The following is a 72,089-nucleotide window of genomic DNA, read 5'->3' as shown; positions in this document are numbered from 1 at the left end:
AAAATCCATACAGTTAAACTATTATTTGGTATTGGCTTCCAATGGCCAAAAAACAAGCACCTGTTTCAGCACCATTCAGGTGGACAGTTACTGGAGAACACCTGTGCAATAATATCACTTGTGAGGTATGACTTACTACAGATTTAGATCTGGAAGTGACCTTAGAGGCTGTTAAGTTTAATTCCCTTATTTCGCAGATGAAAAAATGAAACCCAGAGATGTTATGTGACTTGCCCAAGGTCACACAAACGATAAGCTGAACTGGGATTCACTAAATTGGGATCCAATATTCTTTTTCATTCCATCATGAATTGCTGCTTGAGATAGGAGCAATAACCTTACTCTTGCCTCTGTACAAGTTAGGATAGTTTTACCTTAAATGTTATTGAAACTATCCTCAAGACTTAGTTTGGGGGACTAAAGGCTTGGGCTATTGATATCACTTTTGACTGCCTAAGCACAAAACAGCCATGAGGACCACCAGGCATGGCTTTGATGCTTTGATGGTGGATCACAATGGGCAAGTCAGGCAAGGGAGCTTTGCTTAGCTGAATCAACTCAAGATATCTTCAATGCTTATCCTTGTTGATTATCCTCCTGCTACAGCTAGATGAATTTCCTTATGTTAATTCTTGAATAACCTATTAGTATCTCATTTTGTTCTAATATTGAACCTAAACTACCAAGGGACTGGCCTGATTTGGGTTCCAAACCTGTAATTTCTTTAGACCTAGGGAAACCTCTAACTTCCTTCAAATATTTGGTTGTTTCTTTAAAGATTATAGTCTCATTTTACAAATAAGCTTTCATAAACAAAGGTGAAAAGGCCACTTGACATTTATAATGGGTTTACAATCACACTAAGTTAGATTCCCTGGTGATGAAGTTACATGTAACCTGAAATGTCCTTTCCCCCCTCCACTTATTCAACTCCCAGCTTATCTAAATTGTTCCGATCCTTTTTAAAGCTTGTTCAAATCCCAACTTCTCTATGAAGATTTCTAAGACTATCCCAGCCTTAGTGATCTTTCCAATCTTTGAGTCCCCACAATAGTTTCACACAATTTAAATGTTATTTCATATTGTTACTTGCAAATTATTTTGTATCTCCAATCATATTACAACTATCATATTTCCGTCACAGCACTTATCAGTGTGGGGACACATAACTAGTACATTTTCAACACATACTTATTGGTTGATTGATTAGGCATTCTTTAGAAGTCATTAACTCATAATGATATTTGGATTTGTTAGTTTCCTGAACAAGAAATATATGAAATAGTACCCTAAGGATCTGCAAGAATAAAGACAACATTTTAATTTACAATCAGGATATAACTCATATGTGAAGAGGTTTGGACTATGTATGATAAGCTGTGATTGTACCTGGTTTGCCAGGGCTCTTTGCTATGTAATCTAAGGCTAAATGAACCTTTTCAATAACCTCTGGATTTGTACCAAGATTTTTGCCAAATCTATGACTTTCTGAGTAATAAAGAAGGAAAAAATATGGCCATGGAAAATCATTATCTGGATATTACCTTTTGTCCTCCTTTCCCCCCTGTAAGAATACTCGTGTACTCCCTCCCTCCCTCTCTCTGCCTGTCTCTGTCTCTGTCTCTGTCTCTCTCTGTCTCTGTCTCTGTGTCTATCTGTCTCTCTGCCTGTCTCTCTGTCTCTGACTCTGTCTCTCTCTGTCTCTGTCTGTCTTTGTCTCTCTTTGCCTGTGTCTCTGTCTCTCTGTCTCTGTCTTTCTGTCTGTCTCTCTCTCTCACACACACACATGCACACACACACACACACACACACACACACACAGACAGTATAATCACGGCCTCTTCTCTGACTAACCAAAGATTCTTCAGGGATATTACATCTTGGGATACAATAAATTAATATCCCATGACTATGGCTTAGCTACATGTTCTTTCAGGATTAATAAATTTGATTGGCATAATAATCAACATTACAATATTTTCTGTTCCTTAGTATTTTGAGAAAATTTTAACCTGGTAATCATGGGATTTTCAATACTGATAGTTGGAGAAAGGGTAAATAAAAGGATGGAAAATAATAGAAAATTAGGTGGCAGAGAGAAAAAGCAGGATCAAAGAAAAAATTCACCTAAAATATTAAGCATGGGACTGACAAAGAACACACACATCCAAATATTTTGTAAAGAGTAGATGCTTAAATGTTTGTTAAATTGATTTTATTGGACTGAATCTAGAGAGATAATTTTTAAAAAAGCCAACCCAGAAGAATGGTTATGAGGAGAGGGAAGTACTTCTTTTTTGGGGGGAAAGCTGACACTTACTCATTAACAACAGAAAATCTGACCCATCTTTTTTTTTTCTGGAAAATGACATTTGAGGATCTTCCTCCACATCTTTGCCCTTTTAATAATTCCACATATGAGACACAGGCATTCCAAATGCTGCAGTGAGTTTCTTACAGTGTTGTCTATGTATATGTTCCTATATATATGAATCACAGAGTTGGAGAGTTAGAGGAGACCTCAGCAGTTATTTACTCCAGTCTATACACCAAAAGAGTTACCACTATAACATATACAACAAGTAGTTGAAAACCTCTAAGAGGCCAAACCCATCAACCTCTTGAGACAAGCTATTCCACTTTTACAGAGCTTGAGTTATTTTAAAAATTATAAATCTAAATTTTTATTAAGACAAAAACTGATGGTTCAGTATGAAGTTCAAATGAACTAAGTTTATACTTAATCAAAATTTTCACAGAAGTCTAAAATACTTTTAAAAGAAGGTTTTGATTATTTTTATAAAGTAGTTCTTGCATGGACCCGTCATAGATGATGTTGAAAACTGGTAAATATAGTGATTCATGGAATTAATATTCCAGGTATCAAGTAATTCTAAGGATTCTTTTACAGAAAGTCCATTTTAACTGTTTTTAAAAAAGTGAATAACCACCCACGGTAAAAGTTCAGGTTTTTTTTCCCCCTGAGTTGTAAATCATTAAATCCCTGAGCTGAACTGATTAAATTTGTGCTGTCAGTGTTAGACTGGCCACCACCAAGAGTTTCAGAATTTTGAAAAACAGTGAAGCTCTAAGAGTTATAAAGGCCTCGTCTTCCTCCACCTTTCATATTCATTGGTTGGATACACAAGCTGAGATTTAAAACAACTCAGTTGAAAGAGATGGGATGTCTCTTCAACTTCAAGAGTTAATACCTTTAAATATCAGATATTATAACCTCTCTGTATTTCTCCTCCCCTCTACTTTCAATTCCTAAAATAGTTCCCTCTCCAATGGTCCTGGAACAATTTTGAGGAAATAGCTCTAAGTTCAGTCAGGGCATACCTTGGCTTATAAATGTAAGGAAAAGCCCAAGTATAGAGATGCCTACTTGTGTTGAGGGCTGTCATTGTTTAAGGGAGGGAGAATAGACATCTCTAGCATCTTCTTACCCCACCCTTCTTCAAGAGAGACTTTAATTTCTACCAGGAGGATAAGCAAGAAATGAGGACAGAGGCCACTCTGCTCTCTTCGGAGAGGCAGGGTACCAGGCTAGAATTATATTTATCTGCTCCTTTAAATATTATTAGTCTAAGGGATATGGTTGAAGTCAATCTAATTTTTGATCACTTTCTCTTTATTATTGGGGAGAAAGAAGACCTTGAGTTTTATATCCAAGGCTCGATCCCTTTCCTACCAAATACTAATTCCATAATGAACACACATAGTCAATAGCAAAGAAAACTCAAATTTCCAAATTGGTAGTCAAACAGAAATCAGAGAAGATATACATAGGAGAATATGTACCAGACAATAGAGAGTGAAGGAGTTTTCCTACTGAAAGGGAGGTAACTCCGCTCAACCAAGGGAGAGAAAGTTCTGGATCTCACCTAAGGAGATGTTCTTCAGCTAGCTGAGAACAGGGACATGATGAAGACTGCCAGTTCTTCTCATGTTTTCCCAGAGTCTTTTCCTTCAGCTTCTTGAAGTGGGGTTGGTTTCTTATCTCTTCTGTCTCAAAGCTGAAATCCAGAAGTGCCCACAGTGACTTGCTGCTTGACAAATTCTGAAAAAGACTTGAAGATTGAAGAGTCCCAAAGGGGACTGGAGGAGGCCAGAGCTCTCTCACCTCTCACCAACTCTGCCCTGCCCCACAGAGCAGGACATTCATCTCTACCAATAAGGAGAGAGTCTCATACAAATGGGTTTTGGGATAGAGGTTACACTCATTTTATACACAGCTCTATACAGTCTCTCATAGTTCTTGTTTATGTTGTCAATGACAATTTAAAAATACTGTTTCTGAACGTGGAACTAGATTATATCAGATCGTCTCCCCCTCCCCTGCCCCCATTCCTTTTATTCCTTCTTCTACATCTTTGAATGATACATCAGTCATAGCCAAAAACTAAATCCATGCTACCCCTTCTTCTCTTTCCTCTACAAATCCACAATATGAGAAACACAGTGACTGTTGTATGATGGAGTGAGTTCTTGTCATCTTTCTTGTGATTGTCTTCAGAATGGTAAGAATGCCACATCAGCCTCTCCTCACAGAAGATGACCAATTGGGGGTACTTGATGTTAGTTTTCTTGGCAGGGATTAGGTTCTCTTCATCAGAGCTTTTTCATCTCTTCTTTTCACCAGGAACATTAGCCCTTCAGTAGAATCTTTGGCACTCATAAACCTTTCTGGCTCCAAACCTCAGGAAAAACCTTGGGGCTTCTCTGACTCTTCTTTTTTCTTTTCTTTTTTGTTTGCTCTCCTCTAATTTGAATCAGATTTATGTTTGTCTTTCTAAGTTTTGTTTGTCTCCTGGGCTAGTTTTTTTTGTGATTGCAAAAATTTATCAATAAGGTCAAGGCAGTTCAGGTTACACTCTCCTTGTTCTCATGTGAGGAAGTCTTTCCCTGTTGGGTTGTAGTTCATTTCATCCTTTACCAATGCCTGATGAAGGACTTTTCATTTTTGTAAGTTCCACCCTCTATATCTTTTGCCCTGGGGCTTAATAGCACATTTCTAATTCCTCCTCCACATCATAACCCTTCAAATACTTGAGGACAACTAGCATGAACCCCCTGAGTCTTATTTTCTTCAGTCTAAACATGTCCAGTTTTTCCAACCAATCTTATATGTCAGACACTCAAGGCCTGTCCTGCTTGTACTCTGCTGGACACTCTCCATTTATAAATATCCCTCTTAGACTGTGGCACCAGAACTGAATACAAGACTCCAGATAAGATCTGATGAAGACATAGTAAAGGGAGACTGTCACCTCCCTTAAAAGTCATCCTCTACTAAGTTGGATCACCCACCGTATTCAGAAGTGGTTATAAATGACTTTTGGTTATTTCCCAAGATCAATTTCACCAGGAAAAGATAAAGATTTAACACCATTGGAATATTCAGAAGTGGAATTTCAACAGCATTTTGAGCAATGGATCCATCATTATGTGAGTCAACAGTCTGTGTTTGAGGGGGTAAGGGAACCCAGCACTGTTCAGCCAGCTCTAAAGAGGGATGAACTGAATGTGACTTTATCTGATCACACAAAATGTGTATCTCTCCATTCAAAAGGTATAAAATCACATATATTTAGCTTGAGGCATGAACCTTTGGGATAACTTAAAGGGTTTGTGAACCTAGGGGCTCTTTGCCCATGGCTAGGGACCACCAATAAGGACTCAGTCACTATTTTATTTTTTTATTTTTGAATTTTTTTTTATTTTCACACTATGTAAAGAAGAATTAGAACTAATGGGAGGAACCACAAGAAAGAAGAAACAAAATAAAGCAACAAAAGAAAAAGAGAGCAAGGAATATGCTTCTATCTGCATTCAGACTCCATAGTTCTTTCTCTGGATGTGGATAGCATTTTCCATCAGGAGTCTTTTGGAGTTGTCTTAGATCCTTGTCTTGTTGAGAAGAGCTAAGTCTAACAAAGTCAGTCATTGCACAATGTGGCTGTTACTGTGTACAACATTCTCCTGGTTCTGCTGATTTCACTCAGCCTCAGTTCATATAAGTCTTTCCAGGTTTTTCTGAAGTCCACCTGCTCATCATTTCTTATAGCACAATAGTATTCCGTTACATGCATATACCACAATTTGTTCAGCCATTCCCCAATTGACGGGCATCCCCTCAATTTCCAATTCTTTGCCACCACAAAAATACCTGTTACAAATATTTTTTGTGCATGTGGGTCCTCTCACCATTTTTATGATCTTTTTGGGATATAAACCTAGAAGTGGTATTGCTGGGTCAAAGGGTATGCACATTTTTATAGCACTTTGGGCATAGTTCTAAATTGTTCTCCAGAATGGTTGGATCAGTACACAACTCCACCAACAATGCATTAGTGTTCCCATTTTCCCACATCTTCTTCAATATTTATTATTTTCCTGTTTTATCATGTTAACCAATCTGATAGGTGTGATGTGGTGCCTCAGAATTGTTTTGATTTGCATTTCTCTAATCAATAGCGATTTAGAGCATTTTTTCATATGAATATAGGTAGCTTTAATTTCTTCCTCTGAAAACTGCCTGTTCATATCCTTTGACCATTTATCAATTGGGAAATGCTCAGTGACTATTTTAGGGGAATTTAAAACAAATGAGGAATAGGAAATGCCAACACAAAGGGGATAGCTAGATCCTAAAACAAGAGAGCCTAGATGCTTTAAAAAATCTATTTGCTCTATGGTTGCCCATTGAGTACTATGGAATCAATCTTCCACTTCTTTTTCAAGTAGTCCTCCTGACCTAAAGATAGACCTCTCTTAGTTCTGGACACATTGCAGAACAGAAATTGATAAGCCAGAGAACATCAATAGCTCTGTAACCAGGATGAAAAAGTATTTCAACTTCATACCTGATGATCAGGCATGTGGTACAGTGGAAAGAAGGCTAGGTTTGGGATCAGATAATTGGGGTTCAAATCTTGGCTCTGCCACCTAATACTTGAGTGATCTTGGGCAAGTCACTTAACCATTCTGCACTTCTCTTTCCTCTTCTGTAAAATGAGGAGTTTGGACCAGGTGAGCTGTAATGTATCTCCCAACTCTATATCTATGATGTTGCATGAGCCTCTGAAAGAACTAGGGCTACTTAGCCTGGAAAAAGAAAGTTGGTGGGAGCGACTTGGCAGCTACCAAGTATTTGAAGAACTGTCATGTGGCAAAGGTATTAGATTTGTCCTGCTTGGCCCCAGAGGACAGAACTTTAGGCAATAAGTATAAGTTTCAGAGGTAAATGTGGGTTTGATGGAAGGAAAAAAAAAACTTCCTAACAATTAAATCTAGTCCAAAGTGAAATAGGTTGTCTTAGGAGCTGGTGGATTCCCGATTGGAGGTCTTCAAGCAACATCTGGATGACTACTTCTCACACAGGTCGTAAAAGACATTCTTTCTCAAATATGGGTTATGACCACTGAGGTCCATTCCAACTCTGAAATTCTGTGATCCTTTGATTACCTGGTGGCCCAGAGGCCCATGTGTCCTATATGAAGCAAACTTTCAACAAGTTGTCTGTTTCTTACCTCCAGGATCAAATATTAAATCACTTGACTTTTAAAGCCCTCCGTTATCTACCTTTCCAATCTTCTTATTCCATTCACTGTCACTATGTTCTCTGTGATCCAGTGACATTGGCCTGCTTGCTTTTCCTTGTGTTAGATATTTCATGTTCTGACTCTGGGCACTTTCATTTATTGTTCCTCATGCCCAGAACTCTCTTTATCCTCATCTCTGCCTCCTGGTTTTCCTGGTTTCCCTAAGTTTCAACTAAAATCTGACCCATAAGATACCTTTCCCTGTCCTCTTTAATGCTAGTACTTTCCCTCTGTTAATTATCTCTAATTTATCATATATATGTATCTATGTATAAATATACACATTATATATGTATATATATGTATATATGTATATCTTGTCTGTACGTAGTCTTTTGTGTGTTGTCTCTCCCATTAGATTGTAGGCTCCTTGAGAGCAGGGACTATCTTATGCTTTTCTTTGTATCCCTACCTTTTAGCAGTGTCTGGCTCTGGCGTCATAGTAGACACTTAGTAAAATGCTTATTGATTGACTGGTTATATACCGATTTATGGGTGCCTAGAATTGTTCCTTTTTGTATGTTTGCAACTTCTTTTCATTCTTATCCTCAAAAGAGATGGTACTTACCCCACTTTGCATGTAATGAGCTATACTTCTGTAACCTAATTGAATAACAAGTTGTTATTCTGACTAGCTTATTTATAACAATTGCAAGAGTATGCCTTCATTTGACTGACCCTTCCATTAGAGGAATATAATTAGGAAACACTCTAATGACTTTCTTTAATATGTGATAGTAACAAACTTTATTTTGTAATAATAATGGCTATCTTATTAAGCATTGTAACTTTTGCTAGTAGAAAATATAGAAGAACCAGCAGCTCACCCACTAGGTTCCTTCCCTTTTGACAGTGAGTTCATAAACTGGGCATCAGAGTGAGAGATGACTCCTTAATAGGGGCAGATTCTGAACTGAGCTGTGATATTCAACACTTCATTCACTAGCCATCCACTTGAGCATTTAACTACTTTGCTGAAGATGCCTAGCACTCATCTGAAGTGGACACTGCATTCAGGAATCTTGGGGTCAGAGGTGCCTGTGGGTCAAGTACATGTGTTCCGGTTTGATATCCTTGCTAATAAACAGCATTAATCAACCAAGTGGTGGGTGTGAACTTTCTCCTTGGCTCAAACCTAAATCTTGAGCAAAAACTCCCACTGGACTGCCATAGCTGATATAGTTAGCACTTTTCTGGCTCAGTAAGACTAGCACGCCCTTGGGGGAGGGTTGACAATCCCGCACCTAAAGTTACTGCTGCTGGCAACTCCAAAGAGTTACAGGCTAAAATTTCCCTCAAGAGAGTGATGAGGCTGGTTCTAAATATAACTCAGGAGACACACGAGCCTAGTGCTTCATTTGAATCGAGGCCCATTTGGTCCCTAAATGAGGACATTTTCAAACAAATGATAGGGCTTGAAAATAATTCTTCTAGTGTTTCATTTTTTCTGCATCCCTTTAATCATCCTAAAAACCGAGGAGAAGTTGTCTAGGGTTGGAATCATCACCAAGCCATTCTTTAGGATGAACAGAGTTGTGCTGCCGTTGGGTTATCTCCTCTTCTAAAAGACAGCTCCAAATGTCCTTTGGCAATCAAGGTCTGATATTCCAAAGGACACCAACAGAGAACCCCCAATATGCTATTATTGTATTGGGCTCCTGAATTCCAGGAAGGACTTTGAGTATTGGAACAAAATTTTATACATATTTTCTTAAGGATAAGGAAGAGGCTATTAAGTGGTGGGTTTACGGCACCACGTAGCAAACTTTCCCAAGTATAGGGCCTATTTCCTTGCTGTGGTAAATATACATACACATACATATACACATATATATATATTATATATACACATACATATAGATCGTTTTTGTGCTTTGCATGCATAAAAATGTGGTACTCTCTTTTTTCCTCACAAATTTCCCAATATTAATTAGTTGGTGCCATTCCTATAGTATACATGACTATTCTTCTTGCATTTCAAATTCAACTAACAAGGTAAATAATGAAGTATAGTGGACACTTAATAAGTGCTTGTTGAGTTGGTTTGAAACATGAAATTGAATTTGTGGGTTCACAGAGGCTTGTTGGGGTCGAGAAGTATTCAAGTTCTCTCATCTGTTTTCTCTACCATTTAGCATCACATGCTTTCTAAATGGGTGATTTTGTGGTAAGTTAGTGGCCACACCAAAGAAATAAATAGGAGGCTGTATATGAAGTTTAGGAATGTGGTGCCAAGTTTGTTGTAGGACATTTGAGATCACAAATGACAGGGCCATGGATGGTGAAGCTATGAACACAGCTTCTTGGTGGTTCTCTGTATTTATTCAGGTTGTGGGGATCCCAAATGCTAGTACAACTTGTAACCCAGCCTGGTGAAGTACAATGTGAAGTCCCAGTTTATGGGATCATAGTAAAATGGCTCCAAGCTTTCCATTATATTCAGAAAAAAATTCCAGCTGTGACTGTGTCATATATATATATATGTATATATATATATATATATATATACATATATATATAAATTTTGAAATCTGAACCTTATGGGTCCCAGGGGACAGATGCTAAATTTTGACTTGAGAATCCAAAGGCAACGAGAACAAAGGGATCACTGGAGAACCAAGGTATTAAGATCATCCCAAACAAACATTTGCTTGAAAACTTTCAGTATGGAGGAATCTTCCAAGGCAGCCCAGTTTTCTTTTGGGTAGGTCTAAGTATTAGGAAATTGTTCGTTGTCTCTGGCCTATTTAGGGAAGGCTTGACTAAGGAGAAAGGATATGAGTTTGGTTCTCCTTTGAATTTCCCTTCCCATACCTTCCTTTTCTTCCTCCTTCTTCTGCAGTTTCTTGCTCTCTGATTAGGAACAAGGACCACTCTCCTCCCTCTTCCCCTGCTCACCATTCTTTTACCCTTGCTGTTACCATAGTGATGTAGCTTAGATTAGAAAGAAATATGAGACTGATTGGTTTTGGGATTTGTGAAATTTCACAATCTAAAAATAATTCCAGTGAAGTTCAGGCATTGTACTCTATTGGAAGCATCTGCTAGACATTCAGACACATAGTTCCATCTACTTCATTCTTAGCTTTTACTATAATCTCTTATCCTTCACCTTTCCCTGTACGTCACCCCTCTTTACCTCATTCTTTGTCTTTGTTGCAACCTCCAGTCATTTCATCCCTCTGTCTTTTCCCAAGCCTTTATTCCATTCCTAGACTCACTTTGCACTCAGTCTTAAGGTTAACCAGTTCAACTTTATATTTTCCTCCACTCTAAAATCTCTCAATCTCTTGTCCTATAATTGTTCAATCCTTTCCAGACCTCAAATCTGGATTACCACCACCATCTGACTCCTCTGTTCCTAGCCTCATGTTGCAAGAAATTGCTAGGGGAAGTCATACAATGACATTCACTGAACCCTCTACAAGTTTATGTTATTTAATTTGAAATGGGATCACATAACAATCCTATACTTTTCTGGTTGGCTTTCTATCATACTTCCCCATGGCATCTGTTCAAAACCTTCTCTTTTTTCCTAAAGCTGCTTATAGCACTTCCTACTTCCTCCCTCTAAGCAGATGCCACACCTCATACTTACCCAAGAAAATTTGTAGTTGTTCAGCTGTGTCTAACTTTTTTGTGACCCCCATGGACCATAGCACTAAAACCTTCTATCCTCTACTATCTCCCAAAGTTTGTTCAAGTTAATGTTCTTTGCTACCATGACCCTATCTACCCATTTTCTCCTCTGCTGTCCCCTTCTTCTTTTGCCTTCATTTCCTCCCAAATCAAGACCTTTTTCATTGAGTTCCATCTTCTCTTTATTTTATTTTTTGGTAAGGCAATTGGGGTTAAGTGACTTGCCCAGAGTCACACAGCCAATAAGTGTTATGTGTCTGAGGCTGGATTTGAACTCAGGTCCTCCTGACTCCAGGACTGGTGCTCTATCCACTGTGCCACCTAGCTGCCCCCATCTTATCATTATGTGGTCAAAGTATTTAAGCTTTAGCTTCAGTATCTGACCTTCCAATGAATAACCTGAATTAATTTCTCTAAGTATTGACTTATTTGATCTCCTTGCTCTCCAAGGGACTCTCAAAAATCTTCTTCAGCACCACAATTCAAAAGTGTTGATTCTGCAGCACTCAGCTTCCCTTATAGCCCAGCTCTCACAGACACGTATTGCTACTGGAAAAAGCATAGCTTTGATTATACAGACCTTTGTCAGCAAAGTGATGTCTGCTTTTTATATGCTGTTCAGATTGACCACAGTTTTCCTTCTAAGGAGCAAGCATCTTGTAATTTCATGGCTTTGTTGCTGTCTGTAGTGATCTTTGAGTCCATGAATATAAAATCTGACGCTGTTTCCTTTTCTACTCCTATTTGCCAAGAAAATAGAGACCACCTATCATGAGCTCCCTTTTTCATTAGATTTTATAGCCAAAATCCCCTCAACATAATCCCTCATTCTCTCTTCCTTTCCTTTAGACTCTAAGGAAGAAGTGACCCTTTTCCTTGCCAAGACCAACTCCTCCATTTGCATTCTTGACTCCGTTCCTTCTGCTCTTTTGGGACACTGCCCTCTTTGATTACTTCCTTTCTCTCTAATCTTCAATCTCTCTACGTGCACTGGCTTTCCCCCCCTGTTATGTTTCCAAATCTGTCTTAACTTTAAATAACCTTCATTTGACCTTAATATTCCCTCAAGCTATTATCCTATAATATATCTCCCTTTGACAGCTAAGTTCTTAGAAAAATCCATATACTTTTGTTTCCTCTACTTCCTCTCCTGCCACTCCTCAACTCCATACAATCTGGCTTCTGACTCTGGTATCAGAGTAAAATTACTCCCAGTACAATTGCCAATGTTATCCTATTTGTCAATTCCAAAGGTATTTTCTTTTTCTTCTTTTGTCTTTGCCTTTCTTTAGCTTGTTGATGTTGATCAAATGAGATCTTTGAAAAATGCTTAGCTTGGTGTTTGGCCTATGGTAGGCACTTGAATGCTTGCTCTCTTTCCCCTCATTGTCCTCCTTCTCTTCCTGGAAACTCTCCCCCTTGAATTTTTATGACACTGCTCTTTCCTGGATCTCCAACTAACTTAGACCATGCCTCTTCTGTCTTCTTTGCTCAATTATCATCCATGTTCCACCCCTTATATATGGATATACCATAGTGCTCTGTCCTGGACCCTCTTATCTCCTCTCCCTATGTTATATCTGGTGATTTTATCTGTTCTTGTAAGTTTGAATATCATCTCTATACAGATGACTAATAAATTCACAACCCATATTTCATCTTTCCTGAACTTTAGTCCCAAATCACCAACTGCCTACTGGATATCTATCTCCTCCTAGATATCCTATAGATATCTCAAACTCAACATGTCTGAAACAAAAGCCATTATCTTTTCAAAATGTTCTTCCTAAGTTCCCTATTTTTGTTGAGGGCACCACTATATTCCCAAATACCCAGGTTAGAAGCTTTAGAATAATTCTCATTGCTTTATTCTCACTCATGCCCCATATCCAATCAATTGCTAACTTTGGTTGATTCTTTCTCTGTAACATCTTCCACATTAGTCCTTGTCTTTCCATTTATACAGCTACCACCTTGCATTAGGCCCTGAGAGATTATCACTTCTTGTTTAGATTACTGAAATAGCCTATTAATTGGCCTCACCTTCGTTTTTTGCTCCCTTTCCAGGCCATCCTTGACACAGCTGCCAAACTGTTATTCCTAATGCACAAGCATAATCACATCACATTCCTGATCAAGGAGTGTCAAGGGCTCCTTATTTCTTCTAGGATAAAATAGAAAATCTTCTCTGGGGCATTTAAAGCCCTTCATGATTTGGCTCCAATCTATCTTTCCAGACTGGTCCCTTCATATACTCTACATTTCAGTCAAGTTGACTTACTTTTTGTTTCCTCTACAAGACCTCCATATCCAATTACCATGTCCTGGCATGCCTGCCCTCCATGCCTAGCATGCTCTTCCTTTTCATTTCCATCTCTTAGAATCCTTAGTTTCCATAAGGCTCAGTTCAGGTACTACCTCCTTCATGAGGACTTTCTTCATTCACCTTCCCCTTTCCCTAATGTTAGCACTTCTTTTGCCAAAAATTACCCTGTACCTAACTTGTACAAATTTCATATTTACTTCTCTGTTTACATGTTGTTCCCTACTCTTCCCCTACTATGTAAGCTCTTTGTGGGTAATATGTGTCCCAATATCTAAAACAGTGTCTGGTACATAGTTAAGTGCTTAATAAATGTTTGTTTGATTATTACAACAAACTTTCTGTGAATATCTTGATATGTATGTAATATATATGTGTGTGTGTATATATATACACATATATACACATGTATATATAATATATATATAATATATATATATTATATATATATATATATTTATATATAAATGGGTCTATGTATCTCTATGTAGCTCCCCCCCTTTTCTTCCTCTATTGTTTTCACTCTCCTTAAGGTAAATTTCCAGTAGAAAGATTACTGGGTTGAAGGTTTATTGACTTTTCTTATAGAATTCTAAATTGTTTTCCAAACTACTTGGACTAATTTATAGCTCCACAGTCAGTATTTTAGTGTCTTCCTGCACACTTGACTATTTTTGTCTTTTATCATCTTTGCCAATTTCATGGGTGTGAAATAAAACTTCAGAATCATTTTACAGGTATTTTTATAGAATGTCTTTGTGAGGTTGGTAACTCATTAGGGAATGATTTAGGGTATAAACCTTGAGATTTGGGTCACATCTCCACTTTCTGTAACAAGGCTCTGGATCTATCAGTCCTATAAATATTTATTGAGTAATAGATCACATTTATCAGCTGATTCCAAGTCAATATTCTTTCCAGTACATTTTGTTGCCTACCTTTGTGCTTCCAGAGTGCTGGCTATGTGTCCACTACTGTGCAATGTTCAATGTTTGGATAAATAAGTCAAGGTCAGCCTAAAGTAAATTTACGAAGTACCCAGTAAGTTTATCAACCCATTTTGTACCTTTCCCAAGTCACCTTTTCCTCATTTGAGTTGGCCTTCTTTCTCACATCAGGTGCTCAGTGTCACCATGTTCTCCTTGTCTCCCCTAGCAAAAGAAATTCTCAAGTCCTTCATTTATACTAAAGTGTAAACTTTAGATACTACAAAGCATATAAAGAGTAGGATTTAGCACTTAGTACCATCTCTGTTACTTACTGTTTATCTGATGTTTGAAGTCACACTACTTCCCTGGGCCTCAATTTTTTTTCTGAGCTGCGTGAAAATGAGATGATGGACCTAGAAGACCTCTGAGGTCACTGCTAATGCTGAATTTTATGACCCCAATCTACATCATTTTGAGAATGAGAAAACAGGCCTAGAGAAGGTCATTAGCTTGCCCTAGGTCACATGACTCATAATGGTAGAGCTAGAATCTAGGTATCCTGACTTCCATTTAAACATCCTTTGCTGCCCCTCTAGTGACTGATAATCACTTATTGTATTTTTCCTCCTGGGATATTTGCATTTTTAACAAGGATCAAAGTCCTACACTTTTTTTTTACAAAAGAAGTTTGATTGATATCTTTTTCAGAGTTATATTCTGTTTTTTCCCCCACTGCCCACAAAGAATTAAGTAAAATGGAAGACAAAATTACTTCATTTGACACCATAGGGAATATTAGAAACCCATAGGCCAACCCCATTCCACCTCTACAGAGAGGAGGAATGTGTTTCATCCAGTTCCGTGGGACTACAATTGATCATTGTAATTAATTAGAATTCAACTGTCTTTAATCTTGCATGTTGTAGTCATTCTGTTGTTCTCCTGATTTGGCTTACTTTGCTCTACATCAGTTTACACAAGTTCAACATCTTAAATGAAAAGAAATGAGTTTTAACAGAGTAGCTCCAGGCAATAGACAACTTCTAATACTTGGAGTTTCTTCCTTTTGCTGGGGGTGGAGAAGGAGTATAACCTCCAGGTTCGGTTCCATATTGAGTGGTAGGTGAGTGTGGCACTCTTTTTGCTACACCTTTTAATGGCCACAACCAACCCAAAGCGGGGTGGAGAAAGGGGGCTACTCTTTTACCACTAACTGACTATATGTTTGGACAACTCATTTTCTGGGCCTCAGTTCATTTTTCTTTAAATTCAGAGGGTTGGACTAGATAAGGTAACTTCCAGATCTAATATTTTAATGGTTCTTTGATTTGTTAGATGGAAAGTTCTGTAATGTTTCAGCATGAAACAGTGTGGAAGCCACCTTACTAGGAAGTTAATTGGCACAGTGGTTAGAGGGTGGGACTAGAAATCAGGAAGACCTGAGTTCAAATCCTGCCATAGACCCTATCTATATGGCCCTTGGCAAGTCAGTTAACCTCTTCCAACCTCAGTTTCCTTATCTTTAAAATGGGGAAAATAATAGCACCAGCTCACAGGGTTGTGGTGAGGATCAAATGAGATAATATATCTAAAGCTCTTTGAAAACCTCAAATAATGATATATAAATGCTAGCTATTATTATCTTCTTCACTTTTTCCTTCATGCTCCAGTGGGCTGTTCCTGCTACCTAGGTGGAAGAAAGAGCTATTTCCTTTACTTTTTTTTTTTGGTGAAGCAATCAGGGTTAAGTGACTTGCCCAGGGTCACACAGCTAATAAGTGTCATTTATCTGAGGCCAGATTTGAACTCAGGCGCTCCTGACTCCAAGGCCGGAGCTCTATCCACTGCACTTCCTTCACCTTGTTATTACACTTGACCCTCATCTTCCTTTTTTGACTCTTGCTCGCCTTTTGTTTCATGGTCCTATAAAATATCTCATTTTGGAAGGTCTGACAAATATTAAACCACTGCAGCTACCCATCCGCCCAGGATTTCAGAGGGACAGTGCCACAGGCCAAGAAAAAGTAGATAGAGATTCTTCCCACTCATTCCCTTAATGGACATTGACTAAATGTGTATTATGTAACAGACATTGCGCTTGGTAATGAGGCTACAAAGACACGAAATAAAATGATTACTGCTTTCAAAGGGGATATAGTCTATTGAATGGAAAGAACATGTGTAAGTAAAGTAAATTTAAAATATATATAAAATATACAAAGCAATTTACAGGAGGGGGCAAGAACACTAGTAAGCGCATATGTGGATGTGTATAGTGTGTGTGTGTGTGTATGTGTGTGTGTGTGTGCAGGGGGCAGGGAGAAAGAATAGGTCTCATGTAGGAAATGGCATTTGAACTGTGCCTTGAAGGACGCTCAGGATTCTAAGAGGCAGAGGTAAAGAGGAAGAAGTGCATTCTAGGTATGTATGGAGCAGAGGCCAGGCAAAGGCCTATTTATACTGAAACACAAATCATATACTTTAGATACAACAGATCATAGAACGGGAACAGGATTCAAATCTTGTCTCTGCTACTTATCACTTAAGTGATTTTGGGCAAATCACTTTGCCTCTCTCTCTGGGCCTCCATTTCTTCATCTAAAAAAATGAAGGGAGATGGAATATTGAGTACAGAGAATAGCGAGAAGGAAAGTCTGGGCCAAATTTAGAGTAGGAACCCCTGGAATTCCTTGATTAGAAGAATGACATGGTCAGACTGATGCTTTTTTTTTTTTTTGAAGCAGTCGGGGTTAAGTGACTTGCCAAGGGTCACACAGCTAGTGAGTGTCTGAGGTCGGATTTGAACTCAGGTCTTCCTGACTCTAGTGTCAGTGCTCTATTTACTGAGCCACCTAGCTGCCCCTAGACTTATGCTTTAATAATATCAATTTGAGGGGACAGCTAGGTGGTGCAGTGGATAAAGCTCTGACCTTGGAGTCAAGAGGAACTGAGTTCAAATCTGACCTCAGACACTTGGCATTTACTAGCTGTGTGACCTTGGGCCAGTCACTTAACCCTGATTGCCTCACCAAAAACAACAACAACAACAACAACAACAACAAAAGAACATTAATTTGGCAACTTCAGGGAGGATAAATTGGAATGAGGATAGACTAGAGGCAGAGAGACCAAATATGAGGCTGTTGTAGCAGTCCAGGGGAGAGGTGATAAGGGCCTGAACTAGGATTGTGACTGTGTGAATGGAGATAAGGAGACAGAACTGAGAGGTATCATGGAGGCAGAAATAGCTGGATTTGACAACTGATTGGATGAGGGGGGCAGGAAGAGGAAAGAGTTGGGAATGACTCTAAGCTTATAAAATTGGGTGACTAGAAGGATGGTGGAGTTCTCAACAAAAATAGGCACTGGGTTCAAATCCCCACCAGAAAGTCAGAAAGAGGAGAGGGAGTTTGTTCAGGGCATGGAGGACAGATAATGAGTTCTTTTTTGGACATGCTAAGTTTGAGATGTCTATGAGATATCCAATTAGAAATATCCAACAGGTAGTTAGCAATATGGGACTAGAATTTGAGAGAATGCTTAGGTTTGTATAGACAAATCTATGTGTATGAGTACATATATACATATATAATATTTTGTATATGTATGTATATGTATATATGTTGTTCATCCTTCATTTTCAAAGAGGACCAATGACATCATAGTGTGATGTCTTGACTTGCATGTAAACTGGGTTTAAATAAGGCAGAGTTGCACAGAGTCATCAGACTCAATCTCTCTTCCAGAGTCATTGAAGTCCAGTGGCAAAACAAAAGTCAGGAGGACTGGCAATGGCTTGAGATGCAATGGATGATCTTGGCATTTGCAATGTCTGACCAAGCTCTAAGTGCTCCACAGCATCTGCTTGAGCTGTCTTCATGGCCATTGGAACAAATTATTCTCATCTACCCATTCCAGCAGGGGAAGTCTTTCCATGCTTAGGGTAGACATCCTCCTAACTCACTGATGGATTTGAGACCTATTAATTACCCTCAACCTGATTTAACCCATCTGCCAAGATGGTTTTTAATCAGGGTTTGACCGCTGTGCATGCTACAGCTTCTTGGAGCCACAGGTGAGTTGAGTGCCAGGTGGACACCAAAGGTGCATGAGCAAGCCTGAAAAAGTCTCAGCAAATCCTCACACCAGAGGTGCTAGTGCTCCATGAACATCCCACATATTCCCCATATGTATATATATATATATATATATATGTATATATTTGTAATATGTAATGGAGAGAGGAGGTAATAATAATGATAATGATAATAACAACAATATAGTTTTGGAAGGAAGTCATCTGTTTAGAAATTATATTTGATCCCATCGGTGCTGAGGAACTTGCCACGAGAGAGAAGAGAGGAGGGGCCAAGGCAGAACCCTGTAATATACCCACATATAGGGGGGTAGAAGGAACGTGGATGACTTTATCACAAAGAAGACTGAAAAGGAGTATCCAGATAGGGGGAGAATTAGGAGAGAACAATACAATAAAAATCCAGGGAGGAGAGAGTATTTAGGAGGCGGTGGCTGTCAACAGTGTCAAAGCTATAGAGAGATAAGAAGGAATGGACCACTATCAGATCTGGCAGTTAAGAGGACTTGTCAGAGGAAAGGGCAATTTCTGTAGTGATGAGAGGTGGAAACCAGATAGCAAGTAGTTGAGAGTTGGGAGGTAAATAAGGAAATAAATAGTGCTGATTTCCCCCCTAGGAATTTAGCTTTTAAAGGAAGGAGAGATACCAGGGACCAGGTTGGTCAAGAGAGCTGTGGACCAGGAGAACTCAGGGTCCAGGATCCATGGACCTAAGTAGGGACCTACAGTTTCTGCAGATTGAACAAGCAAAGGATTCAGTATCATAGAAGCAGAGAGGACTGAAAGAAATCAGAAGGACAATCCCAGACTGGCTTTGCATTTCACCCAGTTAATTTTACCTCAGAAGGTATTGGAGATATTATAGTACAAAGATCTCTCGGCTTGGAGTCAGAAGATCTAATTCAAATCCTAGCTATCTCACAGTATGAATTTGCTGTCCAGGCTTCAGTTTACTCTTCTGACTCAATTTCGTGATTTTTAAGTGTTGGACAACATAATAGCCAAAGCTGTGTAAGCACAGATTCTGAGGTAGGAGGGACCTTAGAGATCTCTTTTACAGATGATACAACTGAAGCTCAGATAAGTGAAGTGTTTGCTGAAGATCGCAGATGGAGGAAGTAATAAATCTGAGGTTATAATCTCTGTCATCTAAAAATCCAGGTATTTTTCCATCCCGCCATAATCTTTTATCTCTTACATTCTTAACTTTATAATTAGTCAGTAGGCTTGGCATTCTGTGCTTATTCAGGCCCAACAGTGTCCTGCCCACTCAAATCCATTCTGAGAACATAACCCTGTTAGGCATGGTTAATTTATGGGCCAAAGAGATGTAGTCAGAACCCCTGCATATCTATGCCTTTCTTTCTCCTCTTCTGCAGTACTCCAAGACTGGTACAGACCTTACCAGGCTTAGATAATCTTTTCTATTCTCTATGTTTGTATCTTCTTCCAGCCCTAGACTATATGCCTTGTGAGGACTGGGATTGTAATCTCCTAGAGCCCAGATAGTGCTCTGCATATAATAGGGTCTTCTGAAACACTCAAATGTTAAATTTTCACACTAATTTATGGACTGAACAAAAAGGTTTTGGTTACTATAGTTTTTTTTTTTCTTCAGAACGTCTAGTGGGCTTATTCCACTGAAATGGTGCTAAGATATTTTCTAACTAGAAAGTCTTATTTTCTGAATTGATTTCATTTGGCCAAAATTCCTTAGGGATAATATGCTAACTGCTGAGGAGCCACATTGCAACCAGAAGGGGGAGCTGGGGAGCCACAGATGATCAGTTTCTGGAGGGCCAGTATGTGGTCTCCATAACTCCTGGGGCAGAGCAGCTACCATTAAATGTTTTTCTTTATACTCCTGCTGCAAAGAGCAGCAGGACTGGCACTAATTTCAGAAAACTAGCATTCAGCTCATGAAGGGTCAGTCAGTACTATTTAAAATAGCCTACTTACAGGACCCCTTTAATGCTCTTGGCTAAGCTTGTCACAATTTAGCCCAGCTGGACGTGGGCAGGACATGTGAGATGGCTAAGTAACAAGGGGAATTCTAAGAAACTGTATCCTAAGAAGTGAGCAGCCAGCACTGGATAAAAAAAAGGATGTGTCCCATTTTAAGAAAAGGACTTGTTTGGACAAGTTAAAAGTTAAACATACTCATATCATCAAGACAGTGACAGTGATATAGATAGATGTAAGGTTAAACATTTTGGCATGTATGGTAAAAATAATTTTTAGATACAAACAACATTAATTTCTCGATTTACCTAGAAAGCATAATGTTGACCAATTTTTACTTTTTAAGGTAAAAGGGGTTTTTACAGATATGTCTTTATATAAATTGGCTTCTTGAAAATGTTTCAATTTTTTTTTGGTAATTGAAGTGAAGTATAAAAGAACCCATTACATAAATTCAACAAGTCCCATAAATATTCATTTAATGCCTACTATAGACAAATAGCTGTTTTGGCACTAGTCCCTGTCCTTAAGTAGCTTAAATCCTGGTAGGGGTGATAAGTTAAATGCATAAATAACCATTATACAAACTACTGAAGAATATGATAAGTGCAGAAGAGAGGTATAAATAAAGTGCTGGGTGAGTTCCAAGATAAGCAAGATCATTTCCAACCTAGGGGATCAAGATTCCATGGAGGAGGTTTAATTTGCACTGGGTCTTGAAGAGCAGATACAGTTCAAACATGTCTAAATGAGGGTGGCTGGGGTTGAAGGGAAGAAGGAATATTTAAAGAACATTGTAAACAAAGGCATGGATTAGAGAAAGTGTGCTAGGTATGTGGGATGTATTTATAAAAGTTTAACTTGGACGAAGTATGTGATAACAATAACCCACACATCTATAGACATTACAGTTTACAAAGCATTTCTCTTATAATAACTCTTTCAAATAGGTACTATATTAGCATTATTCTCATTTTACAGGTGAGGAAACTGGGGGGGGGGCGGATTAGACAGACTAAATGACTCATCCAGAGTCGTGTAGTTAGCTGGTCTCAGTGCTTGGATTTAAGTCTAGGTCCTTTTGATTCCAAGTTCAAGATGAAAAGCTAGACTGGTTACAGATTTCAGAGAGCCATGAATGCCAGGCTAAGGAGTTATAACTCCAGTAATCAGTAGGGAGCCTTTAGAGAATTTTGAGCAGTGGAATAACATTATTGGTATATGTAGATGATTAATCAGGTAGTAGTATGAAAGATGGCCGGGAATAAGGTGAGTCTAAAGGGTGGAAGCAACTAGATGGCACACTGGATAGAATGTTGGACATGGAGTTAGGAAGACTCATCTTCATGAGTTCAAATCCATCTACAGACACTTACTTAGCTAGGTAACCCTAGGCAAGTCACTTAACCCTGTATGCCTCAGTTTATCATCTGTAAAATGAACTGGAGAAGGAAATAGCAAATCACTCCAATATCTTCATCAAGAAAACCATACATGGGATCACAAAGAGTTAGACATAACTGAACAATGACTTAACACCAACAAAAAAGGGTAGAAGACCTGAATCCTGAAATGAATTCTTTGTATCAGGGAATAAATCACTCCTCCCCCTTAATTTTTTTTTTTGGCTAGGAAATCAGTGTTAAGGGACTTGTCCAGGGTCACATAGCTAGTATGTGTCAAGTGTCTGAGGCCAGAGTACAACTAACGTCCTCCTGAATTCAGGGCAGGTGCTCCATCCACTGTGCCACCTATCTGCCCCCTCCCTCTTAATTTTCAAGAGAATCACAGAGCCCCAGCATCAGGAGTCACTATCAAGCCCAATTTATATCTGAATGAACATCTTTCCTAGCTCTGAAGCAGTCACATATCAAGATCAATTTCAAGCACCAGGCACTCACATGGAAAAAAACATCATTCATCATCCCTCTTTGTGGAATTGAAAGGCAATGGAAGACTTTCCCCTAATCTTGAGGATCTCAGTGATAGTCAGAGGATGTGATAAATTTACTTCACTACTTCATAAGACCATGTTTTCATCTGTCTCACTTGGGGCATCCTCCAATTGCATGTGATCCCCCAGAAAATCCACCCCAAGATTTGAAGTATTTTATAGGTCAGCGTGTACTCAAAATGATACCTGAACAAGTGGTCATCCAGTCTTTGTTTGGAGACCTACCCCCCAGTGAGAGAGAATATGTCCTGAATTAGTCCATTCCATTTATGGAGAGCATTGATTGTTAGTAAGAGCTCCTCATTTCAAGCCTAAATCTATCTTTTTGCAACTTGTAACCTTTTTTGCCCTCTGAAGCCGAACAAAATGGACCAATCCCTATTTTATGTGATTGCCTTTCAAATACTTCAGAATAGCTATGATTTCCCCTTACAACTTCTCTTTTCCTGGCTAACCCCCTGCCCCATTCCTTCAATTTATCTTCATATGGTATGACTTCAGTTTAACAAACTTTGAGCTTTGTATAGCATATATTCTTAAGGAAAATGAATCTATATCTTCTGATTGCCTTTGTCTGATGCTAATCTGAAGCCTGTGGTCTCAGACAACTCTCTGATTCAGAGTTGGAAAAGTCCTTGTAACTCCCATTTAACCCCTGATGGGAACCCTATGCTTCCAAAACCACTTTGTGGGCTCTGCAGAAATAAAACAGAGCAACAACCCATAGGAGTTATGTAGAGACTGTCTCCCTGTGTATCATATATATAGCCCCATTACTGATGCAGCTCACAGTCCTTCCATGTCTAAAAACCGAAAGCCATAGGACTTTGCTGAAAATAATATTTCCTCTACATTTTAATGAGCATTTATTAAACACATGATGTACATGCCAGTCACTGTGCTAAGTGCTTTATAAATAACTGATTTAATTTGTATAACAACCCTGGGAAAGAGGTGCTATTATTACCCCCATTTTACAGATGAGGAAACTGAGGAAAACTGGTTAATTGACTTGCCCAAGATCACATAACTAATTAATGTCGGAGACTAGATTTGAATGCAGATCTGCTGGACTCCAAGTCCAGGGCTCTGTCCATTTTCCTACCTAACTGTCCTAGGTCTTAGCTGACACACAATGCTTTATGACTTACAAAGTACTTTACATAGATTGTATCATTTAATCTTCACCATAGCCCTGAGAAGTAGATAGCATAGGTACTATCCTGAGAAGTAGATAGCATAGGTACTATCATCCCCATTTTAGATGCAGACACTGAGATTCAGAGACTTGCTCATTATGTGGGAGAAAACCCTGCAACTCAATGAGGGGACTTGATTTCCTTAGAAAGATTTCCCAGGTGAACCTTCTGATTACAGTGTTCTGGTGGTTCCCTCAGCTAGATTCACCACTGGAAATTCCACTCAAAGTGGGTCATATTCATAAGGATATAAGGAGCTAAGTGGTGCAGTGGACAGAGTACTAGATCCGGAGTAAGGAAGACCCAACTTCAAATTTTGCCTCAGACATTTACTACCTGTCTGACCCTTGGCAAGTTAACTAGTTTGTCTCAGTTTCCTTATCTGTAAAACGAAGATAATAAAGCACCTCGTTCTCAGGGTTGTTGTGAGGATACAATGACATAATATTTGTAAAGTACTATATAAATGCTATCTTCTATTATTACTGGGACAAAATTGAGCTTTAATTTGGTGACCAGTCAGAAAAACAGCTTTACATAAAGACTTTCTCAATCTTAGCTGTTTTAGTTGTTCATTACTGCTGATTTCTCTATTAGGAAGTTGTTCTACAACAGGTGTAAAGTATAAGCTCTGAATTTGGTCATCTACCTCCAGAATGCCTGTGATCATTGCCTTCAGGTCCCATTTTCTGATAATTTTAAGTGAATGACAATCTTCATCTATAACTGATGCACTTAGCCAAATAGCAACCGCCATCACAGTCTCCCCACCAGAATGTGCCCACAGTTGCTTTTACTGTACTCAGGTGGGGCTTATTGCCTTTGCCGGGTTGTGCAGGGGATATACTTGAGGGCCTATCCTGCAAAGCTGCAGTGCCCCCATGTGTTATGTCTGTACCTGCTGTGGCTCAGTTGGACTGTTAAAACTAGAAGGAACCTAAGAGATCTTCAAGTCTGTCCAGTGTGCCTCATCTTACAGATAGGGAAACTGAAGCCCAGAGAAGTGAAATGATTTGTTCTGGGTCACATAGGTAGATTATAGTAGATCAGATACCCTGATCCCCAGTCCAGAATTCATTCTATTATAGCTATGCTGCCTCTTTTAATAGCAGGAGGACTTTCAAATCAAATGAGATAATTTGGAATCATGATGATGATGATGATGATGAACTTATGATTCTGTTTGCTGACATTCTTGCTTGGTGGCAGTGTGCAGAAGTGGGGATAGCTAATCTAGCACTCCAATCCATTGAGTTAGCAATACTTTGGGTCTGGAGCCACTGGACATTAATTAAAACTTAAAGAACCAGGATGTTTCTGATCCTCATTAGCCATTATGTGTTGGCTTCCCTTTCGGCACAGATGGCAGTAAATAGACTCAATCCCTGACAACAAGAACTGACTCAAGAAAGAAGGATAAAATTTGACTCGAATACTCCTCGAAATCAGTGATTTCAGTTGTAGTATTTAGGGTTCTTTCTCACATGGACCCCCAGAAATGCTATACCAGTGTGAGGTGTGAGCTCTTGCATGTCACCACCCACCCATGGCTAACAAACCCCATTGTTTTTCTTATTACCGGCCGGACAGAGGACACTTTAATTCAAAGCAAAACACATTTGACCAAATAGCACAGAAAATAGAGGGTCAAGGAAAGTTCTCCCTCACATGCACAAACGGGTATACTCTCCTACAGGTGATCATATAACATCTGGGAAGGCTGCTCATGCACAGAACATGTGTAATCAGGGAGCAAGCATGAAAAGCTTTCATATAAGGAACAAATGTAATCAGGGAACATATGTGAAAGAATATATACCAGGAATCCATGGCCAGGGCTGCTCATATCTCTGCTGCTGTGGAACTGCTGATATCCTCTAGTGATGTCATTACAAGGCTTTCTGGTGTCTTTGCCCTTCACTGGGACTATTGTCTGTAGCATCATCTCTCTCATCAAATTAATGTTGTTGAGTTCTCTGGTCACTGAGAGACTCTCTTTGCTACCTTGTCCCTATGGTTTTTACTCTTGAGATCTATCTGCTGGATTTCTGTTCCCAACTACTAAGGCAGTGATGTCAAACTCATATAGGAAGGCGGCTGGGCCATGAAACTGTACAGAAGGATCCCTGTGGGCTGCATATTGACTTAGTGCAAAGCCTCTGGGACTATGGGCCACCATATGTAGTGAAGGTAGCCAACAAAAATTAGCCCCCTGGGCTAAGACAAAACCTATGCTTTTGACTATCCAAATCTGCTTTCTCCATTATTTGATGTAGGAGTAGAAAAGTCCTTGTAATCCCCATTTAACCCTTGATGAGGATCCTGTGCTCCCCAAAACACTTTCAGGGGCACTGGGAAAATAACAAGTTGCAGGAGTTATATAGAGGCTGTCTCCCTACACATCAATATGTATAAACCCAGCAGTGATGGCAGCCACAAGCCCTCCACATCTTACCAGATGATTTAATGAATTATCGTGACAAAACAGAACACAGCAAAACACTCTCATTATCTTGTGGTTAACCTTTTCTGGATGAGTCTCTCCAAGTTTATCTAGACTGATCCTTGAACTGTTTACTGCAGAACCATAGAGCTTGTTCTGATGTACTAATGTTCTAATATTACGCTAATAATACCCTTTGAGAACTCAGGGTCCTACACACCATGATGGAGGGCTTCAGGAAAAGATGGGAGGATCTCTTTCTTACACACACACACACACACACACACACACACACACATGCATACACACACATGCACACGTACACATGCATACACACACACACACACACACCTGCAAACTGAGGACCTCTATTCACAAGCTGAGGAAATATTGGAGTAGGTGGAGGTAGAATGGTTTCATTTATTGAGGGGAAGCAGCCTATAATAGGGAAAGGGCTGAACTCGAAGTCTCAGGAGACTCATTCAAATCCTGCTGTAGATTTTTATTAGATCTGCAAACGGGCTACTCTTTTAACTTCTCTGAGTCTCAGTTTTCTAATCTGCAAAATGGAGTTAATAACAATAATGTTTGCTCCACAGAATTGTAGTGGAAAAACAAATGAGATTATCTAGGTAAAGTGGCATATACATTTTGGTTATTGTTGTTATTATTTTTGTTGGAACCTATTGAAGGCCTCTATGAAAGAGTTGAATTTTCAGCAGTCTTGGAATTTAGAGAGGCAGATGGCACAGCTTGGTAAGGAATTTAGTCATAGGGTTGAATTTAGAACTTCATGACTATCTGGTATACCAGGAACTGGAAAATGTTATTCTTTAAGACTCTCAATAGTCACTTTGTAAAAATATTTAACAAAAATGGCTGGCTGATTGAATGATTTATTCATTATTATTTATTTATGTATATTTTCATTATATATATTTATATTTCCACATTTAATAAATTAAAATTAATTAAAAAGAAAAAAAACATTCTAAAAGTGATTATTACATGCTAGGCATTCAGGGGTGAGGAACCTGCAGCCTGCAGGCCACACGTGGCTTTCTAGGTCCTCAGGTGTGGCCCTTTGACTCTGTTCAAACTTCACAGAACAAATCCTTGTATTAAGGGGATTTGTTCTGTGAAGTTTGGATTGAGTCAAAGAGCTGAACTTGAGGACCCAGAGGGCCACAGGTTCCCCACCCCTGTCAGCTATGCAGATGGAAAAATAAGCAAGCAAGTCAGGCATTATCATCCAAGAGCTGACATTCTAATAAGGAAAGACAACAACCAAAAAGGGATCTAGAGGAGAAACATGGGGTGGGAGGCAAGAAAGATAAGGGCATAGCAGCATGGCTTGGGGATTTCAGGAAATGCATAGGAAGTTGGGAACCAGGCCAGATAAGGTAAAAGCTCCTCAGTCAGAACCCAGGGCCCTCGGGTTATGGCTGAGCTATACAGTGTGACAGCAGCTATCAGTGTTTGGTTTTGCTCTTTTCCCTTTGTGTTATCTTTGTGGTATGGGGGAGGTTCAAGGGTGTCTATTTTAGTTGGGAGTCAAGGCTTCTGATGCTCCATAGGCTTCACAGTATGCACCATAATTGGTGAAAGAAAGATGTGGTCAAATCCAGCCGAGCGCTATCCTACTGATGAGGGTTAGGTGAGCTCAGGGCTGATTTCCCATTCCTAGAAAAGGATCTCACGATCATCAGCTTGGAACACACATAAAGCACATACATGCCTTCTGAACACTTGACTTCGTTATACAACATTCGGAAATACTTCCTTTTACAAAGCTTGAAATCGGTGAATTCTTGGTAAAATTACCATGATCGTTAAAGTGAAGAGCTTCCTTGCTTCCTTGCTTCCTTCCTCCCTGGTCCCTCCCCATGCAACTTATTTTTAAGAGTTGGCATTCTGATAAGGTGAAAATACTGGCATTACTCTGTGAGAAAGCCTACTCCTGGCCAGGAGAAAATCGTACAACGATCTACTTATCACTTAATTCAGCAGTTACTTGTCATGTGGGAAAGCCCACATTCACTGCACAGCACTCAGGAAGCCTCCAGCTGGGTGTTACGGTTCATACCTGCAATCTCTGCTACTGGGAAAGCTGAGGCTGGCAGATTGCTTGAGTTCAGGAGCTGCAGTGGAGCTAAAGCCAATCTGGCATTTGTACCTTGTGTGGTAACAACACACTGATCCTCAAGAGAGGGAGCCATCAGGCTGCCCAGAAGGGTTGAACTGGCCCAGGTCAGAAAACAGAGCAGGTCAGAGCTTCCACATTGATCAGCAAGATAGGGAGGGAAAGGGGTATGAAGAGGAGGAGGAAAAGATGATGATGGTGATGATGAAATTATTTTCACTTATTAATGAGCTTATTTTCAGAAGCTTATAAGTTAATTTTTTGGACCTTGAAACACTTTGCCATGGAAATAATATTATATGTAGTGGCCAGGTAGCCCATGATAGCCCATTTTTTAGCACAATGAGATTTAAAAACCATGTTTGCAATAAAAAGAAAATGTACAGTAGAAAGCATTATCATTATAATATGCTGAGGTGGAATTAGTAAATAGCTAAGGTGAATTTAACTCTATTTTCACAATATTTTACTTCAGAAATAGGATGAAAAATTTTTTTATATTTTATGTTTAGACTTCATAGAAATAATGATTGCATTTATTATTCAATTATCTATCAATTTTAGATTTCAGAAACTGTATCCCTAGCCTTAGGAATTCTGCCTCCAAAATATCTCTCCTCTCTTTTCTCTTCTTTCAAGCTCTTATTCCTATTCACCCTAGCAGAGGCTGCCATTACCATCCACCAAGCATATTATTGTAGCCTCCTATTAAGATTTCCTGCCTCTACTTTCTCTCAAAACCAAACCAAACCATTATTCACACTTAGCAGAGTAATCTTTCTTACATATAAATGCAAAAATGTCACACCTATTCTCAAAACCCTTCAAATAATTATAACAATAACTCTGAGACCTCAAGGCAAAGAGACAGAATCTCGTTCTCATTTGGCTTAACTACTAGGCTTTTTGATAGTATATGAGTCATTTTGAAAGACAAAGGATGCTGAAGAGGTATAGTTTGTTCCCAGACTGCCTTCCCATTACCCAGGTCCCAAGATTTTTTTCTGGTTCTAAGAGATTAAGGAAAATACATCATAGTCTCAGCCTAGGTGGAGCAGTGGATAGAGTGCTAGGCCTGAACTTAGAAAGTCCCGAGTTCAAATCTGCCTTCAGATTCTCATTAGCTGTATGATTCTGGGCAAGTCATTTTACCTCTAGCTGTCAGTTTCTTCAACTATAAAATGGGTATAGCAATAAAATGTACTTCCCAGTGTTGTTTTGAGGATCAAATGAGATAATATTTGTAAAACACTTAGCTGCCTTCAGACTCTTACTAACTAGAAGGTCCTGGGCAAGTTACTTTATTTCTATCTATGTCAAGTTTTCCTGACTTCAGGGCTAGTTCCTATTCACCCCACCATGGTGCCTCTCAGATGCCATTGCTATCAAATCTGCAGATGACACTTTGTATTTGTATTCGCAAAGATGACACTTTGCAGATTCCAGCCTGAACAGATATTTTTGTTTTCGTCTTGGGAATTTTGAGAGAGGAAGCAATGAATGTTGTATGACTCAATACTTCATGATAATAGCTAGTATTTATATTTCACTTTAAGGTTTGTAAATCATTTTACAAATATTATCTCATTCAATCCTCACAACAACCTCAGGAGGTAGGTGCTATTGTTATTCCCATTTTATCGATGAGAAAACTGAGGCAAATAAAGGCTAAGTGACTTGCCCAGGGTCACCCAGGGTAATTATCTTAGGTGGAATTTAAACATACGTCTTCTTGATTCTAAGCCCAATACTCTATTCACTGAGCCATCTTGTTGTCTCATGGGACTGCTACTTTGGACTAATAGTACATGAGATTAATGCTTTTAATGTAACAACTATTTGCTTAACTATGATGTTGAGGTTTGAGTTACTGAAAAGATAGGCTGGATCTGGAAGAAACAGAAGTGGCCAGTGGGGGTGGGAGGAAAGCAAAGTCAATGAGTACAAAGGAATGATTAACTCCTAGACTGAGTTCACTTCTTCCCATAGCAGAGAAGGAGTGGAATGCTAGATGATTGACAGTTCCTTTGCCCCATGCTAACAGGCTAGCATGTCACTTGTGGCCACATGCAAATGAACTTAATTATGAATAGTATATATTCAAATGATATATTCAGTAATGAGGGCATGAAATCAAATATATAATACAGGCAAATAATGCCTATGATTTTTTTTTTCTGTTTGTTAACTCTCCCTTTGGTCAAATAAAGCAGGAAGATTTATGCTGCTGGAAGGCAAAGACTCTTTTTTGCTTTCTCATGTTATCCTCAGAGCCTCATATAATGTCTTACCTTAGCGAATTTTTAATAAATGCTTGATAAATATATGAATAAAATGAAAAAGAATATTATATACATACAAATATATATTAAAGTTATATATATATGTGTATATATATATATATGTATACATACATACATACATATCTTGAATTCTGGTACATTCATTCTCTTGTCCACTCTAGTCAAACTTATATCATCACTTCTGATCAGTGTTGCCATGGAGGCATTTGATCCTTTTCAGCTCAGAGATTCTGATTCTATGCATGAGAAAAAGCAGGTTTCCTTAGGGGAGAAACAAGAAAGAGGGGGAGATTTTTCTCTAAAGATTTGGAATGGACTTCCATTTTCCATCGCTTTAATGGTTAAAAGCATGTGTCCTTAATTTTGTCTACTCTAATTTGTGGTTTTCCTTTTCTTTCCGTGGTACAAACTCTAAACTTATACTCACTGATCATAACTGGTGCCATAGGAAAGGGAATAAAGGTGGAAGAAACATTTTCTGAAGAAAAGAATGAAAGGATCTCAAGAGAATACATACATACAGATATGTGTATGAGAAATAGATTGCCTAAGGCAAAAATGAAATGAGTCATGAGCCAAGTTCTAATACTTGCTAATCTTCTTTTAATCTTCCTGAGTCTCAATTTACTTTTCTGCAAAATGGGTATATCAATAAATAACTTACTCATTTCTCAGACTGGTTGTGAAGAAAATACTTTGAAAAATTTAAATCATATTAAAATATGAGTCATGATAGTAACAATTATGAAAAATGGAGAAGCATAGTCTGTATGGCTTCCTTGGTGGGGATAAAAAGGAGATAGTAAAGAAAAGGAACCAGCATTTACTAAGCACCTGTCATGTTGCAGGCACTGTGCTAAAAGCTTTACAAATATTATTTCTTTTGATTATTGAAATAGTCCTTTAAAGTAAGTGCTATTATTATCCTCATTTTACAGTTAAGGAAACTGGGTTGGACAGAGGTAAGTGACTTTTCCAGGAGTTTCACAACTAGTAAGTGTTTAAGACAGGGTTTGAACTCAGGTCTTTCTCATTCCAGGTCTGGAACTCTATCCACTGAACCACTTAGGCACTTAGGCACGTAGGGTGATGGGAGACATTGAATCAGATAGTTTTCTATTCCTGACACTGGGTGGTGCCATTTGGTTCAGGGAAGCTTGGTAGCTGTTCAGAGAAATCATAGCAAACTGTCTTAAACAGGCAATATCAGCCAGCTCTTGATGAATGTGGAACAATCTTCAATCTTGTTTTCGTAACTTGGGAAGTACCCTCACATTAAAGGTGTGTGAAGGAAAAAAAATAAACCATTAGGAGTTCTTCAGCTTGGTAACTACTTTCATGAATGAGAAGAAAATAATTTTATTTTTAAAAATTTTTTAACTTATTTATTTAATTTAATTTTCAACATTCACTTCTATAAGATTTTGAGTTCTAAATTTTCTTCTCTCCCTCCCCCCCATCCTCTTCCCCAAGATAGTATGCAATCTGGTATAGGCTATACACGTACAATCATATTAAACATATTTCCACATTAATCATGTTGTGAAAGAAAAATTAGAACCAAAGGGGAAAACCACAAAAAGAAGAAATAAAAAAGAGGAGAGGGAGCAAGAAAGTAGTATGCTTCAATCTGCGTTCAGACTCCATAGTTTTTTCTCTGGATGTGGATATCATTTTCCATCATGAATCTTTTGGAAATGTTTTAGATCCTTGCATTGCTGAGAAGAACTAAGTCTATCAAAGAAAATAATTTTCAAAATATCACTCTGCCATTGGAAGGGGGCTTTGGCCTTTAAACTCATTAAGATGAATTTGATCATGAGTCAGGCTGATCCACAGACTCTCATCCCGGTTCTCAGGATGATCAATGTCAAAGCAACTCCCAATATAAGCCTTGGTTACTTGTTTAAACAATGACAAATTATAAATGGTAAAATTGCTAAAAACATTTCTTAAACATTTTTCTGTACAGGGAAGGTCTCATGTAGGAAATGTCACTGGAACCACGCTTTAAAGAAAGCTTTAAAACTTTTAAAGGAAGGACAGCTGAGGAAGGATTGCATTCTGCATATGAAACTGGGGGAACTGCTTATGTAAAGCTATGAAAGTAAGAAGTAGAACACCTTTTTGATGAATAGCTTGTATTCCAGTCTGACCGAAATTAAAAATGTGTGAAAGGGAGTAGTCTGAAATAAGACCGGAAGTTTAGTGGAAACCAGATTGGGTGGTGGTGGGTAGTGATGTGTGGGGTGGGGTTGGATTTAATGTCAAGCTAAGGTTTTGTATTTTCTTCTAGAGGCAGTAGGAAACTATTAAAGATTTTTTTTTTTTTTAGCACGGTGGTGGCATGGTGAAGTATGTCATAGAAATATCAATTGGGCAGCTGTGTGGAGGATGGATTGTAGAGGGGAGAGACTGGATGCAGGGAGATCAATTATGAGGCTATTGCAATAATCCAGGAGAAAGGTGATAAGGACCTGAATTGGACTAGAGGCTGTGTGAAAGAAAAGGAGATGGATGTAAGAGAAGTTTTGAAAGTAGAATTGATAAGACTTAGCAACTTATTGTGTAAGAGAGATGATGAAGAACTGAGTTGTGGATGAGTCCATGGTAGCAACTGGAAGGATGGTGGTATCATCAACAGAAATGAAGAAGTTCAAAGCAAGAATGGGTTTAGTGGACAATACAATGAATTCCATTTTAGATATGCTGAATTTGAGATTCCTGAATTTTGGGATATCCAGATAGAGAGGTACAGCTGTCAGTTGATAATTTTGGATTAGAGTTCAGGAGAGAGATCAGGGCTAAGAATATTGATTTGGGAGTCACCTGCTTATGGATGATAATTCAAATAATAGATGCTGATGAGATCACCAATTTAGAGAATATATATAGAAAAAGTAAAAGGGCTTAGGCCAGAGCCTTGGGGGTATTAGTCAGGTAGTAGTCAGACAGGTAGGAAGTGAATCAAGAGTGAGCAGTGTCACAGAAGCTAGGAAGGAGAGAGTATCCAATAGGAAGAGAAGGTCAACAATGGCCAATCTGTTCTGTCTGGTCACATGTGTCAGTCTAAAGAGGGCATTGGAAAACAACTATGAGATGAAGTGACCACTACCTCTTGTGGCAGCAGCTAGAGAGAGATGAATTAGAATTACAGAATTTCAGAGCTGGAAGGACCTCAGCAGCCATCTGCTCCAATTCATATCCCTATGATAACATACTGGTCAAGTCACCCTCTGCTTGAGGGCCTCCAAGGAGAGACAAGCCACTGCCTCATAAGGCAGCCTATTCCACTTTCTCATACCTTTAATTATTAGGGAGTTTTTCCTGATATCAAGTTGCAATGTATTCCTTTTCGATTTCTACCCATTGATCCTTGGTGTGCCCTTTGGGTACAAATAGATCAAATCTAATTCTTCTAGCTCTTTAAGTACCTGAAGATAGCTCTCATGCTCATACTCTCATCTCACTCCCTGCTCTCCCCTCCTTTCTCTTCTCTAGGATAAGCATACCTAATTCTTTCAACCTATCCTTACGTGACATGAAATCAAGGCCCTTCATCTTCCTGGCTGCCTTCCTCTGGACAACCTCCAGAAACAGGAGCTCCCTGAAGAGAGCCTTTCCCACAAGCTCAATCTTTGTTGGCTCTAAAGAGAACAGAGGAACAGAGACTAAAAGAAATATTAAATTCAGCTCTGTGTCTGGTTCCAACAGTTGTTGATATTGTTAATTAAGGTCACATTTGAAAAAAGTCATCTCTAGATAAAACATACTTTCCAGAAAGTGGAATATTATTTTCCTCTTCAATTTACATACATGGGAAACTTTTGTGCTTCTTGGAATTTCTATTAAAATTCTGAATTTTCCACCAATAACTTTCAAACACCAACGTTTCCAAGAAGAGAATCCTTCTCCTTCACCTTGCTTTGCTCCTGATTTTTTTTAAATACCCACCCCACCTCTGGAAACATACCCTCCCCTTTTTTGTGACATACAGGAAAATATTTACCACAAGTTTTCTGTTAATAACACTGGAATCCTCAAAATTTGCAAAGCAAGAGGGTGGGTCAGCACCCTGGTTCCCTATTCTCCTTTTTCTCTCATTGAAGAGAAACCGGATGTGCTCATGTGATTGACAAGCAGAGGGGAACTTGTGAAAGTGACCATGCTGTACAAAAAGAAAGCCACAGCTATCTTGGGCTTCCAGATGAGGTAGAGCTGCAGAGACAACTGACTCTGGGGAGCATCTAGCAGACATGGAACCAAAGAAAATCAGGGATGGTTACCTTGTGAAAAAGGTAAGTGGCAGCAACTGCCTAAAAGGACTTCATGATCCAGGGGACTGGTCTCCACATTAAGTTATCTAAAGACCAAATGGAGAAGATGTCTGTGTTAGTTTATATATTTTTATTGTATTTTTCATTGTTCTGACTTGGGATTTCATCAATGGAGGGGATCTCTTGGCATGCAAATTTCTTCCCTTGATGCAGATTAGCTACTTGTCTATAACTCATAGTCTTAGAGAGACAATTAGGAATGATTGCTTTTAAGAATATTTAATACTAAGCATTGAATAGTGGTGGGTTAGAATAAGGAAGCATCCTAGCTTGTAAAATGTTGAAGGCAGAGCCATTATTCACATGTAAAATTACTCAGAGTTCATGTTCATTTAAAAAAATTTTAAATAATATTTTATTTTTCCCCAATTACATGTATAAACAATTTTAAACATTCACTTTAAAAAAATTGAGTTCCAGATTCTCTCTCTCTTTCCTTCCCTGAGACTCTGGAACTCACTTTTTTTAAATTGAGAATTGTCCTGGATCTTGCTGAGAATAGCTAAGTCATTCAAAGTTGATCATTAAACAATACTGCAGGTTCACTATTAAAAATTTTTTAAGTATCTTTTTTGGAGGGAGGCGATGTAAAGTGAATAAGGTAGAGAAAGAAAACAAAATGATTACTGATCAAGATGGTGATAGCCTAGTTTCTTAGTATCTTACTATTGATATGTTTATGTAATAACAATTTTAAAATTATCTTTTTTAGAAGCTTGACCTTGAATCTTGTTGAATCTTGTCTCTGCTACTTAGAGTCTCTGTGAACTTGGGCACATTACTTAGCATCTCTGAGTCATATTTTTCTCACATATAAAATGATGAGGCTGGACTAAATGACCTCTGAGGTTTCTTCTAATACTAAATCTTATGATTCTATAATCCTTTAGCCTACAGTTCATAATACAGTCATAAGACAGCTGTGTCTGTGAAGCAGTAGGAGCTCCATTTTGCAGATTAGAAAGCTGAGCTATCAAGAAAGAGATGATTTTCTCAAATATATATGAACCAACTGTGATGGAGCTTGGAAAGACCATCTACCATTAGCCCTTCTCCCCCCCCCCCCAAATTCTGGTGATAGGTTTGTCCTCAGAGTCATTCTGAAACTCTCTTACCAAAATGTATTCACTGGCAGGGCTGAGGTTAATTTGCATTCTGTGAGAAATACCTTCATAAACAGATAGGCAAATAATGTCCTTTTAAGTGAGGTCAGTGTTCCACTGTGCTGAAAGGAAAAAGGAGAGTTTGTCTCATTGATTTAGGTCATATTCTTCCTGAAGTGGTCTTCATACAGGGGATGCCTCACTAACCAACTGACTCCCAGGTAAAATTTGAGACCTGAAAGGGATTATAGAGTTCATTCAGATCAATCTCTCCATTCTGTAGATATGGTAGTTGAAACTCAGAAAAGCAAAGTGACGGCAGAGCTGAAATAAGAACCCTGGTTTCCTGACTTTAAGATCAGTTTTTCCACTGCAGCACAGGCCTTTTAAAAACATGTTTTAACTTAGTTCATAAGGTGGTGCTGTCCCAGGTCCTATCTAGCTAGAAGTTAGAAACCCTGGATGCCGATAAAGAAATGGTACAATTGTGCATGCAGGGTATATCTTGGAACATTTCTGAACAAAGCTAAATGCCCACTTGCCTTTCCAAAATGCAGTAAGGCTCTCTTGTTGATGGCAGTAATGGATATATGTCTCACTTTGTTATTCTTGTGTACCTAGGCCAAGAAACGATGACAGTTAGTGGACTGAGAACTAGGCTTTGAGTTGTTGTTGAGTCATTTCAGGCATGTCTGACTCTCTGCAACTCTCCATAATCCTGGCAAAGACACTGGAGTGGTTTGCCATTTCCTTCTCCAGCTCGTTTTACAGATGAAGAAACTGAGGCAAAAAGTGTTGAGTGAATTGTCCAGGGCCACACAGCTAGCAAGTATCTGAGATTGTTTTTGAACTTAAGTCCTCCTGACTCCAGAGCCAGCATTCTATTCACTGCACCATCTAGCTGCCTGAGGTCTGGGTTTTGGACCTGGGTTCAAATCCCATTTCTGGCATTCACTAGTTATGTAACTCTGGACAATCTGTGTGCCATAGGCAACTCCCTGGGATGTAGTAATAAGTTTGAGTTGGTGGGGAAAGGAGTTTCCCATGCTGATGAAATCAAAAAGGCTTCCATTTTCATGTAAATAGGCCAATTAACTTTTGAGAGATAGAGGTTTAGGAACTGCTTTTTTTTTTAAGCTTTTCGGTAAAGTGAACTAAAAAGAATCAGTAATTATGACACTTGTCATCAGAGAAAAATATTGGGCCATTAACTTAAAATAAGTTAATCTATGAATATGAAACATATAGTATATATGAAAATGAAAAAAACATTTTTACTATGCTGTTAGGCAATAGTGATTATAGAATTGTCATTCACATAATGAACTTGGATGAAAAAAAATCAAACCAATACAAATAAACCTCTCCTTGGGGCCCATAAAGCTCAATCTTTAAAAAATACCTAAGAATAATAAACAGTGGAACCTATCTCATGGGATTTAGAGATGGAAATTATCTTAGAGATGATTTCATCCAGTCCTCTCATTTTCTTATTCTTCTTCTAATTCTTCTTCTTTAACTTCTTTTCCTTCTCCTTCTCCTTCTTCTCCTTCTCCTTCTTCTCCTTCTTTTTCTTCTCCTTTTCCTTCTTCTTCTTCTTCTTCTTCTCCTTCTTCTCCTCCTTTTCCTTCTTCTGCTTCTTCTTCTTCTTCTTCTTCTTCTCCTTCTTCTCCTTCTCCTTCTTCTTCTTCTCCTTCTTCTCCTTCTCCTTCTTTTCTTCCTCCTCCTCCTCCTCCTCCTCCTTCTTCTCTGGAGAAGGTCTGGGAAAAGTTATTTTTATATGTAAGCCAGAGGAGTGGAGGCACACCAGCAGAAGTTTGTTGATTGCAGCACCATTGACATTTTGTTTTCTGTTTTATTTCTATGCAAAATATTTCCTCCTCATTATGAAGCTCAGGTCCCCTTATCTCTGTTGCCTGACTGATATTTTCAAAGTTGAATGGGGTTTCTGGGAAGGAGGGCAAACACATCAATTTGTCATTTAGAAATTTTGTCCTTCTATGAGTAGAGTGTTTTAGAACTTTCTTGTCTTTAAATTGGAGTCTCATAACTTGTGATTTAAATTTATCTATCCAATCTAGACAAGTGAAATCTAGCCCAATGAAATCTCAATATGGCCTATTGATAACCATTGTAAGGCCTTGGCAAATTTCTAAAGTAAATGAAATTGATTTCTATTTCTTTTTCTTTAATAATTAATTAATTAATTTTTAGTTTTCAACATTCACTTCCATAAGATTTTGAGTTTCAAATTTTCTCCCCCTCTTTTTCCTCCTTCCTCTCCAAGATGGCATGCAATCTGATATAGGGTCTGTTTATACATTAATGTTAATCATTTTCACATTAATCATGATGTAAAGAAGAATTAGAACTAATGGGAGAAACCACGAGAAAGAAGAAACAAAATGATCTCTTTCTGACACTCTCCCCTTTCTGTGTGTTTTCACTTTGTAGTTTCTCCAGTTTTCCCTAATACTCACCTTTCCTTGCTTGGCCTACTCTCTCAGATCCTTAGTGTTGTCCCTCCTATCAGAATCTGTTTTTGGAAAAGGATTTTTATAGCAGTCATTTACATCTTGGTTGGAACTTGCCACCTCCTTTTCTTCCCCTTATAACCTTATCTTTAGTTGAGTGAGAAACCTGGTGAAAGGAATTTCAGCTATCAATGAAGAGAAGGAATTATTTGTGGACAAAGGAGACATTTCCAATGCTACTAAACTTGTACTACAAAGAGAGTCATTATTCTCACTATTCCTAAGTCTGGACCTATTTGTAATTATGAAAGAGATGAGAAACGATAGGTAATAAGTTACTATGCAACCACAAAGTCCTGATGCTCAACTTCTTGTTTATTAGTCATTGGGGACTCAATAATTGTCTCGTTGGGTTGGAAGTGGAAGATAATACTACCATTTATATAGTGTTTTAAGATAGAGGAAAAAGGGAAGGTAGAGAGAGTCAGAAAGATACACACACACAGAGACAGAGAGAGAAAAATGGTAGTAGCAGGGAGTCTGAAGCAGAGTGGGAGTTAACCCTTTTGTTTTCTGCTTCCCAACCCTGGAACTCATGTGACTGCTATGATGTATATTAATTTAATAGGATAACGAAATACAGAAAATATGCTAGAGATCACTAGTGAAATCCCTTCATTTTACAGTTGAGGAAACCGAGACACAGAGATGCAAAGTGACTTGCCCAAAGTGACACAACCAGTGGCAAAGCCAGAATAAGAGTGCAGGTCTCATATTCACTACAATACTCAGACTTTCCATTGTATTTTACATGTTTCAGTTAGATTATAACTCACTCTTCCTATAGTTGTATTTTTTATGTGTTAAATTTCAGTGAAAAAACATAATATCAAAGCTAGAGCTCAGACTTTAGTCAAGTTTCAAAACAGTAAGTATTTTTTCTTAAAGTATAAATGGTTAGTGAATTCCAGTCACAAACTTGGTATGTGAAAGGAGAAGTGCTAGAAAGGGGAAGTTAAGGGAGGCTCTTTATTTTATGGAAGGTATCTGTAAGAAGTTTTTAAACTAATACCTAAAGTTCACACCCCAAACTAAATTTCATCTCTTTTGAGGGGCTGTTTGCTATAGCCATCTGCTGAGTGAATTCACTCACTTATTCACTTGTTCACTCATTTATTCATTCATTCATCAGTTCATTTCTTCATTATCCAATAGCCATTCATTAAGCACTTTAACTCTGGGTGACAAAATTAGACATAAGCAGGTCACTAGAGACATGGCCAGGAAAGAGACATTTAGTTAAAATATATAGTGGATATAGAAAACTGGTAACTCCAAATTGTGAGTTTCCCCCCCAAAATTACATATGTGTAAATGAACAATACTGGATAAAGCATACCTGACTTTTTTTTTTTTTTGAGGGGTGGTGGAAACATTTGTTTCAAAAATTCATTTGTTATCTCTTTCTGCACTTTAGAGGAAAGTTCCTGGATTAGGAAGGGGGGAAATGAAAAGTGTATGTGGAGCAGGAGGAAAAGGCTGCAGTTGGGCAGCTAGTTGATATTTTCAATTGACTTCATGTTAATCTTGGCTACTCAAGAAAATAGTTACAACTGCTTGAAAATACGAGTAGTCTCATGATAATGAGCTCTCTTCCTTTGGGAAACTAAGTCTGACTCAGTACCTAAGACTTATGTACTCAAAATGGGCATGCAATTGTATAGAATCTGGCTTGGAATAGCAGGGAGATTCCCTCCTCACACTGCCACCCACCCCTAGCTTCCACATAATTGTTTCCAATGACTCTGAGATAAGAATTTGATCCAGTCATACATCAGTCTGGAGATAGAGTTCTGAGGAAAAGAGATCATTTTGGACCATATAAGCTGGGGGAAAATAGTGGGATATTGTAGTGAGCTGGCCTCAGGAGTTAGGAATTAATTAATCAATTAAGCATTTATTAAGTACATATTATATACCAGGTTCTGGAGATACAAGAACAAAAGTTAAATAGTCCCTGCCCTGTAGAAACTTGCGCATTTTAAAATGTACATTCTAATGAAGAAAATAACATGTGTATATACACATATAAATATATATATGTAGGAGTTCAAGTGCTTCCTCCATGAAGTCTATACATATATATGTGTTTACATGTGTGCATGCACGTGCCTCTGTGTGTGTGTGTGTGTGTGTGTGTGTGTGTGTGTGTATGTCTATTTATCTATCTGGCAACTCTCTGAGTCTGTAAGATGCAAAGCTTGGTTTTCTTTTTTCTTTCTTTCTTTTTCTTTTTCTTTTTTTTTTTTTTGCTTTTTGGTAAGGCAATCAGGGTTAAGTGACTTGCACAGGGTCACACAGCTAGTAAGTGTCAAGTATCTGATGCCAGCTTTGAACTCAGGTCCTCCTGACTCCAAGGCCAGAGCTCTATCCACTGAACCACTTAGCTGTCCCATAAATGGTGTTTTCTTAATGAAAGGAGGAGGCAATTCTTAAGAAAGATTATTTCAGCACCCAAACTACTGGGGGAATCTGTAGCATTAGATATCACAGAATTTCAGATTTGAAAGGGACGTCAGAGGCCATATCGCACAATCTATTCCTGAAAAAGAATCCCATGTACAACTAAGCTTTGATCAAAGACCTTCTGGAAGGGAGATCCCATTTCCCTTAAAGGTGGCCCATTTCAGTATTAGCCAGCTCTGATTGTTTTTCCTTACTATTCTTACTATCTCCTTACAAGGTTCAGTGTACCTCTTTGAAACTTCCATTATTTGCATCTAGTTCTGTCCCCAATAGTAAGCAAGAGAAGTTGAATCACTCTTCCATGTAACAGTCCATCAAGTACTTTCCTATAGCCCCCTCCCTCAAGAATTCTCTTTTCCAGGATATAAACCTGTCTTCAACTATTCCTCCTGTGGCCTGATCTTAGAGCCCTTTATTACTATGCTGTTTACCTTCCCCTAGATCAGAAATTTTTAACATAGAGTCCATGAGTTTGTTTAAAAAAATTTTATAGCTATATTTCAATGAAATTAGTTTCCTTGGGTAATCTTACATACTTTCTTAAGTGCACTTTAAAATGTTATGCTGAGAAAGGGTCCACAGGCATCACCAGGGATCAATGACACTAGAGTCTAAGAACTTCTGTTCTTCTATATGCTCTCACCTTATCAACCTTCCTAAAATATGGCACCTAGAACTAAACATGATAAACTAGGTATGGTCTGACTACGGCAGAATACAGAAGGGCTATTACTTTCCTAGTTCTGGACATGAGTGCAGTATAAAATTGCATTAGCATTTTTGCTTGCTTTATCACACAGTTAACTGATTTTAGGATAATAGTCTACTAAAACGCATAGTTCTTTTTCCCACGGCTTTCTAGCCATACTTCCCCCATCTGGTACTTTCAAATATATTTACAAGCCCTTAAAAACACTTGTTGATGATTATGAAGATATGTATATAAATGTGTATTTATAATAGGAACCTGCAAAGGTTGCATTATCAAAGATCCTATTTATTATAAGCAAATCTCAATTTACCCTGGTAGTTTCAAGGAACGAATACTGTTTCTAAAGGCCCTAAGTTAGGGAAGCTACTCATCTTTTGGACAAATCAGACTGCTGTAGTCTAAAGAAAAAAAGACAGAACTGGGAATCCGGAAACATGCCAGGTAGCACCTGCTCAATCAAAAACTAGTTATATGACCTTTGGCAAGTCACTTAGCCTGCATAGGTCCCATAAGATTCTCTCATCTGTAAAATGATAAGGTTGGATTAGGTATTCTCTAAAATTCTCTGATTTCAACAGAAATCCATCTAAACAAATTACCTCCTCTCACCAATCAACAGGCATTTATTAGGGACCTATTATGTGTAGACACTTTGCTAGGCATTGGGAATACAAAGAAAAAAGTGAAATGGTTTTGGCTTTCAAACAGCTATCCCTTCCATATTGTGTCTTTCCCCATTGCAGTTTCAATATATCACTGATCAGCATAAAAATTAAATGAGTTTGGGGAATTTTGCAGAAGCTGTAGACAACATGTGAAGACCAGTAGATGACACAGAAAAAGTTTAGAAACTCAGAAATGCATAAAATATATTTATAGCATTACATAATAACATTTTATCTCTTGATACCATAATAATTCAGACTTCTCTGGTACAAAGGGAAGACAAAAACAATTTTACGCATATTTTCCAGATCATGGGGGCACTGTGCCTGAACCCCCATTATGTGGAAGGGATAACTGTATTTGATGGGTGGGGCATGAACACATATATGTATGAAGTAGATACAAAATAGGTATAAGGAGGTTGGGGGGATGGAGAGATTAGGAAAGAATTAATGTTAAAGGTGACACATAATTATCATGGAAAGAAGTGGAGAAGGTAAGAAAGGAGGACATTCCAGATGCTGGGGGCATCCAGTGCAAATGAAGATATATGGTAAATGAAGTGACATAAGTGGAATAATTAAAAGATCAACTTGACTCAACTATAGCTGTTCTGAGAGAAGTAAAATATGAGACCAGAATAATGAGACGGATCAAATTGTGAAGGGCTTTAAATGGCAAATAGGTAAAATATTTCCTCCTACAGATATTAAGGAAACACTGGAGTTGGCATTAAGGGAATAAGGGAGATGGTTAGACTTGAGCTTCAGGAAAATCACTCTGGTAGCCATGTGGAAGGTGGACTGGAGTGATGAGGCAGGAAGACCAATTAGGCAGCTATTGCAGTAGTCTGGTGGAAAGGTAATGAAAGTTTGAATGATGCTGGTGGTTGTGTGAGTGGAGAGAAAAGAGAGGTAACATATTAGTGTTTGGCAATTCTCAAAGTGCTCTATAAATGCTAGCTACTATTGTAGAAATGACAAGATTTGGCAGCTCATTGGGTGCGTGGGGTGAGTGATAGTGAAGAGTTGACTGTTACACCAAAGCTGCAAATGTAGATGATTAGAAGCACAGTAGTTTACCACATTATATAACCCTGACCCCAAGCTCACAGTTTAACTCCACCTCCCACCCCCACACCAAAAAAGATACAACCCTTTGACAGCTCAACAAAATAGCACAAAGGAATGATGGCAAGTGAACGTGAATGTGAGGACTTTAGTAGTTTACTGTTTATTAAAAGAAGTGAAAGGTATGCATTTTAGCTGGTTAGCTATCGTATTTGATCTCAGCTTCGTGACACTTTCACAGTTGCCTGCATTTACACAGTTGTAACTATTTTGCATATTGTTCTTTGTTCTCCACTCTCTTCACCCTTCATTTTATGACATCATACAATAGTCATTCCTTATGACACAGAGGCATTTAGTTGAGATTGTTTTATGAGTGGATTCCAAGTCTGCCAGCAAAGTTGATTAACTTCAGAGTCGGAAGGAGCTGACCGCCCATGAGGAAGGACCTTACCTTCTCAGTGTCCTAGGCAACTCTCTAAGATTACACTTTGCAATCCTTCACAGCAAGTTCCCATACTTACAAACTCACAGGTCTGGGGGGAAAATTATATAGGCAGCATGTGCCTAGTTCATGATCTGATCACATTTCTAGAGACAAGTACTATATATCACATATTTTCACCTCAGTTTCCTTATCTGAAAAATCAAAAGGTTGGATCAGATGATCTTTCATGACCCTTCTTGTTCTAATAATTTGAGGTTCAAATTTCATTTTACTAAGGGCAGGGTAGAGCAGTGAGCAGAGCACATTGCTAGGTACAGAGGGAGATAGAATTTTGAGATTTAGAAAAGATCCTTGCCCTCATTGAACTTGTAATCTAGCAAGGAGTTATAACATATAGATAAACAACTCTAATACAAAATGATACATGATAGTTGTTTAAGAGAGGTACAAGATGTCGTAATAGTTATATATGTATATATCTATATATGTATTTATATAATTGTTAGTGAGCTAACATGAACAGCTAGAAGACACAATGAATAGAGCACTGGGGTTGAAATCAGGAAAACTCATGTTCATGAATTCAAATCCAGCCTCAGACACTTACTAGTTGTGTGACCCTGGGCAAGTCATTTAATCCTATTTGCCTCAGTTTCCTCGTCTGTAAAATGAATTGGAGAAGGAAATGGCAAACTGTTCCAATATCTTTATCAAGAACACCTCAAATAGGGTCATGGAGAGTTGGACATGATTGAAGCAATTGAACAGCAGCAACATAATTCTTAATAATAAACAATATAATTGAGGGGGGAGAAAGATAATTTGTAACTGGGGGATGAAGAGGAAGGAAGGTTTCCTAGAAGAAGGAACATTTGAATTGGGCTTAATTTAAGTATATTAAATTTATAATATATAGATACCCCCCTTCTATCTCAAATCTTAATAAGATGAACATGGTGAAGATTCACAGTTTCATGTGCAGTCTTCTTGTTCTGTTTTCTTTTGTGTAGTGAAATATTCATGTTTCTTAATGTTTGTCAAGTTCATAATCATAAAAATCAATGGATATGTAGGAATTCAACAGGTGGGGAGGGGACAGAGAAGAGGCGATTCATTCAGTCTCATATTAAGTGAAGTTATCTGGCTATCATGCCAAGAGAGAAAAGCAATCATTTACTGACTTTTTTGTTGTGACTGGATGCAATGCAAAGTGTTGGATCAGGAATGTCACTGTTGTAAAAAGTATTTGTCCTGTTTGCATAAACAACACCCTATTGTGCAAGTGGAAGATTTATATAGGAACCCTCTGCTATTCTCAGATAAGTAACATAATCTGCTAGGAACTCAATATTATCTGAATTGTATGGCTTCCATGATATAACAGTATCATGAATTAGTTAATATGCAAATAATACAAGTTCATTTTTCTTTTCCCTGCTCAAAACCCTCCCTAAAATATAAATGAGAAAGAGGAACTTTCTTGCTACTAAAAAAGCCAGCTAGCTAATTGCTGAGGTAGCAAAAAGCATTTAAACAAAATGTTATTCTAGGTTGTTGGCTTCAATCACAGTTGTCTCCAAACTCATGCTGAGGCAAAATAGGATGATTAAAGAGATCGTTTTTCATTTTGCTGTGGCTGACACATTAACCTACGTCCCCTTACATTCGGGTCCATGAGAGGAGGGTGATGAGAGAGGGAAGTTGGGTCATCCTTAGCTGTTGCAGAACCTGAGGAAATTATATTCTACACCTTATTCCCTGAGTTTTAGACCACTTACAATGAAGGACAGCCTTGCAAAGGAATGTGGGCTGAGTAGGGATAGAAGGCACAAGCAGCCAAGTTTCACTGCCTTGCTTTGGTAGTAGGGAACAGATGGAAAGAGACAGAAGGGGATTTTTATGGGTTGATTATGTAACAGTTTCAGGGTTACTGTTGTTCTTGTTTCTTAAAAGCAGCTAACAGAGTGATCAAGCAGCACTGTGGCACAGTGGATAAAGTGCTGAGCTTGAAGTCAGGAAGACTCATTTTCCTGAGTTTAAATCTGGCCTCAGACACTTACCAGCTGTGTGATCCTGGCCAAGTCACTTAACCCCGTTTGCCTCAGTTTCCTCATATGTAAAATGAACTGGAGAAGGAAATCGTAAACCACTCCAGTATTTTTGCTAAGAAAACCCCAAATGGGGTCATGAAGAGTCAGTCACAAAGAGTAAGACACGCGTAAACAACAACAGTAATGATAACTGAGTCATCTTTTTTGTCTCAGAAGCTGCCTCCTTGAGACAATTCTTAGTAGGCCAGTTAAAATAGAGACCAAAGAGGCCACTTTTAAGTATAGTACCACTATGTACCCTAGGGATGCTCTGCCCACAAAGTTTGTGGAGTAGATTCTTAGGTGATTTTTGAGTTAAAATGTTATTATCCTTCCCATTATGTTTGTCATTGCTTGTATTTTCTCCTAATAATAATATTGGTGTTTATATAGCCTTTTATGGTTTGCAAAGCATTTTATGTACATTATTTCATTTGAGCCTCACAACAACCCTATGAGATAGGTATTATTGCCAGTTTACATTCAGGGAAACTGAGGGCCAGGGAAGTTAAATAACTTCATCATGGTCTCCTCTCCATTCCTTTTTACCTAAACATCATATTGGTGGTATGGGAAGGCTTGCTGGAAGAAGTAGCATTTGAATTGTGTTTAAAAGCATGAAGGGAGCTGTCCGCAAATCCAGGCAGAGCAGGAGTCAAAGACATGTATGTTAAGTTTGAAGTAAATGAAAAACACAAGAAGATGTACATAGTGGAAATTCACAGTTCCATATGCAGTCCTCTTTCTGTTCTTCATATAGGTAAACGTATATGTTTGCTATGTTTGTCCAAATCAAAATACTAAAAATTAAAAAAAATTAAGGCTAGGCAGGAATTCAACAACTGGGATAATAAAGAGCCATCCAATTATGCAAGTAGCAACTTTATGTAAGTACCCTCTGCCATTCACAGATAAATAATAGGATGTGCTAGGACCTCAATGTTATCTGAATTTTCTGGTTTTCATGACGTGTATGATGTCATAGAATAGGTAATATGCAAAGAGTCCAAGCTCAATAGAGTGGCTCTTTTTCTATTTTAGGTATTAAATATCTTAAATGTTCATGCAACAGAAAGAGAGGAGAAACACAAGACATAGGAAACGGTAATTGCGTGTGGTGAAGGTCATTAGAAATCTTTGTGACATGACTCACAGCCACAGCTAGAAGAGCCCCTTCAATAAGGGATCCAATGTAATTTCAAAGTATGTGTATTGGGTTAAGGGCCATCAGCTCACCATTATTACCCAGGTCCACGTGATTGGCTTTCTGAGGGCAAGTTACTGAATACCACTGAGGTTGAAGTTTCTTTCCTTCAATATGGTATAAACATACCCCATTTACCAGGTATCTCCCAGGGATGGAAGGAGGATGAAATAAAAAGAACTGTTGAGTATTTGGAATAATGGCAAGACATTAGGCAAGAACTATATGCTAGATTCTTGCTGGAGATCCTTCCTGAAGTGTTGTACAAAGTACAGTAACCTCAGTATCAACATGAAGGCTCTGCAGTGAAAGCAGACATAAACAGGACCACTGTAAATGCTGTCTGTGGCATACCCATTTTTGTTTGCTGTTTCTGACAGTGGTACCAAGGGATGATTTGTGGAAGGGCATTTTAATTTTCCTTCCTTGTGTGAACCTCAAAATGTCACAAAGGTATACTTAACTTCCTCTAATAACCTGGTCTGGACATATCATCAATGAATTTATCCAAACCCTTCTCCAACCTATTTATACTCATTAGCTCAGGGGTCTTTTTAGCTTTTTTTTAGCCCCTTAATTGCCTCCTGGCTCCCCTCTCCAATTCTTCTTTTGCATTGCTCCCAAAATAATCTTTCTAAGCTACCACTCTGACCATTACACTGCCCTGGTCAAAAACTTCAGTGGCTCCATTTTGCCTTAAAATAAATTACAAATTTCTTCACCTGGCATTTAAAGTTCTTCAAAAACTGGGACCATCCCATCTTTCTATACTTAATTTACATTAGTCTTTTTAATATACTCTTTTTTTCTCCTATTCAAACTAACCTACCAGCTGTTTGCCAACCTTGGCATTTCAGGAGCCATCTCCATATCTTTGCATAGGATGCTCCCATACATGGAATGTATTTCTCATCTCTACCTCTCAGTATCTTTATCTTCTTTTTAAGGCTCAGTTCAAGTGCTTGCCCCTAAGCCTTTTTTAAATTTCCCAATTGTTAGTGCTTTCTCCCTCCTCAAATGACCTTGTTATTGACTTGCCTTGAGAATAAGTATTTTATTACTTTTTCATTTGTATTCCCAGTGCCCATTACAATATTAAGCTCCATGACTAATAAATGATTGCTCATTGCTTCAATTTAAGTTAAATCCTGATGAACTCCAGAGAAGTAAATTATTTTTGAATGAAGACAACATTTCTTCCAAGAACTACTATCTCCTTTTGTCTGTTTCTACTACATTGCTTAATCAGCTGGCATAGGAATGGGACCTGTGATTTCACTGGTTTGGGGAACTCTGCATGAGGAATTCCTTCTCCTCTGAAATTTATAGTTGTAGTTGCTTAGACCAATGAGAAGTTAAGTAACTTGCTCAAGGATACACAGTCACTAGGTGTCAGTGGAGGGACTTGAACCCAGTCTTCTTGGTTCCAAGGCCAGGTGTTTCTATCACACTAAAAATTGTAAGATAAAAAAGACTTTGTTAACTGTTAAGATGAATGGTTAAGAACTAATGGGAACTGACCACAGAAGGAAACTGTACTTAGTTCTTGCAATACTATGTTTGACACTTTTCAAAAATAACTCTGTAGCTCAGAAACTCAGAAACACTTTTTGAATTGTGAGAGGCGGCCGTTTTTGGGGTAAAGAAAATGGGGCAATAACAAAAGCTGATAATAACTAAAGAAAGAAAAGAGTTTGGCACTATTTTCTATGACGATTGGTAGCATTTGGAATTGTCCAAGAGTTATATCTTCAACAAAAAATTTATTAATCATTTATTAATTAGTTACTGTATACAAGGTCTGTTCTAGGCTCCAGGTATGCAAAAGTGGTTACAGAACAGGGTCTACTCTCAAGGAACTTACAGCCTAATAAGAGGAAGGGCAAATATGCAACTCAGTCAATCAACAAGCATACCTACTATGTTCTGGCCACTTTGTTAAACATGGGAATACAAAGATAAAAAACAACTGTCCTCATTGAGGACAGTTCCTGTCCTCAATGAGCTTACATTCTGTTGGGGAAAACAATATAGATGGATAGATAGATAGATAGACAGACAGACAGACAGATATTCAGACAGGCAGATAGTTAGATAGAAAACACATACAAAGCAGACATAAAGTTACTTTTGAGTGGAAGGCATTAGCAGCTGTAGGGATAAGGAAAGGCCCCATGAAGTAGGTGGTGCCTTGAGCTAAGTCTTGGAGGAAACCTAGGGAAGGAGATAGAAAGAGAGAGCTTTCTAGGTATAGGAGAGAGAGGTATCCGCAGAAAAGGAATGGAGATAGATGAAATGAGGAACAGCATGAGGGCTAGGATGGTGTGCATCGGGCCAGATTAAATGTCACACAGAGGAGTTTATATATTTCATCTTAGAAGTGTGATAAAAAGAGAATGGGACAAGTAGAAGGGAGAAGCCCAGGCAAAGCATTATAAAGACTTTGAGAATGAGAGGCCACTTTTACCTGGAGGTATGGGTGGGGGTGAACCAGAGAAGGCTTCATGGAGGAGATAATGTCTGAGTTAGGCTTTGAAGGAAGAGAAAGACTGCAAGAGATGGAGATGCCCACTCCAGACACAGGGGACAATGTGAGCAAAGATTTAGTGATAGGAGAGGGCCAGATGAAAATGGGGAATGGGGCTTAATTGGTTTGACCAGAACATAAAATATGGGAAGGGGAGTGGTATGAGATAAAATTGGATAAGTAGGTTGAACCAGATTATAGAGGCTTTTCAATGCCAAGGTCAAGAGTTTTTACTTTATCCATTAAGTCATGGGTATCCAGAGAATTTTTGAGTAGAGAAGTAAGTGTGATTACAGTGGTGCATTAGGAATCTTATTTGGGAATTAAGCCTTTTGAAAAGCATACAGCAAGTGCCTACTATACTACACAGTGATAGATCAGTACTGCAATGGATGTAGTAAGGAGAAGCAAGAGGGTTAGGCAGTCACAATTCCTCCCCTTGAGGAGCTTGCACCTTCATTGGGGGAAATAAGACTAATGTACATAAAACAATTAGAAAACTGTAAGAAGCATGTGATTAATTGTCCAAATGTTTGATACAAACTTAAGTGCTTTAGGAAGGTCAGCAAGATGAGATCAGAGTGACCAGGGAAGTTTTATTCCCTGAAATGAGAAGTGAGAGTAGATGTGGTATTTTCAGAATACCACAGAATTAGCGAAAATTTAAACATTCCCATTTGAATATAATGGGAAATAACTTTACAAAATGCCTCCAAAATGTTGGAAGTCTTGCTTCCCACACTGATCCTTTCTTATGCTGACCTTCCTGTAGCATTTAAAGTTTGCTCCACACATGTAGGTAATTAGTTATATACCCTCTAGTATACTAGCAGCCTTCAATGCTAACTGGGTTAGAAACCTCCATATTAGTATCCTGACTTGGTGGCTAGGGACATGGAAACTGGAAGAAATAAATATTTTTTTAAAAGATTCATTTTTTTTCTTTCTGTGGTGTCAACACAGGGCAGCATGTTCAATAGTTGGAAACCCATGTGGGTCGTGTTGCTGGAAGATGCTATTGAATTCTACAAGAAGAAAAGTGATAACAGTCCCAAGGGAATGATCCCATTGAAAGGAAGTACTCTTACCAGTCCCTGCCAAGACTTTGGTAAAAGAATGGTAAGGTTTTTGTTATTGTTGTTGTTGTTTTTCATTTTTAATCGTCCTCCAATATGGCCTTATTTTTTTCAATTCAACTCAATAAACATTTCTTAAATGTTACCAACATGAAAAATATTATCTTAGAAGCTAGGAGAAAAGATAGGGGATAGGAGCAGAACTACAATTTTCTTAGTATAGGGAATTACATGGCAAGGGAACTTTATCTGCTAATGTAGGTTGGCACCTCTCATCTTGGAAAGATACCTAGAACACTGAGAGGCTAAGTGAATTGTTCAGGGTCACACAGCCAGTGTGTGTCAGAGACAGAATTCGATCTTTAATCTTCCTAGCTCATAAATCTGACCACCAACCACCATGCCATGCCACCTTAGGTATGTGATCCTGGGCCAGTCACCTTGTATCTCTGATCCTCAGTTTCTTCTTGCTCAGAGCAGACACTTGATAAATGTTGACTGAACAGAATCCCATCAGAAAAGTGGGACTCTATCAGGGTTCTGGCAGCATGGAGGCTTATGGAGCCAGAGCATACTTGGGTAAAAGAATTCATGAGCCAGACCTTCACAGATACTTTTGGGCTGGGCTGGGGACCCTCTGCAAATGTGGCCTTATTCAACTCATGTCACATAATAAGCAGAGCTGTCAGCATTCATCCCTGCTGTGGGCACCAGTCTTTGTAGACTGGTTAATTTTTAATTTTCTAATATTCAGGATGAGGCAGCATGGAGCATGGGAATAGAAGGTGAGTCTTTAAGATAAGAACCTTGAGTTCATGACGTGTCTCTGACAAATGATAGCCTCATGACCCTCTTGGTACTTTAAGTTGCCAAACAGATGCTGATCTGCACTGGTAGAGGGAATTCCCTGACCAGGAGTTTCCTATATGAAAGCACACATAGATTGGTCACAAAGACCTGCAGATGATGACTATGACAATAATGGCAGTAAATTTCACCCTTTGACAGCTCAATCCAATAAATACTGAGATGCAAAGTGAATTCTTCCTGATTACTCCTGTGCATTTAATTATGATTTAATCAGTGTCCACCCAAAACAGAAAGTGTCAATATTGAGACAGCCAAAATTGCTTCAAGTAATAGAATAGTCAGCTTTCCAAATATACCCTTTTTATTTATGGCGGAATGTGCATCTTTAGCATCTCGGGAGCCTCAGGGTTTGTACTCTCAAAGACATACTCTGTCCCTAGGCCTGCACAGATATCACATCCCTAACCTGCTGGGAGAAAGGAGGCTAAAAGCAAAGAGTTGTCATCTCTGCTAATATCATCTTGTTCTGTCCGCTCTCCCCTTGTTTGAATGTTCTCTTCCATTATGCAAATGAAATAGTCATGCCATAAGCTTTTCATCACGATAATCACTAACAGCCATAATTAAGCTTTCATTTGCTAAATCATAGAGGAAAGGTGCTCCTGGGTAGGTAAACTAGTGATGATATTCAGAGAGCTACTAAAGAGTTTATGATTATCAAGTTCATAATGATTTAAAACCATAAAGGGTATTTGAGGCAATTGTAGATGGTATCTAGTTCAATCCAATAAGCCTTTATAAAGTGCCCACTATGTCTAATTATATGTCTCTTTTTCTTTTTCTTCCACTTTTGCCCTTTTTCCTGTATAATCCTAAAACCTAACAGTGACCTCCCAGTAGCACCCATAGGTCATTCTTAATTCAACTAATATCCTCTGGGCTAAAGGGGTAAACAATTCTCTTGTTGGTCTCTCCATTTGGTATTTGGGAACATAAGAGCTAGTAAAAGTATGCCATTTACTCAGGGATATCCAATGAGTTAATAATATTTGGCCTGGAGAGATTCATTCCCTTGAATCCTCATAGGGTCAGAGCATAGGAGTAAGATCTGGAAATGACCTCAAAGGTCATCCTGTCCAATCTCTTTATTTTACAGATGAAAAAAAATGGAGTTTAGAAAGATGAAATGATTTTCCCAAGGTCAAACATGTAGTTAGTGGCAGTTGGGATTTGAACCCATGTCTTTCCACCATTCCATATTGCTACACTTTATGAATTAGACAAACACTTCAAATTCTAAAAAGTCTATTAAGTATCCATTATGTTGAAATGAACTGGGCAATTTTGTTTCTAACTTATTAAATTTAATATATATGGAAAAAACCATGTAAAAGGTTGTAATTTTCTATATAATCCTTATTTTTTGTTCTTTGTAATTTGAATGTTTATATTTGTTGATTAAATTCATAATAAAAAGAATATTTATTTTTAAAAGTGCATACTATGTGCAAGGCACTGGGAAAAAAGAAAAATAATAAAATAGTCCCTACCTTCAATTTTACATTTTATTAGATTTCTGAATCCAGAGGGTCTAACTTCTTTGCCAGAAAAAAAATTACCTGACTGCAATCAATCAATTGATCAACAAGCATTTATTAAGTACCTAGTGTATACCAAGTACTATGTTAGGTGCTGAAGATACAAAAACAAAAATGAAATATTCCCTGCATTCAAGAAGCATCCATGATGTTGGAAGAGACAATATTTGTATATGTGTATATACATATATATATACACACAATACATAGAAAATAAGCATGGTAACTTCTTGAGGGATGCAATAGCACCTAGGGGAATCAACGAAGGCTCTGTGTAAGAGGCAGCATTTGAGATGAGCTTTGAAGGAAGCTAGGGATACTAAAAGGAGGAGGTGAGGAGGGGTGCATCCAGGCAGGAGAGACAGGCAATGCAAAGGTGAAGACTTGGGAGATGAAGTGCTGTGTATGAGCAATAGTAAGAATGCCAATTTTGCTGGATGGTGCAGTGTTCCAAGGGAAATAATTTTTAATAAGGCTAGAAAGGTAGGGTAGGAACAGATAGTGAAGGGCTTTATATGTCAAATAGGAGTTATATCTGCTCCTAGAGGTAACTGGGGAGTTACTGGAGCATTTGTTTGTTTTTAGCAGAGTAGTTGCATGCTTAAACCAGTACTTTAGCAATATCACGCTGGAAGTTACATGTACAATTGATTGGAGTGGGGAGAGACTTAAGGCAGGGAGGCCAGTTAGGAGGCTATGTCAATAGTGCAGGTACAAAGGGATTAGGCCCTGAATTAGGGTGGTGACTATCTAAGTGGGGGAGCTAGGTGGGCAACTGTGGCAGAGCCCTGAACTCAGAAAGACCTGAATCCAAATCCAGTCTCAGACACTTACTACCTGTGTCACCCTGGGCAAGTCACTTAACCCTGCTTGACCCAGTATCCTCATTGGTCAAATAAGCTGGAGAAGGAAATGACAAATCACTCCGGTATCTTTGCCAAGAAAATCCCAAATTGGGTCACAAAGAGTCAGACACAACCGAAACCACTGAACAACAACAACAACTGTGTAAGTAGAGAGAAGGTGATAGATGCAAGAGATACTGTTGAAATAGAATTAACAAGACTTAACAACTCATTGGCTTGGAAGGACTGGATTAGCTGATTTTTAAATAAACACTTCCAGATTATGAGTAGGCTCAGGCCTCTGCTTTGCAGCAGCTGTTCCTTACTAACACACTATGTTTTGATTTTAGTTCGTGTTTAAACTTGCCACAACCAAGCAGCAAGACCACTTTTTCCAGGCTGCCTACCTGGAGGAGAGAGATGCCTGGGTGCGAGACATTAAAAAGGCTATTAAGTGCATTGAAGGAGGCCAGAAATTTGCTAGGAAATCCACCAGGAGGTCCATCCGACTGCCAGAAACCATTGACTTAAGGTGATTTGTTTCCTTTGTTTTTTTTTTTCTTCCAGGTTTTAGGCTCAACCAAACTCTACCTGTGTAAATACTTCTCTAAGGCAAGAGCTCTAGTCTTCACTCTTGCAGGCCATGAGGTTGTGTCTAGCCCAGTGCACTAAATGGCCAACCAGTGGCCAGAGAGAATGAATGCAGAATCTCAAAGAGTCTGTAGCACCTAAACCAGGGCTATCTACTTCAGCGAGCTTTATTATCCCCAGCGTACATTAGGCATTTAACTCTTTCAGGTCATTGCTTCTAATATGGACCACTCACAGTGCTAGCTTCGAAGCCTAGACTCTTCTGACTGTAGGAAGGTCACATAATAATTAAGCATATGGAATACCTTCCCCTTACCCCCTCAACACACAACTGCAGAATACAATGAAATATAGAGCCACATATCCACAAGTACAAATACGTGTAGTTAATTGAAGCCAGTTTTCTTGGGAAGAGCATTGGACCAAGAGGAAGAAGGCTTAGGCACCAGTCCTGGCTACCTCTAACTCTGTAACCTTAGACAAATCCATTAATCTCATTGACTCTCAATTTCCTTATTTGCAAAATGGATTTAATACTACCTGCCCTACATATCCTACAGGGTTGTTATGAGGTTTATTTCACCATGTACAGTGGAAAGAACAATGGCTTGGGAGTCAGAAGACATGGGTTCAAATCCCTCCTTTGAGGCTTATCACCTGTGCAATCTTGGACTAATCACTTAACCTTCTTGGACCTCAGTTTCCTCAGTTTCTTCATCTGTAAAATGGGGATGACAATAGAACTTAATTCACAGGGCTATTATGAGGAGCAAATGAGATAACATATGTAAAACCCTTTGAGAACTTTAAGCTGCATAAAACCTAGCTATTATCATTATCTATAAAATGAATGTTCTGGAGAAGGTGGTCTCTGAGACCCTTTCTATATCTATATCTATGGTTCTATGTTCCTTGAACAAATACCTTAATCTCACTGAGCCTCAGTTTCCTCATTTGTGAAGTGGATATAATAATACCTGCTCTGCCTGTCTCACAAGGCTGTTGTATGGTTTATAATAGCAAGATATAGTAGAAAGAGCATTGTCAGGGGACATGAGTTCAAATCTCACCTCTGTGGGATTACTGCCTGTGTAACCTTGATCAAGCTGCTTAGCTTCCCCAGGGCCTCAGTTTCCTCATTTGTAATTTAAAGGGGCCTTCCAGGGCCCTTCCAGCTCTAGAGTTATGAACCTATGGCCAGGATAATATACGTGAAAGAGTTTTGTATGCTATAAGACACTAGACACGTCTAAATGGACATTTATGATGACCGAATCTTGCCTGAAAGGATAGAAGTAAATGTCCCCTTCCCTGCCTCTCCCCACCCTGAAGCATTTCTCTTTGTAGCTTCTAGCTCCTGCCATGTCATACCTGTCAGGCTTAGTCTAACTAGGAAGATCCATTGGCTGGCAATAACTTGCATATACTTAGTTTTTACCAAAATGTATCATTAGGAAGTCAGGAGGATGCCCAAGATGAGCCAGAGGTCTTTAGATCAACTTTTATCCAGATGTTTGTTGTGGGGCAGAGAAATGTTTAACTGATAAAAGGAGGAAAGTTTGGGAAAGATTTAATTTCTTCTTTCTGATTTGCAAACTCCTGAAGTCTATTCAATAATGTATCATACAAGAGAAATTTTTAGCAAGAAAGTGTAAATTTGAGGTTACAAATTATCTAGATCCAGAGTCTAAGAAGGGAGAAAATGCTGCCTTTCCTCCTCTCAAAGAATTTACCTTTGATTAGTTATTGCTAAGCAGTAAAGCTCAATGTCATAAAAAGGGTATAGGGAGCATTGACCTTGCTACCTTGGAGGGAACAGAACCGGAGCAACAGGTAGAATCAGGTTTCTCAGAGGTTCAGTCTCTGGAATCAGCTAAGGCAGGGAGGAAAGAGCAGGGAGGTATTGGTGTGTGAAGGGGCTACAGAGGATCAGTAAGAGCTGCCCTTGAGAGGCACTGGGGTACAGGGTCATGAGCCCTGGTTCTGGACTCAGAAGACCTGATTTCAAATCCTCCCTCTGTTGATTGCTGCCTGTGTGACCTTAGACAAGTCACAATTTCTGGGCCTTGGTTTTCTCTTCCGCATAATGAAGCAATGGGTAGGATTAGACCTGGTGGCTTCTAAGGTCCCTTCCAGCTCTAAATCTATGATCACTAGCAAACTGGCAACACCGAAGTCTGGCTCTGAATCTGAGGGCCTGGGCTGCTTACTCTCTGTCCGGTATGCTGAGAGCTTCACTGCAGCCTGAGGCAGGTCAGTGACTGGAGGTGAGTCTTGCCTCGGACCGCGAATTATCCAGAGGTCTTCAAAGCCCTGGCCACGTGTTCTTCATTTATGTGGATTTCACCGTAATAAAGGCGCCTTGCTCCATGGTAGCTCACATTTCTCCAAGTATACTTGGAGATGAGTTTTCAGCAATGCCGTCTCACCCCCACACATGGTGCTCAAAATAACTACCAAGCTCCCAGGGGCTGTTGAAGGGACACACCATGGGTGGCTTCTGATAACTTGACTATCAAACTTTGTTCTAGAAAGAAAAACCAGACTGTTTCCCCCAATTAGATCAAATGGCAAGAAACCAGGGGGAGTGGTGAGCCTTTGCGGCCCTTTTGTTTCTGAACATGTCAGAGGGAGCCACATTGCTGACCACAGTTGTCAAATATGTGTGCAAAAAGGATGGCTGGACAATGTCAAGAAGAAACAAGATGCAGGAAACAGGAAGACCACTTCCTGTTCTGTTGCTCAGGATTCCAGTGATAGGGCTCCCCACTTACTCTGTAAAATAATAATAAGAACTCCTCTTTGCTCCTCAATGTCTTTATCTTTCTTCTTTCCCCTCTATTAATCGGTTTCCATTTAGGGAAAATATAAAAAAAAAACTTCCTGTGTGGTTTAGACATTTGTCTGTAAAGGAGCTGTAGCAAATGCTCCTTTCACATAGGAGGCCTAGGATGCTAGATGCCAACGAGCTATACCTTTCTCTTTTGAATATCAGTAGTTAATTTTCCAAATAGTTTTATTCATTTGTTCAATTCATTCACTCAACATATATCCCAACAGTGTTCAAATCTGGCCTCAGACACTTATTAGCTGTATAACCCTGGGCAAGTCACTTAACTCTGCCTCAGTTTCCTCATTTGTAAAATGAGCTGGAGAAGGAAATGGCAAACCACTCCAGTATGTTTGCCAAGAAAACCCCAAATGAGGTTTGCCAAGAAAACCCCAAATGGGACATGCCTGAAATAACTGAACAACAAACAGCATATAAGTCACTGTGCTAACTGCAATGCAGAATATAAAATTATGCTAGATATGTCTGCCCTCATGATGCTTTAATCTAGCCAGAGACATAAGATACATGTACATGTATCTTAAGATACTGTAAATATTTACAGTGACCAAGGTAATAGAAGGTTCAACTGTTAGGTAGCACAGTGGGTAGAGATTTGGAGTCAAGAAATCCTAGGTTTAAAGTCCTGTCTAATATTTGTTAATGATGTGACCACATCACTCAACCTTACTGAACTTCAGTTTCCTCTTCTACAAAATGAAGATAACAATATTTATGGGAGCTACCTCACAGCATTGTTGTGCAGCTCAAGTGAGATAATGTATGTAAGGTGCTCTTCACAATTTAAAGGGCTATAGAAATGTCAGTTACCATCATGATCACTTTCTCCAGGGTAGAAGGTATGTGGGCAAACACCAGATAGATTCTCCTTCCTCACTCATTGATTGCTTTTTTCTGCTCAGTGCCCTATATTTATCCATGAAGGACGCTGACAAAGGAGTAAAAGAACTAAAGCTGGAGAAGGATAAGAAGGTGTTCAACCACTGTTTTACAGGTAAAAGTCTGTATTTCCCATGTACTTGCTACTAGGAGATGTGGCCACCATTGAAATGAATGAAATGCTTTGAATTTTAACTCCAACTCGAGTAAGGACAGAGAGGATAAAGAGAAGGGTGCTGGGCAAAAAGGATAGTTTGGAACATACTCAGTGAACCAATTGAAAATGAAGTTCTAGATTATCAGAGTGAAAAAAAGTAAAGAAGAAAATCAAAGGTCTTTGTTGCTCAATAGAATTTATGGTATAATGAAAAGAAGTCTTGGCTAGGAAGTGGGAGACGTATTCTAGTCCCAACTTTGCTACTAGATGATTATATGACTTTAGGCAAGTGACATTAATCTCCATGGCCACCAGTTTCTTCAAATTAAAATACTGGAGTTGGATTAAATTATTTCAAAGGTACTTTCTTGCTGTGACATTTTTCAGTTCTATGAGAGCTTGTGGATTAGATCATAGAAGTTTTGGGAATTCCATTGTACGTCATTCAACCTTGACTAAGCGTGATTATGATATGGGTATACCTTGAGTTCCCAAAGGCAATGGATGACAATGAAGTGCAAACTCTGGCTGGTTCTATTATGCTAGAAAGTCTTCAGACATTGGCTCAGTAATGGACTGTGGCCCAAGCTGTAGTCAGTCAATCAAAAGACATTTATAATATGTGCCAGGAACTTTGCTAAGCCCTAGGGATGGATGGGAAGAAAGGCAGAAGATAGTCTCCGCTCTCAAGAAGCTCACAGTCTAATGGACAAAGTCTAACCTAGTGAGGATCACCCCCATGTTAGTCTTGGGGACAATGAGATTTTTGGCCACAACTCTTGAGGACTACCTGTTAAATTAGGACAGTTGTGATCTGCATCAAATGAAGGAGTACTCAGGCTGAAGAGATTAAAGAGTATTGTAGCAATGGAGTGAGTACTCAATCTTTCTTTCATTCCACGCTTATTGAGTTGAATATGGGGAATGTAGATTGCATTAGGTTTCCTGAAAATTCTTGGACATTATGAATTTGAGGAGGCCCTAACAAGAAACTTAATATGTCCTTTCATTACAATAATGCTCACTCTATCTAAGGGGCCCCAGCTCTTGTTACAAAATACTGTGAACATAGAACAAGTGAATGCCATTGAATCCCATTACTATTTAAGGAACTATGACCTATTACACTGAAGTCACAAGTCACACAAAGCAACACCTAAGGTAACATAAAAATTAATCCACAGCACAGTAGTATATTGAGTTAAGTAAGTCAAAAGTACTCTGGGCCTCAGTTTCCTTATCTGAAAAATGAGGGAAGTAGATGAGACTTTTGTAAGACCTCCTCCATCTTGATGTGCCTTCAGAGTTAGTCTCCCAAGGCTTTGAAAAGTTGAATTTTGTGTTTGTGATGGGAATATTTACACTGATGTTATCACGGATTCTTGAAGTAAGAAATTATAATTTTGAGCATTATGTGCAAGGAATTGTGTTAAGGAAGTGGAAGATACAAAAAGAAGACATGAGTCCTTTTGTCAGGGAGCTTATAGTCTAGCTGAGTCAATAAAAATATACTCATAACAATACAAAAATTATTAACATAAAAAAAAGAGATGCCATGACACAGTGTTAAATGCCAGATAAGTATGATAAACAACAGATGTCATGAATTTAGAGTAGAAAGAGATTGCTGTAGGCTGGAGTGGGCAGAAGGTAGGCTGTTCCTGGAAGATTGGGCATGGTTTTCATGGACAAGAAGCTGTGGGGAATCTTAGAGTAGTCACATTAGAAAGAGATGGCACAAACAAAGGTGTGGAAGTAAAAATGGCCATGCTATGGGAAAAAAGAAGATGAGTTAACCAGCCTGGATGGAGAAAAGAGTTCATCATGTGAAGTAGTGGGAGCAAAGGTTAGAAAGCAGGTTGCAAAACCTTAGATGTCAGGTTATATAGCAAGGTTTGGAATAAAGGAGGGAAGAAGGCAAAAGCTTTCAGTACATCCTATTCCTAGAGGTTGAGATTTTTGGGATCTGGACCTTGTCACCCCTCCAGTATTATAATGTGTGTGTGTGTGTGTGTGTGTGTGTGTGTGTGTGTGTGTGTGTGTATAATTATTCACATAGTACAAGTCTTATTGGAAAGAAAATCAAGCAGCTCCAAAGTATACTTGCCTTCTGGGAGGTGTCTGAACCACAGGGGCACAACAAATGTGGGTGAGAATATATAAGACATTATGAGAGAGTTATGGATTCACCAGAATGTTGGAATGTTGCCCTGCAGTAAACCCAGATTTCAGTTCTTTCTATGTTTCCTAAATCTGTTTATAGACTGTTGTGAGTCTTTTGCATTTTCTGCCTTTCCTAGGATGGAGAGATAAAGGATGTTCTGAAATCAAAATGCATATGCATATTTTACCTTGAGTGCCTGTATATTTTGGATCTGGGGACCCTACTACCCACATATATGGAAACCTAGGCACTTTCTAAATTTAGAGAATTCTCGGAATAAACTCTAGAAGAGTGTATAATGAGCTCTAAAGAGAATATGACCTTAATAGGTCAGACTCTGAAATCAGACTCCATCTGTATGAGACCAAATCATGAAGAGTCCTGGTTCTTGGGTTACACCCAAATATTCCTTTTTTGTCAATTTCCCTCTGGCAAATCAAGTCCTCCAAGCATGTCATTCCATCATCTGTCTCTGTCCCTTGGAACAGGCTGTCATTTATACCTGAAATGTACTCCTTCCTTATGTCTATGTCTTAAAACCCCTAAATTTCTTCAAGTTAGCTCAAGTACCACCTCCTACTTGAAGTCTATTCTGTTCCCTTCACTTTGCTAGTACCTTCCCCGACAACTCACATACTTCTTTCTGTGTTGCCCTACCCTAATAGAATATAAGCTATATGAGAGGAAGGACTATTTTTGTATCCCTAGCACCTAGGGCAGTTCCTGGCACATTGTTAATAAATCTTATTGATTGAATGAATGAATGAATGAACTGATTATGATTAAGGCATATATGATCATGTTACACAACTGTGCTGGCCAAATCAACCACAGTCACACCAACTACTTCCCTGGTCTGCCTAATTTGGAAGACCCAACTATTGTCATAGACTATTCTAAAAACTTTTAACAATAATTTAAATATAAGGATGGTTTTGTCGATCATCCAAAAGTTTAATTTTCTTTCTCTTTCCAATCCAGATAAAATGGCCAGATTTCTCATTTTGAGATGCTTAATATGTTGTCAAGGAAGGGACATTTTTCTTTCTTTTCTTTTTTAGGCAATTGGGGTTAAGTGACTTGCTCAGAGTCACACAGCTAGTAAGTGTCAAGTGTTAGGGCTGAGTCTGGATTTGAACTCAGGTCCTCCTGACTTCAGGGCTGGTGTTCTATCCACTGTGCCACCTAGCTGCCCCCAGACATTTTCTTTGGATAATTTTTTTTTGAATGATAGAGGGTTCACCTCTTGGGATGATTTAAATATAGTCTTGGTTAGGAATTGGAACGGATGGTGTCATCTTCCAAGGTTCTTTCCAGCCCTTTGATTCTAGTTTTGAGCTAGTAACCTGACCTTTGATTTTTCCTATCTAGGTAACTGTGTGATTGACTGGCTATTATCTAAACAATCTGTCCGGAATCGTCAGGAAGGTCTCATGATAGCGTCTTCACTACTCAATGAAGGTTTCCTACAACCTGCTGGGGACTTGTCCAAGAATGCAGTTGATGGAACTGCTGAAACCTCCTTCCTTGATAACCCTGATGCTTTCTACTACTTTGTAAGTGGGAAGAGTTACCGGCTCATTCTTATAATGAAGATAGTCTAACCAGATCCCAGAGAAGGAGTTCTTGAATTTTTGGGGGTCATGAAACCCTTTGCTAGTCTGATATAAACAAAGGACCCGTTCTTTAGAAGAATGTGTTTTTAAATAGAGAAAATACATTAGATTACAAAAAAACCAAATTATATTAAAATAAAGTTATCATACTTTTTTTTTAAAGTTCACACATCCCAGACTAAGATCTCCTGTCCCAAACAGTTGTCAAACCATATCCACCCATGAGGGAAAAAGGTCACAGTTCTTCAGAAAGAACCCAACTCACGGAAATCCCCATAGTACCGCTGCAGATTTCTCTTTCAAAATACATACCCACTCTGGGGTCATGTTATGCACATAGCAAGAAGAGCTTTCTTTGGGGATTTTGTCAGTTCTGTTTCTTCTCTGGATCAGGGCCCAGACATTCGGAAGCTATGTGGGACAAACACCATCCTTATAAGAATGAAACAAATTTCCCAGATACAAAGGTTTCAGTTCACTTTGGGTGAAGTTCCACTGCCAGTCTCATTTCCTCAGACCACTTCTCTAGTCTTCAAGGAGGTATAGAAAGCAGCAAGTGGTAGAGGTGGGAAAATGTCCCACATGTTACTTTGTGTAAGAGTGAGAAAAAAAGAATAGCTTGAGAGAAAGTAGTCTTTGAAGGAAGAAAATTTCCCAGAGAAAGATCGACTCAGGAGTAGAGAAACAAACAAACAAATGAACAAACCAACTTCAGGAAGGGGAAGAATATTCATAAGAACCATGCTTGAGAAGAGAGAGACAGGGAATAAAAAGGAGAGATGTAGGAAGTAGCATTCTAGGGGAGAGCCTTAAAGGTTATGATTGGGGTACAGGTAACACAGAAAGGCAGAGGGCACATTAAAATGCTGGTGATCAGGGAAGTAAAAAGTAATGGCAAGCCTGTGATTTGGTGAAAGAAATCTGTGTTGGTTTCCAATTAGGCAGACAGTGGATTCTTCTGTGAAGAGAATTCCAGTGATGATGATGTGATTTTGAAGGAAGAATTCAGAGGAATCATCATCAAGCAAGGGTGCCTACTGAAGCAGGTGAGTGGCCAGTACCATTCTGTTTGGATCCTTCTCCTTCATTGGATTCTCTTTTTTCCCTACTTTTTGCTTTCTCTATCTTACCTGAAAGCCTGTTATGGCTATCAGTGGCAGGAGTCACAACTAAAAGTTCCACCGGAAGTTCTTCCACAGAGTGGAAGGTAAGGCAAATGGCCAATAATTTGCTCAAAAAATCCAAGGAGGATGATATTAGGAAGAGTAGAGTAGAGAAAGAGAGAGACCACTTGAAATAGGGTAGAAGAAGTCATTACCTTCAAAACAATAAGAAAAAGAGAAGGAAAGGGGCAGCTAGGTGGCGCAGTGGATAGAGCACTGGCCCTGGAGTTAGGAGGACCTGAGTTCAAATCAGGCCTCAGACCAAACACTTGACACTTACTAGCTATGTGACCCTGGGCAAGTCACTTAACCCCAACTGCCTAAGCAAAAAAGAAAAAAAAGAAAAAGAGAAGGCAAAAAGAAAATATTGCCTCCTTATGAGGAGGACTGCCAATGAGATAACACCTTACATAGATTGACTGTTAAATGTTAAATTAATTCTTAAGTAGAGCTATTTAACGCTAAATTTATATTCTTCTTTACAATAGACAAATAACCAAGGAAGAGGGACATATAGATGGGGAGGATTTGAAACCAAGTAAGAGGAGTGAAATGTTATTTAAATGAACAATCTGTACTCACATCTGTAGGCTAGCAATGAATGGTATTGTGAGTACTAAAAGAATTAAAGTAACATTTATGTTTTTTGGATCATATGGAGTGTGAAGAGTCAGCCAGTTAATTAATAAGTATCCATTAACGACCTATTATGTGCCAGCACATGCTAAATGCTGGTGATACAAGGGCAAAAGTGAGAAATTCCCTGTGCTCAACAAACTTACATTCTAATAGGTGAGGTTTCTGAATTGGAAAAGAATCCTTGCATTCAAAGACTCATATCATATTAGAGCTGGAAGAGACCTTAGTGATATGATGAATTTGGGTTTAGCTGATTAAAACTTTGATTAGATGACCTCTGCATCTGTATCCCTTTAGCATCCCCCATCTTCACCATTCCAACTATTTCCCTTATAATAAGTCTCCATCAGAAATAAGAAAATAGGGGAAATGTTCATAGGTAATTGGGAGAAAAGAAAGAAAGGGAAAATGAATCTGGATTCTTTGTGGTCACCTAATGATAGCTGAGACTTCAGAGCCCTTCATAAAGTACTTTTCTTACACAACTGTATTTGATCATTACAACTATGTAGGGGTATGTAATGCAAGTGTTATTGTTACTATTTTAAAAGTGAAGAAACTGAGGCTCAGAAAATCCAAGTAAAATCACATAGCTAGCAAGCTAAAAAGCCAGACTTTGAATCAAGATCTTCTGACTGCAATTCCATTGTTCATCCATTACAACACACTTCCTCAGGAGAGAGTTAGTTTCTCTTTCCTTCCTAATCAAATACTGATCATAGTTTAAAAGGCAATCTGGATACTACATTTAAATTTTTAAAAAATTTTTTCTTATTAACTTATTTATTTTTAATTTTTAACATTCACTTCCATAAGATTTTGAGTTACATATTTTCTCCCCATCTCATCCCTCCTCTCACCCCAAGACAGCGTGCATTCTGAATACCCCTTCCCCTAATCTGCCCTTCCTTCTATCTCCCCCCCTTCTCTTATCCCCTTCCCCTTCTATTTTCCTGTAGGACAGGATAAATTTCTATACCCCATTGCCTTGGATACTACATTTTTAAAAAACATAATCAATAGGTGACTGAAGGAAGTCTCATGTCTTAGTACATCTGGTTTCTCATAAAGTGCCTTAACCCATTGCTGGCTGAATAGGACCACACATTGGCATATTTGATTTTTTTCATCTCTTTTGTTTATTTATGTAATTTATTTCATTGTATTATTCTTTATATATAATATGTATGTATTCACACACACGCATATATGTGTGTGTGCATATATGTGTGTGTGTGTATGCGTGCGTACCTTGTCTCCCAAATAGGTTTTAAGCACCTTCAGTTAAGGACTATGTCTAATATATACATACATACATGTGTGCATATATTATACATACATGTACATATATACATATACATACATTGTGCATACATACACATATATATGTAGGCATACGGTGTGTGTATGTATGTGTGTATATATATATATATGTATATGTATATATCCCCCACAAAGCCTAGCACAATGTGAGACACATGGCTGGTGCTCAATAACTCTTGTTGAACTGAATTCAATTGATGTTGGGTAGATGGTGATCTTTACAGTTGAGTATGAATTCTAAGAAATGGTCTAAAAGTTGCAGGCGTGCATGTTACTAATTACCATAGAATCTGTACCCTGCTCACTCAGAGAGATGTCATTCTAGAAATGATGACTCAATCATGTCACATTCTGATGCAACCAACGTGCTTAAAGGAACTTGGACAGTACTCACTGCTTCCAAATCCTCCTTGTCATCTTCCTCTGAAGGTTGACTCACCATAAACAGGAGGATTACCCAGCAATTGCATGAGAGCCCACAATGTATGCCTAGAAGGAAAGGAAGAAATGATGACTACAAGAAATTGCCATGCCAATTCAGTCAACCAATCAACCATCAAGCACTTATTAAGCACTTACTATATATCAGGCACTGTGCTAAGCACTGGGGATGCAAAGAAAAATTGAAAACAGTTCCTGCCCTCAAGAAGCTTATGTTCAAGGAGGGGAGATAAGGAAATGTACACACCCACACACACACACACACACACACATTATATGTATGTATGTATGTATGTATGTATACACAGCTAGTCCAAAAACCACTTCCCACCCTTCTTCTGCCCCAAAAATATAAGTTCCTTGATGACAGGGATTATTTCATTTTTATCTTTGTATTTTGAGCACTGAGCATAGTGTCTTGCACGTAGTAGATAAATCATAAGCATTTATTTGTTGATTGAATGATGCCATTGCTAATTTTGTGCCTCAATCCTGGGTTAGGACATGATGGTATTGGGCTGATAATCTTATTATTTCTTTTTTGTATGCTGATTCTGGATGCAGGGGCATCGGAGGAAGAATTGGAAAGTGAGGAAATTTATTCTGAGGGAGGACCCTGCCTATTTGCACTACTATGATCCTGCGGGGGTAAGTACCATGGTTATTGAAAGGTGTTCAACTATCATTCTCATTATCATACTGAGCAGCCAAACTTTTCTACTCTTCTGATTCCTCTCCCCGCTCCCAATTATTTTTCTATATCTCAAAGGGCTCTTCCAACTCTAGATGTGTGTTCCTATGATCTTATGATCTTCTTACCTCAGCATTTCCTCATACTCCTTCCCTACTTCCTGTTTTCCTCCATCTCCTACCTCTTCTCAGCTTCCACTGGAGAAATCTATCCTGTTATGGAGTTGCAAAGGTCATCCAATAAACCTATGGCCTTGAGGCATCCAGTTCTCAACTTAAACTTTCACTTTCTCTGGAATCAAAGTTAATTTCTCCATGTCATATATTTCAATTAGACCTTCCAAACCATTTCTTTCATTTGAATTTAAGTAGCTTTGGTAGTGTTTTCGGTGGGGGTGGGAGGAGAAATTTAATTTAATTTGTAGCTTTTGGCTAAATTAGTTAAGAAGTAATGTTCTCTAGCCAAGCTTAATTATATGAGAACATGTTGCTTATTTAACTTGAGCAGTTTTGTCTTTTATTGTCAGGAGGTCTTTGGTCTGAAGCCTTAAGCCTCCCCTGAGCAGACTGGATTCTCTAGCTCTGTTTTTAACTGAAGGATAGTATTCTTTGATTACATCCTATGACCTTTTAGGCAATAGATAGGCCAAGGGGGGTATAAAGACTCTGAAGGAGATATAACCAAACCTTAACTTACCCCATTTCTCCTTCCTGTTTCCCCACTAATCTGAACTTTTAATTGGGGAAGTACCCTGTTATGCATAAGACTTGCATACATCTTTCTGTGTATATCCACCACTGCCTCTCTGAGGTGCAGGTTTGGGAATCTGATCCTTAGCTGCCAAGTTTCTCTTCTTTATTCCAAGAGCTTAATACAGAGTTGTTGAATTGAATTGAATCTCCACCTGAGCTGTTGTGTAACTCTTTACCAGTCAGGCTGCAGTATATACTATGTACTTTGTAGGCATAATGTTCTTCTTTTCCAGGGAGAGGATCCACTGGGGGCAATTCACTTGAGAGGCTGTGTGGTCACTGCAGTGGAGAGCACCCCTGATGGCAAGTACAAACGTCCCCCTCTAGAAGCGCAGAGGGAAGAAATACTGGATTTGGAAGTAGAAGAACTGGGTTCCTCTCACTAATAGTTAGGCAGTGCATAAAGTGCTAGACCTGGAGTCAGTAAGACCTGAGCTCAAATCCAACATTAGACACTAGCTGTGTGACCCCAGACAAGTCACTTAACCTCTGTCTGCCTCAGTTTCTTCAATTTTCTGATGTAAAATGGAGATTATAATAGTATTTATCTCTCAGGATTGTTGTGAAGATCAAAAGAGATAAAATTGTAAAGTGCTTAGCAAAGTGCCTGGTACATAGCTGGTACTTAATAAATGCCTGTCCTTTCCTATGGCTGTGTGACCTTGGGCAAGTCATCCACCTCTCTATGCCTTAGTTTTCTCCTTTATAAAATGATGGGGGGGGCAGCTGGGTGGCGAAGTGGATGGAGCTCCAGCCTTGGCGTCAGGAGGATCTGAGTTCAAATCTGACCTCAGACACTTGACACTTACTAGCTATGTGACCTTGGGCCAGCCATTCACCTCTCTAAGCCTTAGTTTTCTCCCTTATAAAGTGATGGGGTTAGGTTAGATAATCTGTGAGTTTTCTTTCCACTCCGATCCTATGATTATGTCTATCCCAATAGATGATTATCAGCAAAAATATATTTATGCCTGTATGATTGGCTTATAAAAAGTCTCCAAGAGACCAAAGCTTCCCATGTGTAGTCTACTCTGTCCAACCCCAGGAGCATCACAAAGCTTCATGGCTCTCTGAGGACTGTCCATGAACTGTACTGAACAAAACCTGGAGTCTATAAAGGGCAGCCAACTTTGCCATCAACTTCACCCAGTTTAGGCCCTTCTCATTCTCGCTCCATTTTAGACTTTGTTATTACATAGTCCTTTAACACACTTTAAGGTTTCTTAAGGAAGTCCTTTGTATCTATTGGCTAAGAATTCCTCTATTGGGGCAGCGGTATGATATTGGATTTGGTGCAGGATATCTGACTTCTGATTCTGTCTCTTTCACTAACTTGAACAAACTTTTCTTCTGGGCCTCATCTGAAAAATGAAGGTTATTAGATTAGATGATCTCTGAGATGACTTCTAGCTCCAAAATTCTATTATTCTATGAATAATATAATTGTAGACATTTACATTTAATTTACTGAGTCCCCAGTGGTTCCATGGAACCAATGAAGTTCAACAACAAGCCATTCTTCCCACTTTGCCATCTGGTACTTAGAGTCTTAAAATATCTTGACTAGATTATTTTTTATAAATTGGAGACCTTGGGTGTATCTACCTCCCATTTCTCTTTCAGCACCTACCTTGTTTTTAAATAAGACTCTCTTCTGGTCCTGAAATTTGCAGGATCAGGTCTATAGCTGGCTAGAGAGTGGTTCTGTTGGAGACTAAAATTACAGGGTTTATCCCAGTATAAACAAATTGATCTCCCTGTACTTTGTCACAATAGTGTTCTAGGTATAAAGTAATTAAAGTGAGAGCAACAGACAGATAAGTGCAAATCTATGGCTATTCTTAGGAAAAGGAACTTCATTCATACAAAGGACATGTGATCATTGTTAGCTGACAAAAGGAGAGATTTCTGATTAGTTTGGAAAACTACTAATGGCTAAAGATTTATGTGCATATAAGAAGTGACTTTATCCAAATAGATATTTTTAAATTTCCTTAGAATTTTTTACATTAGGACAACCAATATTAGAGAATTTGAAAGTCATACTTCTAAAAAATTTATACTTTATTTTTAAAAGAGAAATCAGGATAACATTGAAAATAGAACAAAAGCACATTCTAAAATCTATCTGGACTGTATAGCTATACTTTTACTCAAACATGAGGGACTGGATTAGATGACCTCTATAAATTAAGGGCCCTCCAATAATTATGATATTCTTCTTTGTCCCCTTTAGTTAAGAAGAGTGGTGATGAAAACCTTTTTGAGATCATCACGGCTACTGAAGTTCATTATTTCTTACAAGCCGCTTCCCCTCAGGAGCGCACGGAGTGGATCAAAGCCATTCAGGTCGTCTCTCGAACCGGAAAGTGAAAAGGAGCCTTCAGTTCTAACAAAATTCCCATGGGCTCAGTCATCAAGCTTCTCCTGAGGCCATCCAAAAAGGAGGAAAGGATTCCGTGGATTCAGTGGATTCTGAATGTAACTAGCCCGCTATTTGATGATTCCTGCGTTCTAACTCCTACCCAGTCCCTTTTTCTATCAGCCTTCCTTGTGCAGATACAACCACCTTTGTGACTGTGGGCAACTCAGTTATCCTCTTTGGGGCCCATTTTCCTCATCTGCAAGAAGATGGAGAGGGCTACAATAATCTTTAGTGATCATAACAGTGATCATAACAGTGATGGTGGTGACCTTGGCTGGAATAGGTACCCTTTGAACAAAGCACATGGCCTTCCTGTGTTAGATGAGAGCACACAGCTGCTTCCAAATATGTTATATGCCTGAGAAAATGATTCCTTCTAAAAACCCTGAAAAATGATTAGTAAATGGACTAGTCCATCAACATTTTTTTCCTTTGCTTATTCTCTCTCTCTCTCTTCCTAGGGGACAATAGTAAGGTGAATTTAATCAGTTTGCCTTATTTACCTTGAGTGGAAGTGCTTGTAGACCTGTATTAAAAAGGACTCTCGTTGGATTGGATGAAAGTCTCACCAGAGTAGAGTCTACAACACAATCAAGTACATTTTTTAAAAAATAAATTTTGATTGATATCTTTTGTTTTTATAGTACCTAAATATCTCCTGTATCTGTTTTCCTTCTAATCCCAGAGATCCCTTGAGTCAAATACATTTTTTTAAAGAAAAAAAATAGTAAATCCAAAAGAAGTACATACTTTACAAGGGAATTGCACTCTGCTGAGCAAATTGGGATTTATTTTTTTTCTTTTATGTTCTACTAAAAAGAATTAAGAGATTATAAGTACCAAAACTTTAAAAAAAATCTTGGCCTGATAAACTTTATGTATAAAGTTTGTCTTTGTTACTCCCAGAGTCTTTTAAAAACATTCTTCTCAATGCTAAATGTCAAGTTCACTATGCCTTCCCATTTTTTTTCCTTATTATTAAAACCTGGTCTCAAGAAAGGATCAGATATAAGTCATTTTTGCTTTAGTGGGAATTTGAATCAATCTGTTACCTCTCTCAGGGGCATGTGTCTTTAAAATCTTATCTCTAGTCGCAGAATAAAGGCTTTGCACCCTGGGGAAAGATTTTTAGGCATCAGTGGCAGGGGGGAGAGATTGGGGGCAGGAGCAGAGGAGGCATTTTAAATAGTCTGAAATTCTACTTAATGGAATTGTGTGAAGCTGGTACTGATTCTAGCCCAAGACATCCCTCTCTTTGTTCCAATGAAGTGTTATCTCTTTTCCCCTTTCTGTTGTATTTGGTTTTAAAAAGAAAGGGAAAAATGACACCAATATGCGACATCATACCACAGTTAAGTGCTGGGATGTGAAGTGTGTGAATTCCATCCCTGGATAACAGCTAATACCCCTCCCCACCCTTACTGCTAGACTACTGTGTCACAATGGAACATTGACCCTCTGTTTGGGTCTTGACCTATTTAGAAGTAGGAAAACCAGAGTTCTAGAAGTTATTCACAGTGATGGCAATGGGCACTGCAGAGACAACCTTCAGTACATCAGCTTATTGCATTTAGGCCTTGCATTTACTCTTAGGCCTAAAAGCATTACCTATGGTTCTCCCTGACTATGTTTATAGGGCTTCCCATGAATCCTTTTCCCTATTCACTAGTCAGAACAGGTAGAAGCTGCCGACAAGTTATGCCTTCACATTGGGGTCTTGCCCAATCCACTAGACTATGTCCCATCCACTAGACCATGATTCTGCTCCAGCATCTCTCATGATGGGGCTGGTAGAGCTAAGGTGACACTTACAGAAGGAGTGGGGAGTAAGAAATAGTCTTTTCCTGTTAATCTCTCTACTCACTTTCCCTTGTTCCCTCCCCCAACTCCATATCCAGTTTTATGAAATCCTTGCTTCAAATGGCCCATCCTAACCCCCATGGAGATAAGTGAGGCTCATAGTACTTTTTCTAAGTTTTCTCCCCCAAAACATGCCCAGTACTTTCTTTTTTTTTTCATTTAAAATGACCTATTTATTGATATGTAGTCAAACTCTGTGTTACATATAAATAAAATAAACATTGATATTAAAGTATCTCATTATTGGTGTTATGACTCCAATTTTTACTTCTTATTTTGAATCCCTTCAATGAATTCACAATGCATTTATTAAGACAAAAAGTGTATAGCACGGTTTTGGACATATTCCTGAACACTATTTTGCCTCTTAATGGCGATGTGAATGCAGTAAAGGTTATAATTTGAAATAACCTATAAAGATCATCCTACAAAGTGTTACATTCTGTAAGCCAA

At 38.7% G+C, this 72,089-nt stretch overlaps 1 protein-coding gene across 1 annotated transcript; it reads left to right on the top strand.

The window, feature by feature from the left end:
• The first annotated feature begins 34,778 nt into the window (after positions 1 to 34,778).
• On the top strand, positions 34,779 to 71,857 carry PLEK (pleckstrin). Its single transcript, XM_027865422.1, has 9 exons — positions 34,779 to 34,896; positions 50,719 to 50,874; positions 54,435 to 54,616; positions 58,429 to 58,520; positions 62,098 to 62,282; positions 63,284 to 63,388; positions 66,473 to 66,556; positions 67,585 to 67,654; positions 69,588 to 71,857. The coding sequence occupies exons 1-9, from the start codon at positions 34,855 to 34,857 to the stop codon at positions 69,722 to 69,724; spliced, it is 1,053 nt and encodes a 350-aa protein (XP_027721223.1). The 5' UTR covers positions 34,779 to 34,854; the 3' UTR covers positions 69,725 to 71,857.
• The last annotated feature ends 232 nt before the right edge of the window (positions 71,858 to 72,089 follow it).

This window comes from Vombatus ursinus, unplaced genomic scaffold (genome assembly GCF_900497805.2).
Source record: "Vombatus ursinus unplaced genomic scaffold, bare-nosed wombat genome assembly UNPS02014778.1, whole genome shotgun sequence".
In the NCBI taxonomy this organism is placed as follows: Eukaryota; Metazoa; Chordata; class Mammalia; order Diprotodontia; family Vombatidae; genus Vombatus; species Vombatus ursinus.
Note: the sequence above shows the minus strand (reverse complement) of the source record. Positions and strands in the feature narration are given on the sequence as shown.

Excerpts from the sequence above, each read along its gene's own strand:
- PLEK (XM_027865422.1), top strand. The coding sequence starts at position 34,855 with ATGGAACCAAAGAAAATCAGGGATGGTTACCTTGTGAAAAAG. Across the intron at positions 58,521-62,097 it reads GTTCAACCACTGTTTTACAG|GTAACTGTGTGATTGACTGG; the intron begins GTAAAAGTCTGT and ends TTTCCTATCTAG. Across the intron at positions 62,283-63,283 it reads CTGATGCTTTCTACTACTTT|GCAGACAGTGGATTCTTCTG; the intron begins GTAAGTGGGAAG and ends GTTTCCAATTAG.